This window comes from Acanthopagrus latus, chromosome 11, assembly GCF_904848185.1.
Source record: "Acanthopagrus latus isolate v.2019 chromosome 11, fAcaLat1.1, whole genome shotgun sequence".
Classification (NCBI taxonomy): Eukaryota; Metazoa; Chordata; class Actinopteri; order Spariformes; family Sparidae; genus Acanthopagrus; species Acanthopagrus latus.
This window is the reverse complement of record NC_051049.1, coordinates 28,538,503-28,610,591: the sequence shown is the minus strand read 5'-3', so window position 1 is coordinate 28,610,591 and position 72,089 is coordinate 28,538,503. Positions and strand designations below refer to the sequence as shown.

General features: G+C 40.5%; 2 protein-coding genes, 2 long non-coding RNA genes and 1 pseudogene across 4 annotated transcripts; 2 read left to right on the top strand and 3 right to left on the bottom strand.

The window, feature by feature from the left end:
- Positions 1–15,289: 15,289 nt before the first annotated feature.
- Positions 15,290–20,936, bottom strand: LOC119028010 (proproteinase E-like). Its single transcript, XM_037113467.1, has 8 exons — positions 20,825–20,936; positions 19,640–19,728; positions 19,213–19,310; positions 19,002–19,127; positions 17,862–17,998; positions 16,289–16,431; positions 16,029–16,181; positions 15,290–15,353 (listed from the first exon to the last, which is right to left on the bottom strand). Exons 1-8 carry the CDS (start codon positions 20,862–20,864, stop codon positions 15,336–15,338), a joined length of 804 nt encoding a protein of 267 aa, XP_036969362.1. The 5' UTR covers positions 20,865–20,936; the 3' UTR covers positions 15,290–15,335.
- A 1,870-nt stretch (positions 20,937–22,806) lies between these two features.
- Positions 22,807–30,704, bottom strand: LOC119028732 (annotated as a pseudogene).
- Positions 30,705–36,074: 5,370 nt separating this feature from the next.
- On the bottom strand, positions 36,075–69,604 carry LOC119029127 (1-phosphatidylinositol 4,5-bisphosphate phosphodiesterase gamma-1-like). Its single transcript, XM_037115742.1, has 32 exons — positions 68,363–69,604; positions 56,861–57,010; positions 55,462–55,555; positions 54,222–54,269; positions 51,236–51,320; positions 50,564–50,644; positions 49,948–49,982; positions 49,495–49,567; positions 49,317–49,412; positions 49,106–49,224; positions 48,163–48,248; positions 47,793–47,913; positions 47,448–47,616; positions 46,407–46,526; positions 46,196–46,303; positions 45,910–46,094; positions 45,570–45,770; positions 45,332–45,451; positions 45,035–45,218; positions 44,384–44,461; positions 44,082–44,185; positions 43,898–43,994; positions 43,735–43,801; positions 42,722–42,888; positions 42,469–42,565; positions 42,153–42,377; positions 41,285–41,430; positions 41,074–41,188; positions 40,819–40,980; positions 40,547–40,635; positions 39,384–39,568; positions 36,075–38,678 (listed from the first exon to the last, which is right to left on the bottom strand). Exons 1-32 carry the CDS (start codon positions 68,622–68,624, stop codon positions 38,618–38,620), a joined length of 3,930 nt encoding a protein of 1,309 aa, XP_036971637.1. The 5' UTR covers positions 68,625–69,604; the 3' UTR covers positions 36,075–38,617.
- Positions 47,509–53,695, top strand: LOC119029132. The gene is made up of 3 exons (XR_005077905.1): positions 47,509–47,647; positions 52,722–52,806; positions 52,944–53,695. It is a non-coding gene; the product is annotated as an uncharacterized LOC119029132 (long non-coding RNA).
- Positions 58,794–63,734, top strand: LOC119029131. Its single transcript, XR_005077904.1, has 4 exons — positions 58,794–58,904; positions 59,029–59,080; positions 59,710–59,882; positions 62,984–63,734. It is a non-coding gene; the product is annotated as an uncharacterized LOC119029131 (long non-coding RNA).
- Positions 69,605–72,089: the final 2,485 nt, after the last annotated feature.

Here is a 72,089-nt window from a genome sequence, read left to right as displayed (position 1 = left end):
TTATCATAGGCCGGCCTCCTCTGCATGGTGATAGGAGATATCTGAGAGGGGGGCGTTCATCCCCGAGGTGAAGTTAGGCGTGTCCAGTGGTGAGACAGCAGTGTTGCACAATGCCGTCGCTCAGAGCTAGAGCTAAATTAATCTGTTGTTGGTTGTAAAAAATCAACATCAGTGCCTATATTCTGTCCCAGCGACAGAACAACAGAAGAGACAGTGGTTGTGTTTCATTTTTAACGACAACATGCCAGTTGCGGTTTGTGTTAGCTTGTGTGTGTGCTAACCACTTCACAATGGACTGCTTCAGTAACGAGGGTCAGTACAAAGCTGGCTTTGCCTCGAGACTGACCCTCATAAAAGGATCAGTCCCAACCATACCGGACCCAGCAGCTGCACCCAAGCCACCGTTAAGTGTCGCTGCAGTTTGATAGTATTTACAGTTGACTGAAGTCAGCTGTATGGTGAAGTCAGCTGTAAAATGGCTAACTAGTTAGCTCTGCTTTGGTCCGCTATGCAATGGCGTTTGAAGCTAGTTTAATGTTAATAATATTACGAGGGAGCTTGGTTGTCACAGTAAAAAGTCTGGAAACATGTGCAGACTGGAGACAGAGACACAATGTGAACAGTGTCCAAGAGTTTGGAGACTGTGTAGGAGACAAACACAGCTTTCACTAGCTGTTAGCCATTAGCTACATGGTAGTAACTGTAACAACACATACAAACAAACTAACATTATTCAGACACACTAACCATTCTGAAACGTATGTGCTTCTTCAGGAGCCTCTCCTTCTGGGTCAGATTCTGGGTCAAACTGGTTTGGTTAAAAATCTCTGCGAGCCATAGCAATACATTCATCGTAAACATTAGCACATGCTACTGCTAACGCAAGGGGCATCCCCTCCCTGAGAGTGATGTAGCAGGAAGGGCTCCCCAAGTAGTCGTTGACAGATGGAGCTCATTAGCATTTAAAGGTGCAGGCACAGAAACAGACTGCTCTGAATAGAGCTCTGTAGAGCGACTTTTAGACAGCTGAAATTCAGGACCAGGCATGGGTTTGGGGCAATACATATCGAAGACAATGTTTTTAGAACTCTGACAGCTGTGTGAAATTGATGAAAAACAGTATAAAATGGGACCTTTAAAAGTCAGCATCAACCAGCCACGAACACAGCTAAATAAAGAGAAATCTTAGATTCTTTAGTGCTTCTATTCATGTCAGCCATTTCAAGATAAAACAACATCATCAAGGTACAGTCAACAAAACAACTAACATCTAACAAACTAGCATGTACTTAGTTTTGCAAGCTCAGTCCTGCATCGAACTCCAACTAAAACTGACTTCTCTTATTCCTAAATGTCCAGTGGATCCATTTCAGTAACATATTTAGTGTTCTGAAACACAGTATTGGTTTAATAGTGACACAATTACAAAAATAACTGTGAACACAGCTGCTTTTTCATGCTTTTGATGCCTCCTTTGTCACCATGGCTGTAAAACGTTGGCACCTACAGTGCCAAAAAACCCTGAACAATGGTTGAACCTGATTACTGATGCATGCAGGTTAACAATCAGGCTTCATGAGTTGTGTTCGAATGATTTTAAGAGTGACATTGTTGGGTATCATTCATTCTAATGCTATTTTTGGGGGTGGTTAACGCAGGCGCTTTAGAGACTTGACGCAACTTGTCATGACCCACACAAAGGGAAATTGTGTTCCAACCTGTTACCAGCGGGTCTCATTAACACTGTGCAGCAGGGTCACATTGATGAATGTAATGTGGCTGTCTGTTGTCAGGAGCCTCCTGAGCCAAGGAGAGAAGCTGGGTCAGGCAGAAAGCAACACAGGCACCTTAGAACACACAAGTCAGCTCAGCATGGATATCTGACCAGGGGGAAAAACTTGATTACATGATCATGAACTACTAAGCCACACACATGCACACACACGTCAGCACATGACTTATGAAGGCAAAGAAATACCAACGTGTAAAGTTTCATGACCGGATCTTACATGACTGTGACGCCATCAAAACCTGTCCACAGACAGACAGACAGACAGACAGATATATGAACACCTGGTGGTTCCACTCCAATAAATGTGCGAAATACCAATTTTTGGGACAATGGCATGCAGACAGAGTACTTGGATTATTATTTGTTTAAATTAATGTGGTTTAAAATGATCTCTTTAGAGGCGTCTATGGAACATCTTGTTTATATCAGAAGATGCCATTTCTAAACTTACTCTGTCATCAGGTCATATTTCGGTCAGTCACATGATGACATTGGTTGTCTGCTTCTTTACACAACTAACATCTGAATGAATGATACCTCCAATGTGTAATATAACATAGTTTACTTCATCTTTTGTCTGTTACAGAAAGATGTTTATAAAAGCCACAAAATTTTGAATTACCAAATGTCAAATTATCTATAAGGTGGACAATGCATTGTAGACACATTAACTCTAATTGTTCTAAGTGTGAAATGCTGTGAGGCTCTTCATTCAGATTCATTTAAAATATCTGCATTATTTTCCAAATATGAATGCAATTATTTGCTTGCATACAAACACACACAATGTCCCCTGCAGCACCCTCAGTTCACTTATCACTATGGCAACTGACTGGGTCCACATTCTCCCCTCGCCTCATTTAGAATAACAATAATTTCACAGCATCATGTTCTCACTTTCTCCCTATTTGTCTCTCCGTCACAAATATACTCTTAAGACAAAATATCGCTTCTTTTCTCTGTTGAAGAAGACAGTGTTGGCGTCGTTGAGCAGAGCAGATATCCTGTTATTTGTGTTGCACTGCTCTGCTCCGTGCCTGTCATCCAGCAAAGTGTAGCTATTCATAGAGGCAATCAATGCCAACCAGCAGGAAGAGTGACAAAACAAAGCTTAATGACGAGTGAGCCTGCTTTTGATAGCATGTATAAATAAACTGTACACGCTGCTCACCACTGAGTCTCTTCAAAACAATTAAAGAAGGCGCAGCTCGTTTAAGGACAGGACTCAGTGTCTGGCAACCCTGGATTATTGTTTCTTGTCAGGATTATAACATTGTGAAATCTAAAAGACAAAAGTCAACAGGTTAGTGTGAATGCCTTCATATAATTACAAAATGTCAATGCTTTACATTTCCACAAGATTTAATGGCAGACTGGGAGCGATGAATTGTTTGGTCTATAAAATATCAGCAAAATATGCAAGTTAACAAGTTCACAAGAGACATTTTTATCTTTTGTCTTTTTTGTCGGGTCAACAACCCAAAACTTAAAGATACAATATGTAAGACATCTTCAATAAAATAGCTGGACATGTGTTATATATTATGAAGAATTGTGTACTTATCCTGAATGTTCCGACAATGTTCAAACCAGAGAAATCTGCATTTTTACCTAGTGTTGTCTGTTGCAACAACTTCCAGGAAAGAGAGAGTAAGGAGGAAAGTCTGAAAGGAGGATAAACGCAACATGAATAAAAAATTTAAATCAGGCTTACCTTGTCTCTGAACATCTGTGCCTGAGATTTTCATCAGTAATGGTGGCTGTGTTATGGCAGGATTCTTTCTGTTTATTCACCCCAAACAGCCAGATTCCTCACTGTAGCACTCAGAAGAGACTCTGGTTCTCTCTCTACCTTTTTCCCGTCTCCTCTCTGCTTCATTACAGTCATGAAGTAAAGTACATTTCCCCTCCAGCTCCAGTCAACAGTCAACATTACAGAACATAAACACCTGACAATGGAGGTCACAGGAGTGAACATAAATCCACTTTTTGATTGCAAAATAAGTAAACAACTCAGGTCAGATCAGAATCTGATGTGACTCTGGGTGTTTATTCCTCCAGAGGTTCTTGCTCTCCTCCAGCACTGGTTAGGGCTTGCTGTTTTTTTGATAGAGAGACCCCTAGCACCTGAAATTATACACTGTGTGCGTATTCATCAAGGACTCGTACATCAAATCATAAAACATGAAGGAAATCAGAGAGTATCCAAAGCTAAAAAAATATTAAAATATGTACAAATGAAATTGATGGAAGGCCCTTGGTAGCACATGATGTATGGCAACAAGGTCACAACCATCACTGGCGATCTTGTTGAATGCCATACCCTCTTTTACCCATTTCCTGTTTGCCTCTTCACAGTCACTGACCAAAAAAGGCAGAAACATGCCAAAAAGTTCTGGTTCATTCCAGTCAATGTCTGCTGTTGCATTCATTTATTCCTTGATTCATTACCATTTTTTTGCAACTCAAAAAAAAAGTACATGGTCCTGTTTTCAGTGCAAGCTTACTGGTGTCATTTTGTCATTTCAAGCAAAAATATCAAACAGACAAACATATAATCTTTTATAATAATCTCTCAAAATGTTGACATAAAAAGGTTTATCAAGGGTAACGTTGTGAGAACAACGTGGAGAAACACTCCAATCAGACCCTCTACCGCAATCTTTCGTCTTTTTTGGGTGACTTTTGTCAGCATCAGATTCCAGTGGCTGCAGGCCTTGTTCTGCAGTGAGAGAGAATAGCCTCAGCTTAACGCTCGCAGAGGGCACAAACAATGAAACAAACACTGTAGGTAAATAACGGCCAAATGTCCTCTCAGAATGTGGTCCACTTGAAAGGTCTGTCAGTGAAGTTGATGTGGAGAAGATGATGCAGAGTTTTAGACTGAAAGTCATCAGACATAGAGCCAAAATCTAATGGTGGAAAGTAACTAAATACAGTATGGGGTACTTGTAATTTACTTGAGTATCTTAACGTCATACTTTTTACTCCAATACATTTATTAAATGAATGTAGATACTTGTTACTTTTCTGAAATGGATAATTCTGCATCATGATAACTTATAACTAGTACAACTTCCTCTGTACTAATGCATATTTTGAGTACAGGAGCTTTACTAATCAACACATTGTGGTATCAGTACTTTAATTTAATTTAAAGGCGCAGTTCACTCCAAAATTCAAAATACATAATTGCTCCTTTGCTGGAGTGTCATTTGTCCATCAAGATTGTTTTAGTCTGAAATTTTTTGAAGGTATCAGCCATAAAGATTTTTGCCTTCTTTCCAATTTAAAGGGATAGTTGGTTCTATGGAGGTTCTACGGTTTAGAAAATGCCAAAAGAAAGGGCGGTCTGATGGCGATGTAAAGTGAAGTGAATTTTCTCTATACAACGTACAATTGAACTGTTATAGATTTTTTTAGGTGAGCCTTGATTTAGGTGGTTAAATTTTGCTTTGCATCTGAGCACCGTTCACTGCAGTACAAAGCTGAGCGTCTGGGCTGGAGTGGCTCTCTGCTTCTCCAAACTGAGGCTGCGCTGATCGTTGATTACGGTAGGTAACAGATTGACTATAGATATGTACTTTATATGACCCCACTTCAAAAAACACAAACTATCCCTTTAAAGGATCTAAACTGCACTAGACCTAGCAAAGAAAATGTACATGAAAACCTCAATGGCAATGTCTCTTTCAAGAAATCCTGACCTGGTTTCTCAAGATAATCCACAGACTGTGTTGTGAGCAATTTGAAGTTGGAACTACTTTGTTTTTGTATCACCACGCAAAAGGAAGCATTCATCTACTCATGAGGCGAGCTAACTAAGCTAACTAATGTCACCACTCAACTGCAGAGAACGCCATTAAGTGGCTGAGTACTACTTCCCTCTCTGTCAGGAGCAGGTATGTGTGTGTGTGTGTGTGTGTGTGTGTGTGTGTGTGTGTGTGTGTGTGTGCATGTGCGTGTTGTGATGATCACTCTCCATGATGATGTTGGATCCTAATACCACACAATTTCACTAAAACACAGTTATATACAACATCCCACACTCTCTTTTGCCCCAAGGAGGATACTTTTTTGACCACAGCAACCACCGACTCAGCCACACACACAGCCAGTCTGCAGACCCCAGGCTGGAAAAGTAAATGAGGTGGAAATGTATGAAGACTAAAAACATCCCCAGGGAGACATTATGTGAAAGAGACACCATTTCCCCAAGGACGGGAGCCACACAACACAGGGCCAACAGAGGAGGAGGAGAACCAAAGCTGAGAGGCAAACAGAGGCTACTTATGTTCAGGGAAAGCAGAGAATTTAGCATGTAGGCCAACAGTTGAGGAAACACAAACTGTAGAGTCAACTGTGATCAACTCTTGATTAAGACCCGATCCTCATTGTCTTATGACAGTCTAGTCTGATGAGAGGGTTAATTTTCTGTAACCTCAACAGTTCTTTTGCGTTGTCTCAACAGAACATTAAAAAACATGCCAGTCGGGAGGATATAATGTCAGCAAACCACAGATACATCCAAGGTTGACTTTTGTAGCAAAGGTGGCATATCAAGTTCAGTAGTGAGGTCCCTTCACTTTTTGTATGTAAAAAAACACATGGGTACACACTATTGACTGTACCAATGGCTGTGAGGTTTGCTGTGCTGCACTGAAGGTGAGTAGTGGTAGCAGTGGCACCCCTGGACACTACTTCTATGTAGTCTGCTGCTCGACATATGGCCTCAGTGTAAGTTTTTGCTTTTGGTTGTTGTTGGGCTAAATTTTACTACCAATTCACTGAATCTTAACACTTCATATTGAGGTCTTTTTTTAAAATATATGTCAACATACTTTCAATCACCTCACTGATTTTAAGATGGTTGTGTTTTTTTTTTTGTTTTTTTGTTTTGTTTTTTGCGTCATTTGCTCATTAACCCTTTTCCCCTCAGCAGTTCAAAACAGTCTGTTTATATTGATTTTGATTATTGTTTAAAATAAAACCTTGAATTTACTTTAATACTCATATCTCTGTCTATCTATAATGTACCTGTGTGTCCTCTTTTATTCCCCAACCTATCTGTGCACCTCAAAGATTTATTGGGGTTGAAAGTCCCCAGGTGGTGTTCGGCATCCCTGTGAATTTTCCTCCCTCAGTGCCCCCTCCCCACATTAACGAAATCACCAAATGGAGGAAAAAAAATTTCAAATGTGAAACAAGTTTTTTTTTTTTTTTTTAAAAACCAAAACATTAATGTAATCAAATTAAAGTTCTTTAAATAGTAAATAAAGCATTTTTTCTTTTTAAACACAAGTGACTGTCCTGATTGAACCATGATCTGAGATGTAATTAACACCATTGCACTTAATAACTGAATTGTTGGTAACAGTGTTATCAGGTACAAACATTTCTGACTACTTTTGGATAATCAACAATGCTGTTTCTGACAAATGAACATAACAGAATGGTTGTGTGCAAACATACTGATATCTTGATGGTGGTGATTTTCAGTCATATGGGTCAATGTAGGCCACTAGACTTCTTTCAGGTTCTGGAATACATCCAGTTGCCTGCAATATAGCACTTAAACACTGATATATCATGAATCTTCCAGTATTATTAAACATATTGTCACCATGCATTAAACATGTTTACCCCAAGTGGCATTGAATAGTCATTGGTCATTGATGTATGATGTATGTGTTAATAAATAGCATTAAACTAAAGGGAACTTTTTAGAAGGTGTTGGTAAAATAGTGCAGAGGACCAACCAGACACAACAAAGGCAACATTATAAAGATGAGAATCTCTAAAACAATAACGTTTGCTGGGACTCTGACAGAATTTCAGTGCTCAGCCCTGCAGCCATCTGCGGATATATTTCCCTGCCTCCTCTGACAGTAATAAGATTATGTAATCCCACAGGCTTGGTGAACAACATGGTAACTGTCTCACCCCTGACCCTGGTCTCCAAGGTGCTCCTTTTTCACTGTCCCTCATCCTTATTGAGCCTACAGGGGGCAGCTGTACCTGCCAGAGCCCCATCAACCCCCCTGCTGCCCGACAGCCGGCACCTCTCACCCTCCAGCAACACCTTCCACCACCTGCTGGCATTCACCAGCTACAGCCAAGATATTTAGGGAAGAAGCGTGGGGCTGGGAGAGGGAAAAGAGGAGCAATTGTGTGGTGGTGGTGTGTGTGTGTGTGTGTGTGTGTGTGTGTGTGTGTGTGTGTGTGTGTGTGTGTGTGTGTGTGTGTGTGTGTGTGTGTGTGTGTGTGTGTGTGCAGCTTGTTTTAAACAATTTGATGCCAAATTAGGAATATAAATATCCTCAAAAACACATTGTGTCCTAAATATCTTTCAATACTATGCTGTGGAGTGAGATGAGATGGAGCGAAGCCCTTAGAGAAATAGGTATCCATGGCAACGCATAGTGTCAAGAATCACTTCAAAGTTGTGAGCTGTGCACACCACTCAGCTCGACTTGAGCATCCTTCCGAAACATAAAGAATCTACAGTTCAACCTTATCCTGACCTCACCATGCGGGGTCCACATGCATCCACAATGAGCCGGTCAGATCACAAAGAGATCAGTGTTACAGGACTGAGGAGTTGTTCATGCATCTGCTTATCAAGCTTTCCTTGGTGTTGTCTTCTGGTAATCATCTACTTGTACAATATAAACCTCCACAACGAGTCAGTCAGTGCAGCAGCTTCTCCAGAATAGTCATGACAGCACAGGCCCTGTCAACGTACACAGGTATTTCTTAAAATGAAGCTTTTTTTTGTCCCTTCATGTACAAGTAAACAGTGTTTTAGATTACTGATGGATACTATACTAGAAGCTCAGTTGGTAGGCCATGTGGTCTATGTCCAGTGGCTGTTTTCTCGCTGCAGAGGCTCAGGGTTTGAATCTGACTTCTGCCCTTTTGCTGCATGTCACCCCCCCCTCTCTCTCTCATCCCTGCTTCCTGTCTCACAAACTGTCCTATCCAGTAAAGCCATGAAAAGCTAACGACTGGAAAATTCCTTCCAGGGTGGAGAGATTCAGAACAAACAGATCCACAGAGGACGCCATATCCACTGCCTTCCACTCTATCTTCACACACCCTGAAAATAATAACAGTTACATCAAAATGCTGTTTGTTGACTTCAGCTCAGCATCTCGAACTTGAGTACAACAATCCTCACTTGGATATGGAACTTCCTCAAAAAACAGACCCCAGAGAGTTCATCATGATCTGCCAAACTATAAACAACAGTGAGAGTATGTACCAGGAGGGAATCAATGATCTTGCAGAGTGGTGCACAGAGAACAACCTTCTGCTCAATGTCAGCATTTTTTTAAAAAAAAAAATTTTTGAAAAAAGGAGGCAAAGAAACATACCCATGTCCATATCAATGAAGCTGAGGTGAAGCAAGCAGTTCTTGGGAATCACTGCCCAGTTATCCAGATATACACCAATCAGGCATAACATACTGACCACTGACAGGTGAAGTGAATAACACTGATTATCTCCTCATCATGGCACCTGTTAGTGGGTGGGATATATTAGCATTAGCTAAGCATTGTTCCAGACCATTTGCACCCTTTCATGGAAACAGTATTCCCTGATTGCTGTGGCCTCTATCAGCAGGACAATGCACTGTGCTACAAAGCAAAAACGGTTCAGGAATGGTTTGAGGAGCACAGCCACGAGTTTGAGGTGTTGACTTGGCCTCCAAATTTTCCAGATCTCAGTCCAGTCGAGCATCTATGAGATGTGCTGGACAAACAAGTCCGATCCATAGAGGCCCCACCTCCCAGTTTACAGGACTAATATGTTGGTGTCAGCACACCTTCAGGGGTCTAGTGGAGGCCATGCCTCGACAGGTCAGAGCTGCTTTAGCAGCAAATGGGGACCAACACAACATTAGACAGGTGGTCATAATGTTATGCCTGATTGGTGTAATTATAGTGGTTAACATTTCTTCAAACCACAGATACGTCCAAGGTTAAGATTTGTACCAAACATGGCACATCACAGTCATATTATATGCTTGTTATCTAACTTTAACATAATGAGGTTGAAGGGATGGTGGAGTTTTTATTACCAGCCACAACTGAAGTTCAACCTGGGGACATTTCCAGCCGGCTGTGCTGTTTTCCTAACCATAACCATGTGGTATTTGTGCCTAAACCCTTAGCAAAGAATAAGCACAGCATTACAAACTTAAACAAACAAATAAACAATAAACAAACTTATAGCAGCAACATAAAGAAACCTTAAGTTTGATCACTGCTAACATTTATTCAGCTGGTTGGGTTGGGGAATCAGCATCTCAGGGAACCTATCATCGTCATCACATATCACTTCCTTTTGAAAATGCGGCACAAGGAGAATGAAATCAAGCAGACTGTCCTGTCAGGTCACCATGGTGAGCATCAAAGACAGCCTGCAAGCTCCCACTGTAGCTCCTCCTCCGAGGAGCACGCCTCCTCTCTGAGAGCAGATTCAGCCCTGTTGATGACCTCCTGTTGTGTTCGTATGTCATGTTTACAGTGAGGCATCAGATCAGCTGTACGACGTGTGTGTGTGTGTGTGTGCGTGCATGTGCATGTGCGCGTGCATGTGTGTGTGTGTTAACCACCATCATATCTGCGGTGGAAATGCAGCCAGGCAGGCAAGTCAGCAGGCAGATGGCCAAACAAACAGACAGACAATTGGTGCTGGGTATTGGATTAACATGAGGATCTAATTGCATTTGCACAACCAGAGAAAGCACATAAGGAAAAATTAAAAGTGGCATCCAAATGACGGCTCAGTTACATAGCAACATGGGCACAAACAAGACGACTTCACAACACATTTCCTTTGAGGGTTGTTCCAGTAATCAAGAAACATAACACTTAATATTGTATGTAAGAGAACATTTAGTACAGACAACTAAATATCCAAAATAAGAGAGAAAAAAACATTTCTTTCAAATTTGCTGCTGTTTTCTGTTTTCCTTTGTCTTGTATCCTGTCTCTCTGTTTTGTACTCCGGACATGTCAGTGCTATGCAGATTATTGTTCTTTCAGTCTGATTTTGCTGTGTGTCTGAAGAAAGACTGTGACTCAAAGCCTGTAAAGCGTGCAAATACAGCCCTCAGTCTGTGGAGGCTCCTCTTCTAACTGTTAAGTCACATTCTGTGCAACAACTCTGCGCAGACTTTATTTACAGCCTCAAGTAAGGAAATCAAATACAAAGCCAGGAGGTGGTTAGCTTAGCTTAAAGATTTTCCCAAGGTGTCTCACTTTTCTTTGTGGTTCCAGTTTGTGGTCATGTTGTGCTTCTTCCTGTCTTTCTCTTGTTTTCTCTCCCTTGTGATTTTCCTGATTGGTTTCAACTGTCCCATATCAGCCTGCTGTGTATTTAATCCTGTGTGCGCACCACTCTCTTTGTCTGTTCATCTGTTTTGTGTCTCTGTGTCGCTCCTCGTGTTTTCTGCCATTGTGTTTTTGGACTCCTCCCTGTGTTTCTAGTTTGGTCTTCACTTATGTTTAGATTTTGTTTGTTTCTCTTTGTTTCTTTTTTGGAATTGCCCCAGCCTGTTTCAGTGTTGTTGCTTGTATTATGGGATTTTGGATTATTGTGGGTGCTGGATGTCAGCTTCATTTAAAAGCAAGCTTCTTTGTTTGCAACTTGTCTGCATTTGCGTCACTTTTGTTTGGGTCCCATTTATGTTCCAACAGCAACAGCCAGTGGTAACCCCAACTCCTAGCGCTTACATTTACAGTATTTATACTACTACTTTGTTTTACTGAATATTCTTTAGGAAAATTTTATGGAAGCCCATTTCCATCAATATGCTGGGAAGAAAAGACTCTTTGTAAACAAGCTTCATATTGAAGTTTCTATGACTTAATATGTAAACATTTTATCTCAAAATGAATGATAATAATATAATCCACTCATAATAATGAGTAGTTTTCTTTGTTTCTCCATTGTCATATTACAGTTATCAATATTCAAATAATGACTCAAGTAAGTTGGTCCAAGTCTTAAGTATTGGTGCATTCCATTTAACTCAACAAGCTTGAAAACCAGTTCTAGCCAGGTTAGAGATTGTTAGCTACAACAATGCCTACTTGATTAACAATGCATTACAGTAGTAGTAGTATTTTGCACTTACAAATACCAACACCAAAGGAACATGTTCACAAATAGAAGTTGGACAGTACTGTGTGCAAGACGGATTTAATGAGACACAATCGAGACAGGAGTGCTAATAAACATATATTCTACAGCTTTCACTGCTGTTGAGTCGCAAAGCAGCCATCTTGGATATTGAGGTTGGGATTGGTGAGGTGCGTCTGTTTTCCTGAGTCAAAAATCAGACTTCAGGGGGTGTTCCAGTTGAAAGACTGGGAACTTGGAAATTCCGACTTCAGAACACACCTTAAGTCCCACGTCATTTTTTCTTGGTCAAGACAAATCATAGGTTGTGTCAAGTCAAGTCTAGTCCCAATCCAAGTCTCTTCCCCGCCCAAGATTCTGCAGTCAAGACAACAAACAAGATATCAGTAACTGTTTCATAAGTAATTTGCCAATTTATGTTACCATTTCAATTGTATGACAAAGAATAGTTGTTTTTTGAATTATAACTGTAAATAAATATAATCAAACAAAAAAGAATATTTTAGCTTATCAAGCCTGTTTAAGCTTAACTAACTAATGGAAATTAACATTAATGTAACTTAAAACATCAAATGAATACAGACAAGTCATTCAAGTCATCATGTCTCAAGTAAAGTCCCAAGTCTTTAACTTCCAAGTCAAGTTACAAGCGATCAAAACAGTGACAGGTCCCAACGCAAGTACAGGTCACGATGACTCAAGTCCACACCTCTGTTAATCGCTGTCAAACAAAACCACCAAATCACATAAATGCTTTCATCCACAGGGTTGGCCAGAATCAACTGAAAATAAGTATTCCTTGTAGCTGCTACGATAAGAGCTTAAAAAAAACACACATTATGTTCTCGAGTGCTTTTATTCAGTTGCCATATAATAATGATGCAATGATGTGTGTATCTGTGCAAACCCACTTGTAAAATTGCAATCACTCACTAAGCCCAATGCCAGTTAAATCACTACCATCCACCATAGCCTTCAGTGAAAGTACTGTTTATTTCATGACGTCCTGAGTCGACCTGTTTTATACCTCCCATACATGTTCATCCCTCCTTTATGTAACTGCGTGCTCCATGTGTTGAACATGATAAGTGGTTATTTGCTGCCTTGGTTTTCTCTCCTGTAAAAGCTGCTGACTCTGCGTTTCTGTGAAGCCTCTGAAATGATGCAGCGGCGCACCTCGAGCTGAGGCTGGTTGGAGAGAGGGACGAGGACGGGGATGGGGGAGGGTGGAGGTGGGAATGGATGTGTGGGGGGCTTTTTCTTTTGAGGAACGAGCCCTCTCACTCTCTCCCTCCCCCCAGTAACTGGGCTGGAATAATTACATAGCATGAGGTCCACTGATTGTGAAAGGAAGGAGAGAAACAGTGATAAATGCAGGGAAAGATGGCCGTCCGTTCCTGTGGGCAACGCTGAGCCGTGTACAGCAGTTATCACATTATTTACAGCTGAGGATTTAATGCACCGTTCAGTAATGAGCAACCAGCCAATGGCTTGTGATCTGAAGCTCACTTATTCATTCGCCGGGCTGCACTCCAGGCGGCTAAAGGATGGAGGATCGCCCCTACCCCCTTTACAGATGGAAAGAAAGCCAGATCCCTCTGCTATTTTTCACTTCATTCTGCTGCACTCATATGTGATACATCTCGTGTGTGCGCACTTATGTGCTTATCTGTGAATCTGTTTGTGTGCATGTTGAGAAGTGACCCTTCATGTGTTGCCCTGCATCTCAAAGTATCAGGTGGATTGGTTCATTCACCCGGCTGAGGTTTCTCTCAGTGTTTGAATTCAGCATTAAATTCTACTGTGAAGCTTCGTGTGACTGATTTGATGAATGGAAGATGCTATTTTTCTTCATGTCCATAACATATATAAAGTCTGTATGAATTTTGCCTCCTCAGGTCTCATCAGCAAACCCAACCCTTCAGTCACAGCTGCCAAGGCAAACAGTGGCACCTTGTGGTAGCGCACTGAAAGTACACAACCATAGATTTCTGCTGGGAGTTAAAGAAGAGTTTAACCAACTTGACACATCAAGGTGTTAGGTGGTGCTATTGCAGTGAGGTATGTTTCCTCTGTACTACTCAACAACATTTTTGAGGTACTTTTGACTAGAGTATTTACATTTTATGTAAAAGTCATACTTGAGTAAATGTAAAGATATCATGTTAAAATATGACTTTGGTGGTGTGCCATTTATTTCCATCTGTCCTATCAGTAAAGGAAAACAATATTAATACAAAAAATACATATATACTATTACATATACTTTTTACATTGTAGATTCTCACTGAAGGCATTAAAACTATGAATGAACACATATGGAATTATGTAGTGAACAAAAAAGGGTGAAATATGTTTCATATTTTAGATTCCTCAAAGTAGCCACCCTTTGCTCTGTTGACAGCGCTGCAAACCCTTGGCCTTCTCTCAGTGAGCTTCATGATGTAGTCACCTGGAATGGTTTTCACTTCACAGTTGTGCCTTGTCAGGGTTCATTTGTAGAATTTCTTGCCCTCCTAATCAGGTTGGGACCAGCAATGCTCTAATCTGACCACTTTTTTCTGTAACAAGTAATTTAACGCGTTAATATTCCCAAACCAATAGGTAATTATACATAGAATTACAGTATGTATGGGTCAATAGATTATCCTTGTATACTCCAGCTGATGGAGCATACATCAGGGTTTGTATATTAATCTGATTAGAGATCAAATACATATGTTTAAAAATGCATCACTTTGGCGCTATAACTGCGAACAAGTAACATCAACAGTGTCGGTAACATTCATTTGTCATTTTGGTTCGCACTAACTGGGTCATTTTTATACACATTTAAATATTTATTGAAAACATTGAAGAGCACACACTGTTTATAATGACACTGTTTATATTTGTACTCATTATGTATATGCAATTCTGTTTATATTTCTGCTGTAGCTCCTCTTATTACCTTTTTATTATATTGTTTATTTTTTAATTATCATCTGTCTTTATTGTTATATTAAAACTTCCTGGCTGCTGTGATGCTCAAATATCCCAGTTTGCTGGACTAATAAAGGAATTTCTGATTCCGATAACTAGGGTTATAAAATACATTTAGTGTTGTAAAAAGTACAATATCTGCCTCCAAATGTAGTAATGTAACAGAAAAAAAAGAAATACTCAAATAAACAAGAACCTTTGGATTTAAATACAATACTTAAGTAAATGTATTTCATTACAATCCACCACTAACTATTTGAAATGGGCCATTCTGCACTAGGGAGTACTTTAACTTTGGTAATAATATATAGTGAATAATAGAATGCTCCACAAAAATTACATGGAAAAACAACTGCAACATTCTGTTGTTAATGAAGAGGATTTATTGACACTAAAAGGCTCCAGGTCTTCAGTACTGCAGCATAGTCTGAAAGATAGAAAGTAAGAAATTATAAGCAACATAAAATCAATAAAATAAACAGGATTACCACATGAAAATACTACTTGTTTGATTCTGGGGTAATATTAAGATCTAAACACACACCTGCCCCTCATGAAATGTGACCTGACACCAAAACTACTTTTTCTTTTATTTGTTACCCATGTACAGAAGCCCTGAGAGGCAAGTGAAAATTTATTTAGTTCTGGTGTCAGTCTGACCTAAATTCTTTTTTTCTCCTGTGCTGATGAATTGCAGTTTGGTGTGGGTAAAAAAAAGTTTTGCCTTGATAATCTTCCTAGGTTCCTTCATTTTATTTTCCATCTGTGAAAATGTATTTTAAAAAAATCATTTGTGAAACCAAGTGAAGAAAAGAATCAGACGAAAAAAAAACTTTTGTGCATGGAACCAAGTGAAAAAGATTTGAGGAATACTTTCTTGTTTCCAAGAGTTTGTTTTTGTCATAATCATTGTGACCAAAAGAGGCTGAAAAAAACAAATCACTCTATTTCACACATACATTTTTTCCTTCCTGATAAAACTGCTTTTACAGATGGAAAAGAGTTAGAAAATTAATCACCAGGGGAAAAAAAACAAAAAAGTGCCACTTCGCCCTTGGGGCTTTGTCACATGATTTGTGCTTTTGTTCTGAAGGAAACTCACATCAGCGATCCACTGGGTGAAGGATGAGGTGCGAGTGAACACTGTGGGCTTCTGCAGGGTGTTGCATCCCAGAGAGGAGACAAAGCTGGTCACTCCCTGAACGTACCACCTGCCATCACCACCCCTGCAGTTCAGAGGGCCTCCTGAATCTCCCTGCGGAGATCGACAAAGGACAGTGAAGGCAGCAGACTGATAACAGGGTGAATCTGTACTTCTGATCATGTTGTGATGACCAGATGACTGGCGGGAATGATGCGTACGTGGCAGCCAGAGCGCATGTCACCACCGGCGCAGATCATTGTTGGTTTCACATAACTGCCCCACCAGTCGCTGCTGGTGCAGACACTGTGGCCAACAACGGGGAGGAGAGCCTGTTGGAGCCTAGAGGCAATGGGACCTCCACCTGCAAGAAGTGCATGAAAATTATAAACCCCAAACACAGCAGGAGGTGTGTCAGGGCAGTCAGTGAGCGTCTGTGGCCCCAGTTGTGTGGCCCACACCAATGACACTTGCCGGCACTTGTCTGCGTTTTTTTGACCGACTGAGCCAATGAATCAGCAGCTCGTTGCCAAGTTTAATTACTCTGATTGGCTGTTCAGTTCAAGGAATCAGTGCAAGAGAAAGCAAACATAAAAAAAAAAAAAAAAAACATTTTTCTTTATCATAACACGGTTTGTATAACTGCAGTCCTGAGTCTTCAGGTTTCCCTGTGATTAATTGTGATTACAGACTCACGCAGACACAGGATGTACGAGCTGGTAAGCCATCAACTGTAGTCTTTGCGTTGTGTTCAAGTGCAGCTTTTTGCCCAAGACACGGATGACATGAGTTGCCTCAACATGCTGTCATCCCTAGTTGACTAATGACGGGGCTGCTATTGAACGTCTGTGGTCTTTTGTGTCTCGGAGGCACATAATAACTCCAGTTTGGTTGTTTTGGTAAGCAGCTCAGTGCTGAGACGCAGACAGTGTAAGGCGACTCAACAGCCAGCTGTAGTCACCAGTACTTCTTTGATGTCAGTTTGGTGTGACTTGGAACATGTTAGTTCACAAAAAAAAAATCCTCTCCTTAGTTCTGGAGTTGAAATTACATTATAGAACTGAGATCTCAGGGGGCTCAGCAAAAAACAAGATGCTCTCCCAGTCATCTTCAGGACTTTTAATGTTCTTATTATTATTTTATTATAGTGATGTTGTTAAATTAAGGGATCTTCTCAAGTGTCCCCAAAACTGTTGCTTTGAAATGTTCTACAGAACAGTGAAAGATCCCTCCTTTATATACATCAATATAGTAATTAATAAAAATCCAAAAAGTAGCAGTAAACTATAAAAGCCTGCAGTAAAAAGCTGAGTTGTAACCTTAAATATTTTCCCAGTCTGGGATCAATAAAGTAATTCTATTCTGTTCTATTCTATTCTATTCCAATGACAGCTGCTTTGAAGACAAATGTGTTTTACATGAAATGTACAAATATTGCGGGCAATTTGGAAAAAGTGCTTTTTTAAATTTAATTTAGTTTGAATTTGGTTTCCAGTTAACTGTTATTACAATCAGTCATATGTTTTATTTAGAACACTTTTACACTGCAAAGTGATTTATGTTACCATTGTTTTCTTAAATAATTTTCAATAAAAAAACTGAGTCATACTGAATATCTGTTGGTTGTGGGGGAAAAAAAATGATTATTTGAGGATGAAACACTGGTGGAGATTTTTTTACCAATTTCTGACATTTTACCAAGCACACAACAAATCAGTTAATCGGAAAAAAAATAACCAACAGCCCTACCATCATGTATTAATTATGTGTGTTGTCATGATAAAAAACCCTTACTGTAGAGTCGTCCCCAGCCAGTGATGTAGCAGGGGTCATTGTGAGGAGCGATCTCTCCACTCGCTGGAACGCAGGAGGGCTGCACCTTGTCATTGAGAATGGCAGGCGAGGCCAGTTTGATCATCGCAATGTCATTACTGAAAAATCATGTTGAAGCACAGAGAAACATCTTATTTAATGACAGAATCTCACAACTGTGACATGGGATTCACAATAAGTTAAATCACTTTGATCTCATTCACATTTTCAGGTTGCAAAGACTGAAGCAAAGACTCAGAATTATATTTAATTCCAAATGTTGGAAGGATAAAACTACATAAGCTAACACCAGACTCTAACTCTGATAATTTGTTCATAACGTCATTGAGGTCAGTTGTGGATGGATGGAATAGATAGACTGGCTGTGAGGGTTAAAGGAACACATTAATCATTCCACATCTGTTCGCAACATGAGAGGAGGATGAGACTCAATCAACTGTCTTTGAAATTACTGCCAGACGGGACAGTATTTGGGATTTGTGACAACTGTAGCTCTAAATTGTTGATTGTCCCAAATGTCACGGGACGTCTGGTCACCCTGGTACTGAGCCAGCACAACAACGTGCTCTGTCGACTGCTATCAGACACACCTGCTGTCAGATTAGCTCCACAGCCCATTGACATCACTCTTCTTTTCATCATACGGCCCTGTGCTACCACATAATCCACACATTGCAAGAAACGCCTATGAAGCGGGAGCACATGAAAAGCGTGAATGATAAGATCCGATCTTTGAGATGCTCCTCCATTGATAAAAACATGATTGAAAGAGTTTTGTCAGTTGTTTTTCAAGTTAAAGGTCACTTTGAATTATGTCACTCTGGTGCCTGTCTGCACGTTTGACTCTTGTAGACTGGGAGCCAAAATTGGGATGCTTTTTGTAGGACCGAAATGATTTCAGATTAGTTCTAATTTAGCTGAAAGTTTTTTTAAATTCCCTCCTTCACTGGTTTATACGATACACGTAGATGTGTGTGTCATCTGCGTAACACTGGCACGAATATAAATTAATGCAGGTTTAAATAAGTGTCTTGTTTCCTGTACATCTCCTTTTTGAGCTGAACGTAGCTGTAGTAATAGCAAGGAGTCACACACTCTTACCCACAGGACAGGCAGTTATCGTCCCACTTAGGGTGAACCACGATTTTCTCAACACTCCTGATCTGCTCGTAGCTTTCGTCTTTGGTGAGGTCGTACTCGCCCAGCACCACACGGTAAGTACGAGATCTGAAACACACATACACATACAGATAGAAAGATCATACAACATCATGAGATAGAAAGCAGAAGATTCGAGTAAACTGTGACTCACCCAATGCAGTGACCGGCGGTCATTACCCAGTTGGGAGCAAGCAGAGTTCCTCCACAGGTGTGACGGTAGGTGGAGCCGCTCAGATACTGCAGAGAGATCTGGGAAACCCAAGTGAATGCATTAAAGGTGCACTATGTAAGCACTGGCAGCCTGTTGAATTCATACTCCAAATAAATAGGGGGCAGCGTATCATCAGAGTAACAACTGGTGTGCTGCTAGCAGTCTGGACTCTTAACAGGGTGTTGCTGGAAATATGTATGTCCATAAACAGACCCACTTATTTACTAGCAACAGCTTACAATCATCTCAAGCAATATTCTTTTAAAGAAATATCGACTTTTAGAGATGTGGTAAAGTAAAATCCACAGCAGCTGGCAAATCTACAGTATATCACCTCATTTGTCATATTGCCATTATATCAGTTCACCTGCCAGGGCCAGCTGTAGGGACGAGCGTCTTCCCCGTTCACAACACGGCTCACAGAGGGCGCATGGGTGGGCGTGCCACACCCGTAAGCTGGACCAAGGAAAGAACTGGAGGTTATGAAAGGCTGATTCAGCTCAGCTCATGGAAATACTTGATCACTCCCACTTTTGACCTCAGTGTTCCATACCTTCAAAGCTATTTGTTTACTGTGCTCTGTAGAGGAACAGCTCATTCTTAACTTACTTAGTTGCTTTTGCTTTGTAAATTTCAAAGGACAAACTGATTATGAACTAATACAATTTAATTATTTGCAGCAGCAGGTTGCTTGATTGTGATCTGAGTGCAAAACCCATGTTTAGCAGCTCAGGCAAAAATCATCATATCACAAACACACTTTTAATAGTTGCTTCTTTATAAAGGTAAAACATAATGAGGATAATAATAATATTCAGGTTTTTGCCTCCATGGTCTGAGGAGCTTTTGTGACGAAATCCAAGAGCAACATACAGAAGAGGTCAAACTGAAAGATTAGAGAAATGATTAGACATAAATGTTTAAACCTTATATCTACTTGCTGTCCCATTTTCTTTTTTTCCTCAAACTAAAATTCATGCCGTGTCATCGAAATAATTTGACAATCACATTAAAAAAAAAAGCTATTGCCGACTGCAACTGCTAAACATTTCCCTTAAAGAATTTATCTGGAATTATTCTTCAGTTTGGTGTTGTTGAAAATGACCACAGAAAGACCAAAAGAGAGCTAAAACTATTGTGTGTGCCGTATCTTCTTCCTCTGTGCCACAGAGCTCCATAGTTGTCCAGTTTATTTTGAGTCAAACCCACAGACCATCCTGCTGCCAGGAACACCCACAAGATCAACAAATTGTGGATTAATCCACATTTGAAAATAATCTCAGACTAATGGACCAAACCAATTGAGTCAGCATTAATAAAAACTACAGTGAGCATCTGTTTTAGCAAATTACTGAACGTTTTCTTAGAGTTTTTATCTTTTTACGTTTTTTGAATGGGTCAGAAATGATTGACCGACAGTGTTGATGTTGGTTTTTTTAATGGGTCAAGTTGGTAATCAGAAAAAATAAGTACAACTCCAAACTAATCCTTAAATTCTAACCCTGCTGGAGGCAACTGTGTCCATCTTGTAAATGAAGCTGATGACACTCACCGCAGGCAGCAAACAGCAACACAAGGCCGACTTTCATCATGATTCCTCAGAGTAGACAGTCTCAGTGTGCTGTTACGGCTTTTATACACTTAATATTCAACAGTAATCAGACACCAACACACACACAAAACACACACAGTCTTTGACCTGGGAATCTGCGTTACCTGCTGCACCTGTTTCCCGTGTCCTCACCTAACCCCTTCCAGAGCCAGAAAAAAATGTGCAGAAACGTAACAAAATATTTGACTTCGACAGACGTTTGGGGTCATTTGCATTGCTGTATACTACAAGTGAGTGGGTGTGTAAAATAATCATTCTTCTACAGTGATTTACTGAATAACAAATTACAATATTTGGTGTAAGTAAGTATTGTAAATATTTGGTGATGGACCTGAACAAAAGTAATGGTGTTTTTAATCTTGAAACAATTTGTATTCTACACACGTTTACATTTAAATGCAAGCTCTCTTAACTTGAATTAATAATATAATCTGGATCTTTCTAACAAAAACAGACGGTATTAAAGCTTTGAAAATCATTGCTGTTTCCCTGATGTCAACATATACAAGAATCTGCAGGTTAGGGAGATATTCACCAGAATCATCATGTTAAAACTGATATATTGATATTGTGTTTATAATACAGATATGACAATATCATGTAAATAATCTAGAAAAGATGTTCAGCCTTGTGCATCTTTTGTTCATGAGTTCATCTGGTTGCCTTTTTACTAGTAGCTGAGTGCAAGTGCTCTTTTTGTACACTGTTTTTTGCTTTTTTGCATTAAGTATTAATGTTAGGTTGACAAGTGCATTTTGAAGAGCACTATAGGTGAAATGTAGTATTTTGCTGTGTATGTGAAAAAAAAGAAGAAAAAAAAAAACGCTTTGAGACACAAAACAAATTTCAGGAAGATATTCTGTCTTTAGCCTTTGTTAGGATAAGACATATAAACAGGACAGGACATGGCCGTGCAGGGGAAAATGTCCTTGTTGAGGTAGAGAGTTGCAGCAGTAACTGTTAAATTCCCACAGGTGAGAAAGGGAGGAAGACATGCAGCACAAGGCCACCAGGCTGGGATCAAACCAGGGCTGCTGCTAAGGATTTTCTCTACCAGGTGAACTCCAGTGTGGGGAAAATATCCTGATAATAACAGTGAACTTGATCACATTGATCATACGCTGTACTTTTAGTTAAGTTTGTTTACTGAGGTAATGTCTCAGGAAAATTCCCAAAATGTCATAACACAGCTCATATCTACTGGTGATAAAGCGAAACTCTCACCAAAATGCAACCTAGGCTTTTTTTTGTGAATGTATATGAGTCAAACCTTTGTGTAAACGCATAATTACAATGAAAGAGGCAGTTTTAAGATATTTTCCGTATTTTCGTTTTTGGCTCAAACTCATTTTTAATGGGAGTGCATGGGGCACTTTTACACTAGTTTCAAAATTGCTATTTTATAAAACACTAAGAAGGCTCGACACAACATGAGACTTTGCTCGTAGTATCACCAGGGTCTCTACACATGAACACCAGCATTGAGAACATTGTGTGCACAGAGTTTACTAAAAAGAAAGTCTTTGGGTTAGGGTTAGCCCTAACTCATGTACTCATGTTGTGCCGAGCCTTCTTAGTGTTTTAAAAATAGCGATTTTGATGCTAGTGTAAAAGTGCTGTGATGTGGTGTAGGCTACGTGGCTACCAAAGTAAATAGAGGTTAGAGGTTAGAAACCAGGAAGAAAAACAGAGAGAGGTCTTCAGGAATTACTTTTGAATGGTCAAGCTTTTGCATGTCAGCTAGCACTGGCCATGTTGCATGCTGTCCACAAAAGACAAAGAAGAGGACAGGGACCTTTTTTTTCGCAGACAGTGGAAACGGCTGATTAGTCATGTGAGTTAAATGTTTGACAGAGACAGACTGGCTACACAAAACATAGCAAACATTTTGCACATTGACTCAGATTCATAAAAGTTCAGTAAAAAAATCAGCAAAATCAGTTTATGTTTTTCCAAATTTTGCCGTTTCCATTAAGTTTCTAATGTGTTTCTCAGTATTTCTTCAAAATGCATATATTTTAGATTTTAAGTATTCAGAAGTTTTGCGGTGTTCCAATCAGTTGACGGTGACCTTGTAAGTCATGGTTTGCTATTTTTCCCAGAAGTCAGTGTCCTTGATATTTCTGTCAGGGGAAATCTGTCCAGCAGGCGCAGGTGGAAAGAAGAAAGGTGTGCCAAGACCTCATCCAGGGTGGCAGGAGCAGTCAAAACACACAACCTGTGAACGAAGAGCAAACACACACAACACCCTATTAACATTTTCATACGGCCAAACCTGTGCTGAAGCAGGAGTAACTGACTTTACTCTGGGTTTATATTTCCTTAAAGGACATTACACATTAAAGTCCTCATGCAGGAGTGCAGACAGACTCGTTTTACACAAACATGCGCTTTCCTATCCAAAAATAAAGAATTAGTCTAGATAGTTAAAATTCAAACTCAGACACTCTACCAGCCCCTCTAGTGTCAGTTTTGAATGTAAAGGGCTCCAATAGACTTTCAAAATAAAACTTGCTGACAAACAATTCACACATCGTGACACGACTTTTGGACTGTAATTAGAGTTGACAAACCATTGCAGACAGGTTAGGTTTAGGCACACTAAAACTAATACTTGGTTTAATTACAAAATACAACAAAGACACGCATTCACAGGACACTGCAGACGGTACACCTTCCACCACAAGCAGTACCTTTACTCCTCTGAGAAAAAAAAAAAAGAAAAGGCTGCAAAAATACAGACTCAAATGGGAAAAAGAAAACATGTGGCTGGGAAAAGTGTAGATAACGTCTACAAGGCGCACTGCACTGTCTGCCGGTGCACTTTTTCTGTAGCCCATGGTGGACTGTTTGATGTGAAACAGCATGCTTCCAGTGGTCGACACATTAAAAATGTGAGGGACAACCAGGTGGACCCTTGACCGGTTTGTTGTCCACCAGGCAACACCAGAGGCAGATATGGTATGTTAAAAAATAAGAATGTTTTTTAAGTCTAATAAATGTCAGTATTTTATGGCCAAAAAAAGTTACTATGATAAACACATACAATTGATAGATGAATACATAAAGTAGATAAATAATACACACAAGTAATACATAGATGAATAATAGATAAAGAATACACACTATACTGTATATGTATCGGGTTGGCAACCCTAATAGCAGGCCAGGTGTGGCTAACATGAGCGCCGCTAAGAAAGGAGGACATGGAGCCATCCAAGCAGCTGAAGCTGTATTTTTCTGCTCCAGCTTCCCAAAAAGTTGTGACATAGACTGAACTGAATGCAGTGATAGGCAGGTATGTTGTTGAGAACATGCTCCCATTATCAACCCTTCAGAGCCATACAGAGCCGCCATGCAGAAAGACATTTTCTAAATAAATAGATGTCGAGTAGGCTAAAATGAACGTCAATCTCAAAAGGGGGCGAAAAAGTAAGGCAATAGTTACTTTTCCTGTTAACTAGCTACTTTTATAGTGGAGTAACATTTTCACTTTACAAAAGTGTTTTCTCAAACCAAACTACCCTCATTCAGTGAACTCTCTTGATTTTTCCTTAACCTTCTCTTATTCCTGTTATAGTTTTTAGACATTTTATTAAGTGGCCTCAACAAAATCTACTCCAAAACACCTTCGCTCTCCAGAGTGTCCTCACTCTGAAGGAATAACACACACACATAAATAACGGCTGTTTTTCTCACCTGATGTGGTAGTTTGGATCATCTTGTCCATTCTGACAGCCCGCTCCCAAACACACACCTTCCTCCTCCAGTAACTTCTGACAGTAAAGCAAATCTGCCTTCACTCCCAACACCTGAAATTGACAACCAAACCTCATCAGAACACCATTCATGACTTTAACAGAATGCAGTTCTAAAAAATATTTCTTGAATCTAAGTCAGCCAATTACTGCAAAAATGAAAGTTTTTTAGATGAAGATTAGATTTTATTATTTTTATTATTATTATTATTATTATTATTATTATTATTATTATTGTTGTTGTTGTTGTTGTTGTTGTTATTATTATTATTATAATTATTATACATTTTATCACCAGTGATACCGGTGAGTTTAGAATAAAAAAATGTTTTGAGGATAACTGGATCAAAGAAACTATTGTATCTTTATCACATGATACAAATCTATATAAACCATATATAATAATATGGATATATTCAGATTTATAACCAAAATCCATTACAGTGTTAAAAAGATTAATAACTTAAATTAAAAGTTCTGCAGCCATGAGCTGGAGTAAAACCTGAGTACTCAAGGTCCAGAGGAGATGGTTTCCAGACAACTCTCTGACCTTTGCCTCCTCTCTTATCCAAGGTGGTAATTGCAGACAGGGGTAGAGAAAAATTCCTGCCATCGCTGGCTGGCACTTCATCCCTGGTAGATTGTTCAGGAACTCACAAGCACGCTGAGCATTCTGGGACAGAGTTGTCCGAGTGTGGAGAATCTCCTTCAATTGAGAAAAGAGGACAAACAGGTTAGCAGGTGTGAAAGCCCACAAACTAGACCTTTAAACGCTCCACAGAGAGTCATTTAGTTTTACAATTAAAGGAGTCACCTAAAGAGAACAGTAAATCATTTTTAACATGACAGTTATGAAAATACAGATAAAAACAGTATCCAGAGAAGAGCCTGTAAAGTGATGTTCAGACTGATGTACATCATGTTTTATAATCACAAAGGTGCAATGTATGTTTTTGGTCCAGATCAAAATACACACAGTTACAGACAACGATGGAATTAGTTGTTTTCTGTTCTGTTTTGGAAGTACAATAGAAGTTGGACAGTATCAAAATTGTCCAGATTCCCAAGATGGTTTTACTAAAAACAAATCAAACTATACAATAATTGATAATTAATTCATTAACTGGTTCCCAGAGTTTGATATATCCTGCTGACTAACAGAAAGACAGGATTGAGCATTTTACCGTTTACAGTCCCAAAATGTTTTGGAAAAAATGTATTTTTACCACAATTGTACCTGTGTGTATGTTTCGTAGGAAGGATCTCCAGGTGACGGAGGATTGACCATGGCCTCCAGAGCGAGCTGACAGATTGTGTGCGGGCTTTTGGAGCATTAAGAGCATTTCTCTTAAATACTCAAAAACTGCTGGGTCCAAGTTAATTGCCTCCATATAACCTCCTCTCAGACCACACCTAAACACAGCATGAGCACGGAGTAGTCAGTCTACAGTCACCTGAGAGAAAAGATATTTAGTTTTGTTTGAAAAAAAGAAAACATGACATTATGATTAACCGACTGAAATCACTTAGTTAGGGTCATGGAAAGATTTTAAATCAACATTTTTTCTTTGTAAGTATTCAGCTAAAACATGATCTCTCCCTGTTTCAGTTAACCAGCTCTGACTTCAAACCCAACCTCCTCCCCTCAACTTACCTGCAGTAATTGTTGCAACTTAACCACAATTATGGAATGTAACCAAGTACATTTAGTACTGTATTGTATTGTATTGTATTGTATTGTATTGTATTGTATTGTATTGTAAGTGGTTGCAGAAAGCTCACTTGATGAAAACTTTTAAAAGCTATTTTTCTTTCTTTTTGTTTTCTATGAATTACTTTCAAGTATGCCAGTCAAATTTAGCAACTGGCCATTTTTGTTAAGGGAACAGCAGTTTCCTTTTTTAATTGTTTTTCATATTGCAACACTCAGTTTAGCACGATCATTTCACATTCTTTAGGCTTTGTGAGCTTATTACAACAGTTTTTCAGTACTCAGTATATTCAGCTTCCTAAAACATGACAGAGATATAGTATAAGAGTATTTGAGGGCACCAACTGGCTTTGCAGTCTAAAAGGTTAAATTACTTGGTAACAAGTGTTGTGGTCACACATTCAGAAAAGAAAAGGTCTGTCCCTAAAATCTCTTCAAGGAACTTTCATTTTTTGTTGACCCTGGCGGCTTCTGTGGACGAAAGCGTTATGAGCACCACCATCTCCAGACGCGCAAATCTTCAGATGGCTAACACGTGTGTATTTCTTTGAAAGCCAGCAAAAGATCAAACCCATATAGGTCGGAATCAGTGAAAAGCATGAAGATTAACTATACAGTGGTAACCATAAAAACATACCCAATCTTCTGGCATATGGCCTTGTTTTCTTATGTAGATCATAAAGAAGCATCAGTATCAAATTGAGACTGATTCATAACCAGTTGAAAGTTTAAAGAAACATCAGTGATACTCACTCTCCAGTGTAGGCATTAGACAAAGAGTTAAAGGAGATCAGCTCCACTGTCTCTGAGTACTTTTTTTCCATTTCCTGAAGGACTTTCCTGTAGGAGATAAACTCTTTGTCCTGCCCATACACGCTGTCCTGGTACACCTAAAAGGTGCAAGAAGACAACATGAAAATAGGGAGTTTGTAAGAACTTCTGAGAGTAAACATTTTTTATATACCAGTTTGTTTGTGTAGCTTGTCATCACCTCTTCAGCCAACAAGATGAGACCCTCGGCTGCAGCAAACTGAATCACTTCCTCCATTGTTTTCCTATCTTGCACATGACCTAGAATGACAAATAATAATGAGTATCAGAGACCACAATGCAGAGATGAGTTTATGTAGCTACTGCAATGAGCATTACAGTACCTGTTGGGATCCCTGGGTTGCTGATGTAAATGGCTCTAGGCTTGCAGAGCCCCCTAGCATTCCTCAGAGCTCTGTGCAGCTCGTCCAAGTCTAAAGCCCAGCCTCGGTCCTCCATCAGCTGGTACGACACCGCTGTCACCCCGGACGAATTCAGCACAAGGGGCAGAGTGTCTGAGCATGGTGTTGGGGTCAACACACCTGTCTGAGAGCCCCCTTCCCCACTGGCCATCAGGTGCAAGACCAGCTGCAACACAATACACAACAACATAATATACAACATGCAAGAATGAATGCATTTATTCCATATTGTAGTACTCCTTGTCTTGAGAAAAAGAGTTAGCCTGTTTACCCTGTTTACTGTAAAAAAGCAGCTGTCATGTAAAGTGAAACACTTAATGTGTCGTTAAAAACTTTGCATTCATACAAGAACATAGTGGAAATGATCATTTAGCGCATGCACTGAATGATGGAGAGAGGAGTGAATCTAGTTTCAAAAGTTTTTCATTTTCAGACCTCATTCATCATGTCATTTAATGCATAAAAAGCCCCTAACAAGACTAAATCGGTATAGCGATTTACTTTTTGTCTTTTTTAGTGAAGCAAGACATACAACGTCAACAGAAAGACAACATAAAACAGTGTTGCAATGGCAACATGCTAGCAGTGTGACTCTAGGGATGGAAAGGTGGGTTGGACTGAAATGTCTTAACAATAATAATAATAATAATAATAATAATAATAATAATAATAATAATAATAATAATAATAATAATAATAATACAGTTTATTTGATGGCACCTTTCAAGTCACCCAAGGTCACCTTACATAGAGTAGACACATAAAATTACAACATCAAACATCATCAAAACCAAACATTGACCTAAAAAAGGTGAAATATTTCAACAATAATGGATGGATTGAAATAAAGTATTGGGCATTTGTGTATTCTACAATGGGAGAATAAACAAAAGATCGTAACTATCATTACTATTACTGTTTAACTATAAGCAGCAGTGATTCAAGCAGCAGCCATGTTTGGATGCCAATGCAGGCATGCAAAATCAGGACAGCCTTAGTCCACTTTGGTCTAAAAGGGGTATATGTGACGCTTATGACACTTTTCTTGCCTGTCTGCTCTTTTGATGCTTCTTGTAAGACACACTAAAAGTAGAGATAGAGTCCAAGAGTGCACATATAGTGGCGTAGTCAACTGGTCATCTGGAGCACCACTGTGAGAAAATGACTACAGTGAGTTGAATAGCTGAAACAGTGTTTGAGTCTTTTTGCCCCACCCTAGTAGTAGGGATGTCCTGATCCGATCACATGATCGGAAATTGGGGCCGATAACGTGGTTTCAGCCTCGATCAGAATCGGATGTTACATCCCAATCAGGGATCAGATATATATGCATGTATATTTATTCTCTTTTTTTTACCACCGTTATGTGGCGGTACAGAGTCAGACCGTCCGACATCACTTCGCTGCAGTGACACTATCGGTTGAATTTTGAACGTGGTCCGAAGTCCAATTTTATTTTCCTTTTTAAAACAGGCAACTGAGGAGATGCTGAATGCTGTGTTATAGACAAGCAACGCGTCCGTGTCACTTTACATGACATTACAACATAATCTCACACACTTCAGCTGGCTGTACATGAGGGTCTGCTGTCACAGTGCAGCGCCACAGACTCACCTGCTAACACAAAGAAGGTGGTAGGCCAATGTTGGAATAGCATATACAGAATAAGAAAGAGCCAGATGAAAGTATATACTTTGTTTCAACAAAGTAAAAAAAAAAAAAAGATCAAGGAATGCAGGTACTTTTTTTTCTTATTGCAGCTGTATTATCCAGGAAAATATTTGGTAAGGCTGAGTATCGGATCAGGACTCGGTATCGGCAGATGCTGAATATTAAAGGACTCGGATCGGATCGGGATTAATAAAAAAACCTGATTGGGACATCCGTACCTAGTAGCATGGCTTTTGACTCAGTTTATTGATAATCAACACTACTAATAATTCAAAAATCATCATACCATCAAACAGCTCTGAGAACCACCAGAAATGATGATGTTTTCTGGATGTGAACTGGATCCACTATCTCGCCTCGTGATGAACTCAGCAATGCTTTGACAGACAAGTGTCATACCTTTTGCAGGAGAGTATGAACCTGTCATCAACACATTGATTAAATCAGCTGTTAGGGTGCTTAAAGACATTCAGTGAACTATTCTGAGCCAAATGTTTTAAAATCTGTACAAGTAATTAAATGTTCTTCATTCTCACCCACGCTCCCTCCTTCACAGTCCCCAAGAATCCTCTGTGTCCTCTGCCTGACATCCAGAGGAAGGCAGTTGGTTTTGAGGAGCTTGGGGTACAAACACGCCGCTAAGACCTGAGAAAACAAACAGGGAATGACAGGCATGGACAAGCTTAGTTTTTGGCTGTTAGACCGATCACAGGGGATTAAGACAACAGGTACAGCAGGTAAACAAAATATAAAATGCTAACCTGGCGAACAAATGAGATGGGAGCCGTTCCTGCCTTCTGGGTATCACGTGAACTGACATCGATCAACTTCTGGAGGGGTTTCTTTACTCCCTGGGAAGAACACAGTGTGGATGTGAAAGGAAAAAACTGGGAAAAAACACACACACTTTAGAGTTTTAAGTCTACATGGCATAATCTTCAGAATGTGCACATATGTAGTTAATATGGCAACTCATTGCTACTTTATTCACTCCATACACAATGCACACATGGCTACTTAATATGGTAATGTATTCACGCGACTCTGGCTGTGATTGGGGTCACGTGGTCACTTCAGAAACAACTTCGGGACCTAAGGTCAACGTGTCTGAGCCTGTTTCTTTCCACCTGTTTTAGGTTAGTTCCGGGTAAACTGCCCGTTATTGTTGTTTGTTTTCACCTCTGTGTCGCCATTTCCATGTGGATTTAAATGTTACAACTTTACTTTTTATGTTTAATGTATGTGGCTGTTTGTTGTCGCTAGCTGTTTTTAGCATCACCAGCCGTTAGCCGCTCAGCCGTTAGCCGTTCAGCTGTTAGCTGCTCAGCTGTTAGCCGCAGGTTTCGGCTCCAAGTGAACTTAAAACAGACCAGCAGCTCGTTGTTTACCGCGTCCGACCCCAGGGCTCTGGTTTCCGGGTTTCTGTTGAACTCTCCGGACGTCGGGTTTCAGCTATCGACTGTCAGCTGAGCGGCCATAACAGTGTGAGCTTGGTCTCCAAGTTGAATAAAAACACAGTATGTCCAGAAGCTCCACAGACTGTTGCGTTTGTTCATATAACACACGAGGAGGTTGAGAGAGAGAGCTTATCATCATTGATGATAGAAGTTTAATTTTAATGTTGTTTGAAGCTGAAGCCTCTTTCACCTCTACCTGTTATCCTTTTATTGTAAAGAACCACAGAACATTTCATATTCAAAATTGTAATTGTTCACTTTGTTTAATACTTGTACTTTTACTTCTAATACTTAAGTACATTTTATATCAGAAAATTACTTTTGATACTTCAGTACAGTAAATGTCAGGCACTTTAAGACTTTTATTCAAGTAATATTCTAAAAGGCGACTTTAACTTCTACCAAAGTCATTTTCTGGTAAGATACTTGTACTTTTGCTCAAGTATCGCTTTCAAGTACTTTATACAAGACTGATATTTAAGGTTAAAACACAGGCTTTGTATAAACAGATAATCAGGCTCACTGAGTATTCTGGTTAGGAGACACGATGATAACAAATGAGAGTATAAAAGTTTTGATGATAGTTTAGAGATACGGTATACACCAGTGAATACACAGTTTTAAAGAAAAAATGTGTTAATGGTAAAGATACACTGATTAAAACATATACGATTCAGTTTAATGATTGCAGTTATTGATACCTTGATGAAATGGTTTATTTGAATTACACAATGAATGTTTAGACTATAATGAATACTGCAATGAAAATGAAATGCGATTTGAATGTGAGTCAGTTGCCTGTGGTCCAGCTTTGCACACTGAGTGCCTTGATAGAAACTGTGTTGATATGGTAATGTTTGGTCTGTTTTCGTCTGTGTATGTTTGTATGGTACAGATAATTTAGTGTTGTGGTCTGCCAGGCAGCTAAACATGCAGTTTATATTTAGAGTAATGGAAGAGCTATTTAATGATGTACAGTTCTTCTGTGGTCTTTTGGAGGCATTTTATTATTTGTTACCTCGGTCCCTGTGATTGGAACCTGTAACATAATGTATTGTTTTGATTTCGAACCCAGAGATGTAGGAGTGCTTTATTTTTTGTTTTACTGTTGCAAATTTTCAATTTGAATGTGGTTGCTGAAATAAATATTTGTGCTTCCTTTTTTTCAAGTAGGCCAAATGCATGAGTTCATTTCAGCTGGTTATTCAAAGATCCAGACAACAACATAATCTGATATCATTGTATAGTTTGAAGCGCTATTTATGTTTTTTTATGATAAATAAGTGCTAAAAAAAATTAGCTGTGCCCCAGTACAGTAATTGGTCTAGTGACACCCCTGGGTCAGATACACAGTGTGCACATTCTGCTTCATGTAAACCTCATCTGTTACATTTTAATTAAGTTAAAGTGCAAATGTATTAGCATCAACATGTACACAATGTCGTTTTGATGAAGATATTTCAGCATATACAAACTAAATAAACAAACTATTTTTGTTTTTTAATGACCAAATAAAATGAATGAACAAACTAACCTTAAGGGACGATACAATTGATACCATGTTACTTTGTTTATATGTGGCAGAGCCTTGCACCTTTCTAACTTCAAACACTGTTCTGGGGACCTTGTTTTCCTCTGAGAACCGCTTGTATATTCAGAATGGTAAAAATGAAACAGGTTACCTGCTGCACAGAGCTCATCTTTTCTGTTCGACTGCCGAGGCGTCAGTGAGAAGGTCAACACTGCAACACAAGACCACCTCGGTTAAATAGGTGGATTTAGATTATAATAAAAACGACTGTGAGGCTGCAGGGAAAAACAAACCCACAGCAGGAGACACCTTACGCATATATACACTATACCCAAACCGATGGACAGCATAACTGTGTACCACTACTACCTCTTCTTCTACAACTTCTGCTACATTTACTCAAGTGATTTACTTAAGTACAGTTTTGAGGTACTTGAGCTTTACTTGAGTATATTTATATTCTACTATGTATGCAGATATTGTACTTTTTACTCCACTGCATTTATACGATAACTCACTTACTAGTTACTTTTCAGAAAAGATGTTACATTAGAGCTGAAGTGGCACATTTATAAATTATTAAACAAATCAAACACTAATATTGATGATCAGAAAAATACCAAAGTCAGCCCTTGGTATACAGTACTACACAAGTACAATTCATATTGGTGACTTTCACTTTTGCTAAAGTGATATTTCAACATGATATCTTTACTTTTGGCATATGACTTTTGGGCACATTTTACAACGCTTAATTTTATCATCATATTAAATCATCATCAGTTTAAATTAACCAGGGTCATTTCTAGCTTTTTGGGGGCCGTATGAAAATTTAGACTGAAGGGAGGAAAGGAGACTTTTTTGGTTGGATTCTTTATTTATATATCGCATCATATATTTCAAGCGCAGAGGAAATTTTAATGGCTTTACATAGGCAAAGACAGGCACTAGAATGATATTTAAAAACAATGAGCAACAAAAAACAAATAAAATATATCAAGATTGAAAAACATATATTTAAAAAATATGATAAAATGTTACAATACATTCCAGATACATTTTGACCAGGAAAGAGAAGCTGTGAGATTACTGCTGGTGAGTAAGAAGGAATTGTCAGTCTAGTGTTAGGCATTCTGTGAGGAAGGTTAGCTGTAATGTTAAATCTTGTCTAGATACTTTTTGGGTAAATTGGTGTGAAACTGTTGAAACTGAGTGTTAACAGGCATTTTTGCCGTAGTCAGCTGTTGATGTGGGGATGTTTTTCTACTGCAGGAACTGGAAGTTTTGACTGTGTATCTGCCATCATGACTTCTCAGACATGCCAAGCCATTTTATTTAGGAATGTGTTGCCTTCTGTTGAGAAATTGAACCTTGGTGATCAATGGACTCTCCAACAAGACAATGATCCCAAGCAAGCCTCCAAATCAACCAGAGCTTAGTTAAGAAACAGATCCTGGAATGTCCTGGGGGGGTATTCCAGAAAGCGGGTTTTGTGAAAACTCTGAGTTTGTTGACCCGGATATGAGAGAAACTCTTGAGTTTTCCGAAGGATTGGACCGAACAGTAGACCGCTTCTCATCAGCCCGGCTTTTATATTCTCCAGCTGCACAGCGAATATCAGGCTACACGTCATCGCTGACGTGCTTTCAGATCTGAACAATCCTCTTCGTTTTTTTTTTTTGTTTTTTTTTTCAATCACTTCGCAGGTTAATCACTCACCTTCCTAGAGCCAGAAAAAAGGGAGGGAGGGAGGGAGAGAGAGAGAGAAGCCGCTGCCTCATGGAGAACTGCACCAGGCATATATGAGATGAGACATGAGTGGCGCGACTTGAACCACTGTGAGTTATAAATCCATCAACATAACTTCATAACATGCTGAAATATGAGTCATATTTCAGAAAAGCACCCATTTGTGAGCAGAGTGAAGAATAATCGGACAGTGTGGGCTGTTTATCTTGCCACAAATCTTCTTCCAGATATTGAGTTTACTGTGACTTTGCTGTTGTAAACATTGCTGTTGTGACTGCCATTGTGACTGTGACTGTTAGTGGCAGTCACAGCAGTCATTTCTTGGTTTTGTCACATTGTTAGATGTGTAGCCTGTATTTCTTGTTTTCACTTGCTATAGCCTAATAATAAACCAGTGCTTCATTGCTTTTTAAGAACTGCAGCTGAATTGCATGTCTTCTAAACCTCAGTATTATGATGATGTGAATAAACTCATGTTGACAGTAATGGACACATGTGCCCTACATCAACCAGAGTTAAACAGTTCTGTGCATAGCCATTCTGTGCTTTGTGCTATCTAGGCCCAGTTCAAGGTTACCAGTCTTTGAAGAAAAGGTGCAGGTGGTTCCTTGGCTGATGAGCCAAACAGGAAAAAGTTCTAATCCCAATATGAAATAATGCTGTTCTTGCTGTGCAATGTCCAATGAAAGACAGCAGGTGAAGGAAACTGGTCGCTCCTTTCTTTTTCATGGATAGCAGCTTGTTGCTGCTTGCTGGCTTCGTCTTCCTTGGATTGTGGAGTTAGCTAGTAAGCTTTGCAGCCACAGCTGCTGGTGCTAACTGAGCAGGAATATAAACAGGACCTTGCGTCGCTGCTGTGAGGAAAAGTTATGTGTGCCTGCTGGAAATGCTGCTGGCAGCTCTCAGGAGAAGAGCTAGAAAAGTCTTTAGAGAATCAGGGGGTGAGGGGGTCACTGCCTGTGGGAAGAAACTGTTCTTCCGTCTGTTTGTCCTTGATCTGATAGATGTGTATCTCTTCCCAGAGGGCTGGGGGGAGAACAGGTCCGGCTTGAGTAGTGCCCTTAACAATACAGCTGGCCTTCTTTTGGAGTCAGCCAGTGTAAGTATCTCTGAGAGGGGGTAGTGTCTCACCAGCCGCTGAGGGTCCTTCCTGTCCTGTGTTGTGCAACTGGAAAAACACACCGTGCAGCAGGTCAGGAGGCTTTCTATTGCTGACCATTAATTTATATTTTCATGCGTTTTACAATCAAAATATAAAGTTTTACACAAGCCATAACTAAGTTTCCCTGGTAATGCCTGAGGGTTTGACTAATACCTGGAACAATCATTACCCTCCCATAAGGTTCTTATGCAATGGCAATGTTGTTCAGTCCTCCAGTAGATAGGACAGACCATAGATACAACTTGGCAACAGGAGATATTCTAGTCCGCTCAGTGGTGAGCCAGAAAGCTAACACTATGCTAGCAAGATTCCTAGTCAATAACATTGCGTACAGTTGACAAACCATAGGTATAATTTGACAGTATGCTTAACAAGAAGATCAGCTAGCTAACCAGTCATGTCATTGTCCCCAAATCAATATCAAGATTTTCATGAACAAATGATCAGCCGTGTGTAACGTTCCTGTGGCCGCAGCCTGAAGTAGAGAGCTGAACAGCTAATGGGATGTGAGATTACTGGTTTGTGTGTTACAGTCGCCATACTGTGGTATTCAGAGGATAAGGCACTGAAGGACTGACGGACTGCACTCAGTGTTGGAAATAAAAGATTTTTTTTCATGTGGATAGGCAAGCTATTACCCCCACTACCCCCATTCATTTAGAGCAGTGAAAAGACAATTTGACTGGAACTACTTAGTATAAAAAGAGTTGTGTCCTAATCATGTGGTACACTAATAGAATATAGATAGATAGATAGATAGATAGATAGATAGATAGATAGATAGATAGATAGATACGTTAAAGTGATAATGTCGTCAATTATATCTTGTTAAACTTAAAGTCACACAAATTGCTCTTTTTTTGTCTTATGAAGAAGACCTCTGTTCAATAGATGTTTTGAAAAGACCATGCACACTGGAGTACATGAAAGAGCTTTATTAAATGGAAACTTGCACAGGATTTTTAATACAGAGTAATAATACTGGATAGTTAGTATAGATATGGAGAGAAAACAACTCAAATCAAATCGCCTACAACACAATGTCTATTGGCCAATAAGAGGACCTTTGCATAGAAGTCCCTACCCAGTGCAAGTGCAGCATAGGGAGAAAGAGAGAGGTTTGTGTCTACAGGGACATTTAAAGGGAGCTCCAGGTACACAATATTTCTAAATAAAGTTACAGTATCTTCGATCTGAAGTCCATTATCATTCTTCCAGTATGTTCTTTCATCTATGAAAACAGGATCTACACCTGTCTGATAAATAAAAGAAGTTATATACAAAACAAAAATTAGACAGGAGGATGATGGGGAAGTGAAGTAGCTACAGGAGGCGAGAGGGCATTATTAAATATGAAGCCATGCAGTGGGTCGAATCAAAGTTGTTTTCAGCAGATCCAGGACCAGTTGAGCCACACCTGTTGATTAGAGCCAGATGATGGGAACGGATCCTGATCTTGTGGTTCAGATGTGAAGCATGAAATCTGAACCGTCAGGTAAAGGAGTGCTTTGCTAGTTTTCTGTGATAGCCCTTGGTTGTCGTGTGTGTGTGTATGTGTGTCTGACTGTGACAAACACACCTGAGCCCCTGTGCAGGTGACACGGCACTGTGAGGAACATGTTCATCCTCTTTCCCCCTCCTCTGCTCACTGTTCTCTTGCTTCTTTGAAGGTAGTATAGATCTATTTAGAGCCCTTTGAAGAAGTATTGAAAGACCTTCTCTGTGTGGATCGAGGGGATTTGTTCGTCCAGTTTGTCCTCTCCCAGGTAGAACAGGATCGTCAGTGACGGGACCCCCACCACTTAGAGGCAGAGTTCATGTTATCACTCACAAAAGACTTGGTCTTTATAGGGAGGAACAGACTTCAGTCTTTAAACCCATTTCATGAGTAGTGGTTCCAGCCAACTGAGTGAATTCCTCCTCCAGTTTGATAGTAGTTTCCCATACTCTTTCCAGTTATAGAGGAAGCAGTCAGCTTTCTTTTACTTTGTTAAGAGAGCAAGAGTATTTATATTCCACAAAACTCAACATCAAAGGCACATACATGATATTTACTTTTTGCTACGTGTGCCCACTGCTCCCTTTTCTCTGTTATTCCATCCATCTGTGTAACCTGAGTTTTCTTCTCCCTTTTTTCCTGTTTTTGCTTGCCAAAGACCAAAACACAGTAAGAGCGAACTTGATGAGCTTCAGGCTTAATTTCCAAATTGTTTTTAATGTCAGTATTATGGCAGGATATAAAACCATCTATGCCAAAATGCACATGTTCTAAAGGTGTCAGAAGCAGCCAGGCTGAAGTCTTTGCATGTGTGTTTGCTTTTCTTAACAGACAGAAGTAAACAGTTGGACAGAATTAACCTTTTGTCGAAAAAATTAAAAACGAAAATGGCAATGTGCTTAAAATAGAAACTTCAAATTTGATTTAATTTAGACTTATTGGTGTTTTGCCAGTTGGCCTACAGCGTGTTTATGATAACTGACCGATATACACTAAATTACGGGTCTTAAAACTCTACTAGATGTGCTCATCATGATTATAACGGCAACTTATGATTATTTAATTCAATTATTGACTAATCAACAAAGTAATTAGTGAATAAGATGTAAGTAAACACTCAGAAATACCTGTAATTATTATCCAAAGCCCAAGGCTGCAACACTTTTCAATTAGCAATTTATGATCACAAAACACAAAGAGAAGCAGCAAACGCTTGATATTTTTTTTGTTTTTACACATCACCTGAACAATTAATAAATTATGAAAAAAATAGCTGCAGATCAGGGCTGCAACTAATTGTTACTGTCATTGTTGATTAATCTGTTTTACATTTTTTCTCGATTCATTTGTTGTTTCATCTTTAAAATGGCAAAATGTCGATCGGAATGTTGAAACCACAACATTTTCACATATTAGATGCTGGAATGAAGGACATTCTTTCCCAAAAACAAATTACTTGTATTGATTAACCGATTATCAAAATAGTTGGTGATTATATTTATAGTTGACAACTAATCAATAATTTGTTGCAACTTAATTGCAAATTTTGTATTCGTGAATCAATCAATTATTTCAGCTCTAATCATGACAGTGAAATCCAGACACCCTTTCTTTGACCTTGTGTCTCTCCTGTCTGTTTAGTTTCCACGAAAACACCAGAAAAAAACCCATCCACAATTCTCTCTTAGTGTGTTTCAGCCTTCAGTCCATGATTGTTTGTATAGCTTAGTTTTGTGAGGTTTTTCATTTTAGTCCGTGAGATGCTTCTGTTCATCCCAGCGAGAAATAAAATCTACCATTTTATTGTGAAGGAACATGGTTTTGTTTCCAGTAAGAAATAGATTGCATGTCGCAGCTGTGGAGAGCCTGTTGTCCTTGCAGGCTGTCACTGCACAGTACTGGTGGCAGCGAGCGTCAGGCACGGTTTGTGTTGGACTTGAGCGTTTCTCTGGTGGACGGGAGGATTAGCTGCGCTTTGCTGCCACCTGCTGCCTCAGCTTCTCCCTTCTTTTCTTCTCCATCAGCCTAGAAAAGCAGAAAAAAAAAAACCCATAATTTTGTTGTATGCTTGACATTTTCATTTGTCTTCAGACAGATATAAGAAATCTCATATTGGAATCACAAGTGTTGAATTCAAGTTAAAGTTATGCAATGAATAATGAAAACTTACTATTAAAAATAGTGAATTATTATATAACTATATATATTTAAAAAAATCTGAATTTGAGCCGAAAGAATAAGTTCATTAATCAAGCAGGCAGTTGACGTCATATTAATCCTATTTTAATAATTGATTTAAAAGAAAAAGCTCCTAAACTGTTAAGGTTTTCTGTTTTGTTTAATAATTAATTACAGTTAACTGAATATGTTTTGACACAACAATACAATTCTAAGAATATAACAAGTATTGTAATTATTCAAGTGTAAACACATTTCAGTACTGGTTGCCTGAGTCTGACAGCTCATTTTGTTCACTTAACAATCCAAAACTGAAAGATACACAGATATAAAACTGCAAATCCTCGTAATTGAGAAGCTGAAACCAGAAAATGTTTTATCAACATTGCTAATTAGTTTTCTGTTGGATTGACTTATCAATCGACTAATGATTTTAACACTAATAATACATTAAAAATACATGGAATTTAAATGGGAGTCTACACAAGTCAGTTGAACCAAACGTCTTTTCCAATCCCTCTTCCTCGGTGTCTGTGCTGGACAATCAGTCACCTGCGATTTCGAGCCTCCACCAGCTCACTCAGCTGGTCCTGAGCCGCTCTGAGCTCCTCCAGACTCTGCTGGTAGCTGAGATCCCCTGAGCCTGACCTCTCCAGGAGAGAAACCTGGTTTGACAGCTCGCTGGTTCGATCCCGCAGCCGCTGGATGGACATGTACAGGTTCTCATCGTCTTCCTCCTGTAGCCACAAGAAGTAATCCAGAACAGCAAGTAAATCACAGGTTGTGAAAAGAGGTGCATTTGAGAGGTTTAAAGCATCAACAGGCTGGCCGATGATTTAATATTATCATTTATTAAGTAGGATTGAGAAGTAATCACTTTCTTGAGACCAATAAACCTAAAGGATTACCACCAGCTGAAAATCAAATCACACTGTAGAGCTTTGAGGAAGTTGCCAAACGCTGCCACACCATTTTAGCTGTATAGCGTACATAAGTGCAGCAGTGCATCCACCATGTGGTGGAATATGGTATCGCAGCGACCAACCCTGCTAAGACCTCGCAATAAAGTGGTGTCATTTGTTGTCCAAAATCCCGCAAAGTCAGTTAGCAATTTGCACAACTGGTTTCCTCATCTTGAAGTCTGTCAGTTTTTTTCTGTTGTTAACAGTTACACATTTTGTTCTATGACATTGAATGCATCATTAAGTGTCTCACGATTTAATTATGTGTCTTTAAAATGGCAAAAGTGTGTAAATGAGACTACAGAGGTTATCAGGAACATTAAAGGTTAAAGACAGAGACTCATCCACTCACTAGTCTTTCTTTACAGGCCCACTTTAGTTACAAACTACTTTCACTCTAACTTCTACACTGATTCGTAGAAAACCTGTATAGCAAGACGCTTAATGGTAATGTTTAAGTCATGTGACCGCAGTGTAGTCTGTTCATAGACTAACATTAGCTTGTTAATGCTAATGCTGGTGTAAATCTGTGAAAACTATCCTGCTGAACATCACGCGTACGTATTAAAAAAAGTGCGTCTGCCATAGAGATTATTTTTAGCGACATTTCAAAATCAGGTTAACAAATCTCATCGAATTTTTGTCAAGGGAACCAGGGCAATGCTAACTTCTGGGTTAGCCTACATAAACAAGCCATCCCTACACCAACCTATAGGCAAGAGAAAGAAAAACAGTGAGGCGTGGACTGTATACCTTGGCATTGACAATCTCTATATGAACCAGAAGGGAAGCCAACTCCAGCTCTTCACTGTAGCTGTTTTTCAGAGGGACGCTCCGGTACCCTGACAACACACGAGACATAAATCAATCATCACGCGAATTCAGTCACAAGTCAAAACACTGGCACGAGTTTACAGTTCTCAGCTTTACGTTTAGCGTTTTTAAATACAATGATATTTGCATTAAATGTAAAACAGCTGTTTTGCAGAATTGTCCACATTCAGCATCCGTTATTCCACATTCACCTGTTCGCAGCAGGCGCACAGGGTAGGTCGCCTGTGCCAGGAAGTTCGGGTCACTGAACATGTCCTCCTCGTAGACAGTGAAGCGCAGAAAGGAGAATGTGGGGTTGTGGATGTCAAACACAAACTGCTTCTGCACCCACACTGGATTCAGACCATTATCAGCTATGAGGGTCAAGAAGAAGAGACAGTGAGTGCTCAACCCTCAGGAAAAAAAATAATCACGTGGATGTAAATCAGTGGCAGCAGCTGTCTTACCTACAACATCTGTCTTGCATTTGCAGCTGTCGTAATCAGCCCCACAGATCTCCACCTCCACAAACGGACAGACGATGCTGCGGCCATTTTTGGGCAGATGACGGGCTCCGAGCACCTGACAGAGGAGGAGTGAAAGAATGTGAGCCAACACTTAAAATGGCTCAACTCAGAAGTGCCTTTTTAGTTCTTTATGCGATCAACCGGAGCTGACCTGTAACTGGATGGTGATTGGCTCCACATGCAAGGTGTCCTTGTCGAATGGGTCAAAGGCGTCTTCCCTCATGATATCAGGCTGAGGAACGTAGCCGCTGCCACCTCCAAGCATGAACAGTGCCTGGTTCAGCTGCATGGGTTTATCTACACACACACACACACACACACACACTTTCGTGTTTCACTGCGAAATCCATAATATTTAGTGTTTAAATCTTACCTAAAATATTCTAGGTGTATCTAAATAATTTGCTGATGCACCTCAATAAAAACAGCACCAGTGTAGAAAGTTAGCCTGGAGCCCTGCTTATCGGTTACAGTATATTCATGTCTCCCCCTGGTGGCCACTTTATTGCAGTTTTTAACTAAGGGGCAAAATGAGACGTTTAGGCTTAACATGTTCATCAGAAGACAGACATTTATCAATATCTGAACAGCATCACTTAAGTAACAAATCTCTACAGTTGCATTTGTGAGTTTCAAAGAGAAGTAGAGAATGTTGTTAGCTTTACGAGGAAGTTATTGCAACTGAACTAGTATTCAGCAACTTAATGATTTTAGCTGCAATTGTAACACTGCTAATTTCAAATGTAGTATTAGGACGTGCACAAAAACGCTGATTTGATTTAAATGGAACCAATTTACATTTTAATCTTGGTAACAAAGAGACACACGTCATCAGTTTGTGTATCTTTTATAGATGACTTTTCCCTTCTTTTTCAGTTGTATGTATTTGTGTCTGAGACGAGGAAAATTAAGTACCAGGTAAATCTGCTTTACATCTGTGCCAATAAAAGCTTCTATGCTCCATTTCAAAGAGAGAGAGAAGTTTTGTACAGGCTTTATGTGCATAAATGCACACTGACCTGGGGTCTGGAAATTGAGTGCGACCAGCTGGGAGCCGCAGAGCCACATGGGAAGCGGGTCGTAGTTGGATGAGTCCAGCCTTTGTCCTCGGGGATAAACTCTGGAAAGCTGAAGGCGGTTGTACTGCAGGAAGCGTTTCCCCCTGCCGCGAGTCGCAAACTTCTCTGCCTTTGTTTCTGGGAAGGAAGACATGTCCCGGTAACACGCCCTCTCCGTCCCTATCTCTGGAAGCAGCAGCAAATCACACGATTTTAGTAAATGCACACCAAGTGGGACTTAGGACAAGAGAAGAAGAGAGAGCAGTGTGATCCATACTGTCCTCGTTGAAGGGGACAGGTCTGCAGTAGACCACCAGCTCAGACAGCTCCACCGCGATCTTCTTCCTCCTCTCCATTTGCTTCTCCTCCTGCATCTGTTACCATAGAGATCAGACAACCATACTGTTGGGTCAGAAGTGACAAACAGAAAAAAGTCCTTCTAATTTTAAACAAAAACTTATTGTTAGAATTCAACTTAAAATCTAGTTTGCGTCAGTTTTTATATACAAGACATTTTATGTTTTACTGACCCGAGCATCGGCATTCTGCGTAGCCTCTCTGATCTTGCTGACCCAGCTGGTCAAGTCCTCCAGAGAGTCGGCTGCCACATCCAGAGTCTGAACCGGGTGAGATGACAGGTGCTGGGAGTGGATTGTGAAGACGTATGGCCGCAAATTCTTCCCATCCTTATGCACCACTGCACAGACAGATGAAGTGGTAGAAGGGGAGTTTTTGTGAGAGTTTCACGATTCGAGAAAATTGAGATGTTATCCTTTTAGGGACGAATAGTGTCGACAAATCTCTGTTGAAAAGGGAATTGATCATATTGCTGCCACGCTAGATAAGACAAATGGATCAGTATCGCATTATAATGTCAAAGGTTTGTTAAACAAGATATTTTCAAGTTGAAACAAGTTATTTTCACTCGATTACAGATAACAAAACTCAAGTTATAACAAGTAACTTTTCTTACATCATATCTTACACTATATGCTATTTAACTTAGCTCATGAAACGCTTCACATCGTAACAAGAACCTATGATATAAAATGTATTTTACAAAAAATATTTCATTTCAGTTAATGACAAGATAGTTAATTGTTGTGACACAAAAATGTTCTCAGCATAATAAACAACAGCAATAGTCTGCTGAATGATAAGTAGTAAACATTTGTGGAAGTGTCATCTTCAAAAGCTTTAGGGAAAATACCAGCTTTAATATTAAATTCACTGTGGAGTGTCTACTGTGAAGTACTGTGTTTACTTAACAGATTTTAAAAAGATCACTGAGACTGTGCACATTTGTATCACTGCGTCAGTCTTGGTTTCAGAGTTGTTACCCCTCTTGGTGTTGTAAGATATTGATGGAGAACTCTTGTTTGCTTTTATGCGTAGGCAGTGTCTGGTTGGATGGTTGGAGTTAAACTGCATTACTTAATGTACGATAAAATGCAGCCATAGGCTAGTCAGACCTAAAAAAAAGCACACATGTGATCAGTTCCTCCCCGATCATCTCAGGAACAGGTTTGTTTATGGGACTCACCTACATGACAGGTGGGAACATCAATGAAGCCCTTGAGGAATGTTCCCAGAGGACTGTTCTCTGTGGACTGAGACAACAGAATCATAAAAAAACAATACTGATTATAATTGGAAAAGCAAGATAACCCTTGGACACTCATCTCTCTGTAAGAATCAGAACTCACTGCTTCATCCAGCTCCCTGACAGGAGAACTGGGAACCTCCTCCACGTAGTTCGCAGGGAACCACAGCTGTTTCTTTCCCCCGTAGTCACCTCGCCACCTAAAGACGAGACGCAAGCCCATGACAGACTTCTCCAGATGTGAAGTAACGTGTGACGGAAGCACATGCACACTGACATTTACTCACCAGCCGCCCTCCTGTTTATCCACATTGAGAATGAGCGCCTGTTTGGGGAAACAGAGCTCGTCTTCCCTCTGAGCTCGATAGTCATACAGAGCTTTGACTGTGCACTGAAACACAACAGCAAGAGGCCCCATTCAGCCTTTATCACAGTGTATTTCTATATACAACCACTGGGGGGAGCCATATCTCAAAAGTGTAGCTTTCTATTCCCACCCTTGACATTTTGCTATTTTTTCTTTCTTTCTTTTGTTAGCTTTTATACATTTATTAAACTGGAAGTCAACTGCACACACAGTGTCACTTACTCGTGCTGTGGGCATCTTATTGGCCTCCACATAGAAATGAGGAGTGCGAACCTCATACAGTGCCCCGTAGTCAAGCTCCTGAGAAATAAACAATTCATATTTAAATCTGTTGTTGCAAGAGTAGCTTTCTAAGTGGTTCATCAGCAGTCAAAAACACAACCAGTCATGATTTCAATGTGGCACAAATACAAATGTGTTAGTTTGTTGATATAAGCAATACTGTTTTTAAGCACGCTTTGCTTTGTTTTAGAGTTCCAGTTGTTTTTTTTCTCACTTTCGGCTCAGCCATTGTATTTCGTGAGCCAAAATAACAACTCAAGTCGTAAAATGAATGTTGCAGGTGGATTGTAAAAGACTGCATTGCCGTGCAACAGTAATGTAAATCAGGAAGTCATATTTTTTGTGAAATTGTGAGAAAATCCATTGATTAAGAAAAGTGGTAGATATTTGCTGGTCAAAACCAAAACAACCAAAGTGAAGGATGTTGCTTCAGACATACGCCCTTCATCATTTTCCTTTCTTTTTATGGACTGCATGATTATAAAAATAATAATAACAATGAAAAAATCAGATTAATCAGAACTGAAGTGATTATGTGATTTCTGATTTAATGGACTCAAACACGTTTTAACGGAGCTGCGTGTGACTCACCGTGGTGCCCATCCGATCCAGAGTGTCCTCGTTGATGGGGTAGCGGAGCCTCATCTTGCGGTACAGAGGATGTTTCTCGTAGTAGCTCACGAGGTCGACGAGGCTCTCAAACTCAGCCGAGCTGCCCAACATGAAGAGACGACCTTCCTGCTGGATACGACAGTGTTTGATCTTTCCCTCCGCTCTATAGACAGATGGACAGTTAAGGAACAATTACCACAAAAAGAAAGGTTTTTTTGTTTTTTTCCCCTGGTTTAAAAGATTTAACTGTTGATGTTGTTGTCTTGTTTGGACTACCTGAAGGAGATGGCGTATGAGTTGTGTTCGCTGCGTTTTCGAACCAGGAAAGCTCCGTCTCTGGGAACACGCATCAGCATGTGTTCAGCCTGAACACGGGACAGACTGGAGTGGTACCACCTGGAAAATGGCCAGTCGTTTGATTACTAACTAATATCACCCATTTCATTTGTACTTTTCTGCTGTTCTCAAATGGAGAAAGATGACTGTGACATCTTTGCAGACATGAATCACTCACTCTCTGCTCTCGTGTGCGTTGGGCTGAGGTACAGGGCTGCCCAGCCTCATCTCGAACTCGTTGCAGCGCAGAGGTGTGTCTCTGTAGTGGCAGATGAGGCGGTAGAGGCTGTCAAACACCAGGTTGTCAGTCAGGTAGAAGCGGGTGGAGCCAGACTCCTGACGAGAATGGATCCTGCAGTGCTGGACTCGACCTGAGCGCCTGAAATAGGAGGAGTGAGTCAGTACATTGATTGCAGCTCATCTGGCGTAAAACTAACAACAAATAATCTAAACTCTCTTTTGTCTACTGGAAGAAAAAGACCAAACAGAGGAAGAGGGCGTCCTGTGTTGTTACGGACCAGAATGAGAGGGTGTAGTCTCCGACAAACGTCTCGCTCTCCCGGACCAGGAAGGTGCCGTCTTTGGCCCCGCCCTCACAGTAGTCCTGCAGGAGCTTCTCAGCCACTTGTCGACCATCACGCCCTCCGCCCAGCTTCCCGTGGAACCAGCGCTCCGCACAGTGCTGCTCGTTATTGTTGCACTCCTGGACAAGAAACAGACAGAAAACTGCATCATCCTCACCTGATTAAGAGCGGCATCACCAACACAATTGTCATCATCATCATCATCATCATCATTATCTACCTCTTTTGCTTCCTCGTCTTCCTCTTCATCAGCTGTCTGGTAGTGAGATGTCTCCTCTGAGTAATAGATCTTATTACTGGTCAGGACAAAGTAGTGTGGAGTCCACGTCTGTAAATCACAGATTAGAAATGCAGATTAGTAACATCACGCAAACCACTGACTGTGTGTATGATAAATGAAAACCCAAAGTCAGACACTTGGAAACACGCACGTGGTCAATGGGGTCCTCGAGGTAAAGGATGCCATTCTTCAGAGAGTTGCTGATGTCATTTTCAGAGTAGCTGGCTGATGACACCTCTTCATAAAGCGTGCCTTCGACCAGTTTCTTGTGCTGCAGCACAGCGGGAAGACATGAGTCACAGTCAGAACAATGTGTGTGACTTGTGACATGCAAAGCATGTTTAGACCAACTTCCCCGCCTCCACCATTTTTTATTGATGTCACAGATCTTTTTCAAGGATGTGGTAACTTCACCTTGGCTTCTTCAGGGGAGTTGTGGTTGGTTGTAAGCCACCTCACAGCCAAATTAACCAAAAGTCGGCTGGTAATCCAGCACCTGGATACTTTTAAGGGTGTAGCCCACAAAAGTGGGTATATATTGGAGGGCCTGAAACCTACCCTGAGCCATGATAACTACTTTTGTAGGACAATGGTTCCAGAATTAAGTTTGATAAACAGTAGCGTTATCATAGACATTGGTGGCATGATAATATACCAAAATAATGCAAGAACACCTTTTCAATGTGCATTCAATGTTTAACTCTTGGCCTCATCCAGTGGCTCTCAAACTTACAGCTGCTTCCCCCCACCAGGTGCAACAAAACACTACTTTTAACAATACAACCACACATACACATATCAGCAGGCACAAAGAGAGCAGATTTTGTCTTGTTTTCTGCAGCGATCCAGAAGTCAAATCTGTGGTGTGTTCTTTTTAATTCAAAAACACTATTTTCATTTAAGATAATAATGATTGTTTTTAGGCAAAAGAAGAGAAACAGAACATTAAAACAACCTCAAATTATCTCAAGCAGGTTGAAAGACATAATCAGTGCTTAGTTCCTCAGCATTAAATCTGACTTTGACCACACGTCACACGACATGCAGAGGAAGAGCTGCAATTCAACTTCTTTAAGCTCTGCAGAAAATCTGTTCCCTTTCTCTACAGAATTCTGTGGCTGCAGTTTTTGCGTGGGCCTCCCTATCAGTGATGCTGGCTCAATGCTACATGTGTGTGTGTTTGTCTCTGTACCTTGATGAGGATCTTCCTGCGGAGCTGGTAGGGTGAGGGGAGCTCCTCAGCGCTGTTGTCGACCGGCTTGGTGAGCAGCAGGTCTCCAAATACCTTTTTAAAGTGCGTGGCCATATTCCTCTGTTGGACCACACTGCAGTGGTCCTCGATGGACAAGATGACAGGATACCTGCACAAACACAGTGGCAGGAAGTGAAGAGGTAGGACATTTATTTTTCTGTTCATTTCTTTACTGCTGTCTGCAAGTTGTTCCATTTCTAAACAACGGCAATAGCAATGGAGAGGGATGAGACAGACTTTTAGACTTTTAAAACCAAACCGTGTCTTCCTTCTTAACCCACTTACTCAGATGTGACAAAGGCGTGTTCTTTAATGGTGTGCAGCACATCCAGGAATTTGATCTTGGAGGTTAAAGTGTGGCCATGGTAGATGATTGGCAGGTCGTCAGGTCCATCCCAGCAGTCCACTAACATAAAAAAATACAGATTTAGTTACAAACCTCTCCCGAATCATATTTCCTCTGAAGACAACAACAGAAATCTGGACACAAAGCAACACTGCCATTCCTTATCGGGCCAGAGTTTAAAGGGTGTATTGCTAAATATATCTGAATAAGCAGCTAAATATCCACTTCACGGTAACAGGTACTGTGGATTTCTTGAATAAACCATTTAAGTTCTCTTGAGAGTTTAAGTCACATGCTGGAGGCTCCTACATTCAATGCAGCGGCAGCCCATCCTCAGGCAGCGAGCGTAGGCTTCTAGAGATGATTCACTGGAGAACTGGTCACCTGTCAGGTAGCTGAGAGAACAAGGACATGGGAACACAGTTCATAACAGCAGACAAGGAATTCTTACTGAGGAAATGTAACTCTTTGCTGTCTTACTGAGAGTAAGGTAGCAATATTTGTTCTATTGTTAAACGTGGTTGGCCAGTTATTTCCATGTTAAAGGCAGCCGATTTGTACTATGATCCGAAATTGTCAGTTTTTGACAAGTTGCGAATGAGACTCAAAAATACAATACCATACAAACAGCACCTTTAATCACTTAATAAAATGTTACAAAAAGCCAAAATGCTAGAAAATAGGAAATAAAATGCCCCCAAACATAAATAAATTGAAAAGTAATGATACGAATATTATTGGGCTCTTTGTTTAATTACTTGCTCATCATAATTTGTCACAATTGTCAGCTAATTCACTTATTGGCTGGTCAGCTATTTGTCTCAGAATTACAATTGTTTTGAGTACAACATCAACCGGGTTTAAAAGTGCACTATGTAGTTTTTGGGAAGACATTTTAATCAGAGGAGAAATTTATTGATTGATTTTCCTGCTTTAACTAAATAATGTCTTCATATTCATGAATGAATGAACAAACTGACTGTAAAGTAAACGCAATTTCATACTATTTTACTTTTACTTTTATATCTGGCGGACCCTGTCACCCTTCTGCCACCCAAACAGTCTTCTGGGGCCTTATTTTCTTTTTTCTTCTTTCTTTTTTATTCACTTATGGAAAAGATAAATATTTCTGCGTTATAAAAATCTGGTGTTTAAATCAATAATAACATGACACGGGGCTCCTTTAGGGTTCGTTTGCCTTTTATGTGGTCTAAGATATGGGAACATCTGAGACACAACCCTTGAGCCTTACGTGTTGTGAGAGGAGGAGATCCAATACTGAGACAGTGGCCTTTTCATGTCGTCAGGAACAACAGTCGAGAGTCGTGGGTCATATATCGAGTTCTCTTTCGAGTACAGGAATGTCAGGAACTACAAACAGAAATGTAACATGGTCAGACTGTGAGGCTGGAAAAAGTCTCTGCAGTTTATTTCAGTTTTTGTGCAAATTTGTGTTTTCGTACCTCATCCAGTTGTAGCGTGGGCTCAGGCTGCGGTCCCCCTCTCATGTAGCCCATCAGGAACTCCCTGACACGACTCAGATCTGACGCCCAGGAGTCCTGAGACAAGCCGCATAGACAAGTGAGCACGAAGCAGTTTTAAGAGAACAGCTTGGTGTTGTTCTGGGCGGTGGATTTGTACCTTCTGGTCCATCTGCAAAAACTTCTGGAAGTCATAGAGGGAGATCTGACAAAGCTCCGGTCTGTCAACATTCCTGCAAGCACAACGGTTTTCAAGATGTCAGACAGAGGAGGAATGAAAGTTAAAGAAAAGTTCAAATGAATGAGACAGAGGACATGATACATTAGCATCTGTCCGGCAACTATTCTTATGTAATCTAACTACGCTAATTCTAACAATGCCATTTTTCAGGTTAGCGTCCCATAAGGTTAAGCAAAAGGTATAACATCCATAGAGGCAGGAAAAAACTACCATTAAAATGTCAAAAACATCTGGAAATCTCACTTCCCTGAAAACCAAAACCGTCCTTGGGACACTGATAAATTAAATTGGACAGGTAGAAGAACAGGAGCGGGGGGGGGGGGGGGGTGAAAACAAAGGAGTGGAGGTAAAGGTGCATGTGGAGAGACTCACCGCAGAGGGAAGGAGAGCTCCAGCTGCTCAATAATCTGGGGACAAAAGGGGAGGAGCCAGGTGACGGACAGATGGGAGGGAGCCAGGTGAAGCATAAACAGTTGAGGACAAAGTGAGCGTGGTGTGGTGCCAGAGCAGAAGTACTCAAATGCAAAACTGACGCCCCTTTAATTCAGATGATGAAGTACAAGTTTTCTTTAACCATTACATTTTTTAGATAATCTTATGAAATTTGAGAAACAGGGTAACCATTTTTTTCTCAAGAGAATGCATTACGCTTCCCTGGATTAGAACCTGCTATTTGATTTTCAAATCATATGGAAATAAACAGAAAGCTATAGCTGATTGGACTGCGGAAAAAACGCATATACGTTAAAAAAAAACTTCACATGCAGAGCATAAAATGTAAAGTGTACATGCATTTGCAATTAAGGATTTAATATACGAACTTTTAACTGGGACAGTATCAAAATCAGTGCTCATTCCTCTAAAAGTCTGACAGCATAGCTTACAATGGAGGATTTTTTCCATTGTGATATGACTTCTTACTATAAGTAAAGGATTTGAGTACTTCTTCCGAGACTTTGTTTGTGAGCAAAGCCAAATCAACACTCACACTCTTCTGAGCGTCAAACATCAGTGTCCTGTAGAGCTGTGCGAAGTTGGGGTATGACAGATCGGTCCTGGCCTCCACCTCCTGTGTAAACATGGAGGATGTGAGTTAGTGCGAAACGACACAGCGCTGTGGTCGAGTTACAACATCCAGGAGAGGACGTTCAGAGGTGGGTGGAAATATAAAAACAGGAGAAAACACTATTTCTTCATGCACTGGTCAGTTCTGAGATGTGGGGCTATTTGCTAACATCTCATCTTGCAGACTAGAGTAAAACAAAACTGCACATAATACACATGTAAGCGTCTATCTTAGCCCTTTAAGCAAACAAGTGCACATTTAATTAGATGACCTCAGTTGCATAATTAAACCATACATATTAGGAAAATTGAAAAAAGAAAAAAAATAGTGATACCTATTATTAGTGTTTTTTTGAACAGTATTTATGGAGTGATAAAATGAGAGATTTCATTTATCTGGATCAGATTTCTGGCCGAGGAAATCATACAAAATAGTGCATTTTCAGCTAGATAAAACCAAATTTGCATATTTAAACAAACGCTTTGCAATACAAAAAATGATAGTATTAATGTCAGAAGTTTCATGTTGATGTTTATTAGTTACAAATGTTACCATATTCACCTGCAGCGTCTCCCATAAAGACTAAAGACTGACCTGCAGCTTGTCTTTGAGGAAGCGCATGTTGGGGACTCTGTAGTTGATCTGGGGCAGCAGAGCTTTCACATCCTTCACCGTGATGCTGCAAACAACAACGAGGAAAGATGCATCAAAGGAGTTTCTCTGAGAATGCACTGAAGTTAGACGGGATAATTCCAAAAAAGAAAAAAATATTTGACTTGGCACCTTCAGAAACCCGATGATAATTCCTGTGATTTCACCAGGAGATGGCGCTGTACGGATTGCCAAGCTAAACTCTCCTGATTCCCAGGCTGAGTGTGAGGAATCATGTAAAAATTTTCTTTGTTTAGGCTCAGGAGGGATGACAAGGTGACACATCTTGTCCTTGTCTTTTCACTTAATATACTACAACAGCTGTTAGAGGAACAATTCAGTATTGGTTGTGCTCTTTTAGAGGAATTTGTGGCCAATATAAAAAAATAGCAAGTGCTGTCAGACTTAGTCTTAAATTAATAAAATTAATGGTTGTTACACTTTCATATATTTGACTGGTTTAAATCTATAACATCTTTTTTATATTACTAAAGTCATGACAGTGCAACAGATTGCTTTTCCATATTAAAAACTCTTCAGCAGTTGAAGAGTCCCGGGTTGTTATGGACTTGCAAATAATACATTTTCCATTTTTCCCTGAGCACATCTTGTCCATGTGGGCTTAAAAGTTGAGCTGTTTCCACAGTGAAAACTGAACCTGTAAGATCGAGTTTTAAGCCAAAGCAGAGTCCTTAAAATGCCCAGAAGAATCCATGACAACTGGAAAAACTCAATGATGTGATTTGATGAAAATGTCTTCATTATAAAAAGAGAAAACAATGTTAAATGTCAGGCAGCAAAAGTTCCCATGTAATTACAGTAAAATACTGCACATAGTTCAACCATACATTACATAATACAGAGTATTAAGCACATTGTAGAGATGTTACAGTATTCCACTGTTGATGTGTACACAGTATTTTACTGTATGGGAACTTTTGCTGCCAGACACTTCAATTATCTATTTTTACTTACCATTTTTTACAGCATGGACCTTCTCATTATATCACATGATGTTCATCAGTCCAGGGACTTTGTCCAGTTGTCATAAATTTCTGATGATTTTAAAGGACTCTCTTAGTCAAGCTATGATATGTGTGATATAAAAAAGGAATTTGGTCTACTGTCTCAGTTTGAAATATTGTTTGAGCTTTTAAGACTTCAGAACAACTACAGGAATCACAACAAATATAAACTGGGAAAACTCATTTGACAGTAATTCATTCATGTGCAGTATTTCCCTGTAATTTTGCAGGAACTGCTTGGCAAATTCTGCTGCCGCACATTTGACCTTTTTGTTTTTTCCAGTGCGCGACAGGTGGTGACACAGTTTTGTCAAGTTTGTCTTGTAAAAACTGCTCTGAAGTTATTGCAGTTCCTTCTGCAGAGTCGCTGATGGCTTTACCGCTGCATTTTTATTTTTTTCTAGGACCAGCGGCACATGGATAATCACTTCTGCTGATTAACAAAACACGTGCAACCCTCTGGCGTCAGCGAGGAAGCAAGAAAAGCAGGTAAAGTCAAATAAAACCAGGTCAGTGCTCTGTGGCAGGGAGGACCTTTCGGGGTCAATGACCGCAGTCGATGCCAGGTCTGATTTTGTCTCCACCCACTTCCCTCTGTCTAGCTACTGTTGCTGCTATTTTCACAGGAGACAGGAAGTTGCCCTCTCCCAACCCAACGCATCACTTCCTGGCGCTTATCAGGCGGTGGCAGGCTGTTTGTCCTGGAGCGGCTTCCACCCAAACAGAAGCTTATTAATGAAAGCACGAGAGTGGGTGTGTGTGTGTGTGTGTGTGTGTGTGTGTGATATGCATGTTTGAGTCTCATGTTGTGGATTTGTGTGTCTGGCTGTGGGATATGGAGGACCACAAGTGTCACCAAAATAGTAATAAAGCATTTAACTGATTGTACAATAAAAATAGACATCAATAACTTAGTTCACAGAGTAATTTCAAAGTCTTTTTTGGCCGCAGTGCATCAAGTGACAGTGTCATTACACATCTTTGAGCATCACAACCCCCCGTGAAATGACTTGAGTCACTATCATGACTGGAACCATTCGATCCAATTACATTGCCTAAAAGATCCCCATTCAAACACTAAACTGGAAGCCACCTCGGACAGCGGAAGTCTGTAGTGCGCTCGCTTCAAATCCACCTTCAGGCATGTCACATGTCTGCAGATGACAATCAGAGAGCTTGTTACATCAGCTAATTTGCATTGTTTTACCTCGTTTTACCAGCTCAAGGACCAAAGTGTCACGGTAAGGCCAAATGGAGAGGCTAAAAGGAGAGGCTAAGATTAAGGAAAAGTAGCAGGTAGATGGAAATGCAGATAGAAAAGGAAATGGCCCTTTTAAATGCATGATCAAAACTTAATACAATTTTTGAATTCAGCAATTTATTTGTCTTTTTAAGCTGCATTTTCCAAAAAGGTTTCTAAATTCCAATTTTTTTTTTAATTCATGCATATATTGTTTCTATATATATATATATGTATACACACTTATGTACTTATAGTAAATGTTGTTTATGTAAATCCATTTTTAATTTTAACTATTTATTGATAGATTGATATTTAATTTGTAAATATTATTTATAATAATCTTTTATTGCCCAAAAAATATTCTAAAAATGAATTACTTTGTCATTTACCCTATTTATTCAAAAAGTAATAAATTAATCTGTAATTTATTAATGCTTATTTCTATTGTACACTGAGTTAAATGCTTTATGACCGTTTCCGTGACACTGGGTCCTCCACAGTGGGGGGTTAAGGTCAGCAGATCCCTGACAGGGCTCTCACATGCACTTTGATCACATCTGGATCTGGTTTCACCTCCACGTTCCACCTGCTGTGAGCATCCATCACAGGCTGCTTTTACAGCTACAACTGAATGTTGACGTGTTTGTGGCGAGTCACCCACCTGCCCTCATGGTTCCTGTCCATGACCTCAAACTGTTTCCTCAGCCACCTATAGAGGGAGGGGTTGAGAAAGAGAAAACATGAAACTGAGAGGGTGATTATTACAAGAAGCCAAGTTGAAGAGAAATTAAATAGAAATCACACGTTTCCTGGAGAACACCAGCATAATTGTGATTATTAACTGTAAGAAAATCACTAAATGTCATATGCTAATTTTGTCTTGTAAATGTCTTGTGTAAATATGAAAATGGACCATTATCTAGATGAAGAAGAATAGAAGAATACTCTATTTTGCATGATTTCCCAGGCCAGAAAGGTGAACATTAGGTAAACACGGGTTTAAAATTCTGCTGTTCTCCAGCTACTAGTGCTCAGACAAAGTTGACAGGATGTCATTTAACAAAAAAACATACAGACTAGAGGCTTCCTAATATGTCCACAAACACTTGGAAAAAAAAGCTAACAAGCACAGCAGCTGTGGCACCATTAAAGTTTATATTTCCATACACCTCCTCCTTTAAGCAACAGGTTGTATCTGAGCGCCGAGAGTTTGAACTGGGTCATTGTCAAACATGGCGAAAAAAAAAAGTCCCATTCATGTGATCTGCTCCCCAAACAGTTTACACAACTGTCATAAACAGACAAAATTAGCCATTTCATTTCCTCTGACCATTTCCAAACTTATACCGCTAACATTATGTCAACAACAAAACTGTCCAGCACATCCTCACAACCTCGCTCTGTTGTGCTGCTCACACCACAGAAGCCGAAACTGCCCCCGCACATTCATCAGAGGTAAATATTTTCATCCTAAAACAAATATTTGTCCTGTCCTCTGACCAGCACCTCCCTTTCCTGTCCAGGTTGCTACTGGTGTGACCAGATATCACTTCATCACACAAGTAGAGGGCGGAGGGACGTGTTAAGAGCTTTATAAACACTCAAATAAATATTTCAGCAGTGCACGTTAACGCCTTCACCCACAACTGATCACTTCCATTACAACTTTGAAAAAACAAACTGAGGGGTCCGTGTTGAGTATAATAAGTGATTTTCTGGATTTTTAGCCGATTTATTGGCGACAATTTTGATAATAAACTTACTGTTCCAGCACTACGTGCAGGATACAAACTATTCGTATTTCGTTTTCAGGCCTACATCGAGGAAGTTTTTGTCATTGAAGTATTCCTCTCCATTATTTTCTGTGTGCATGAAGAGCAGCCATGCAGGTCAACACACACCTGTCAATCTGTTGTGGTGCGGGCGCTCTCTGAGTGTCAGTCATCAGCCAGTTGAGACCAGTGATCCACATGGTGACCTCCTCCTCACTGAACGCTGCAAAGACCCAAAAAGAGATGATACAGGGGAAGGTCTAAAAAATGTTGGACACCGGTGACTGAATCCTTCATATGTCAGAAAAGTCAGCTAAAATAAATATTCATTTCAAGGTTCAATATGTAAGAACTGTCCGGGTTATGATCAAAACAAATTTGGGGCATCGTGTCACTGCCTGCTAACTGCAGCTGACGGTTGCCTGTTAGCTCTGATAGTAATGCAGCTAGCTGTCCAGATCAGGAGCTTGGCTCACTGGGGGGCTCATTTATACCACTGTCACAGGTGTTTTGGACCTCAAGTCTTGTCCATTACATTTAATGAGTTATGATAAAATGAGACAGAGAGCCACAGAGATCATTTACGCCAATCAACTTGGCTGGAAAAACAACTTGCACCTGAAATGATGGTGATAATCCCTCATTCCACAGAAAAAAACTGTATGCACACTATGTCAAGGACAGTTGGTCAAATTTTAACTACAAAGTCTGTAAACTGTAGATGGACAATTTAGGTAATAACTGATGATGTGCTGTTTCTCCTGACTCACAACAGAGATGTTAATGCGTTTCGGGCATCAGAAATATGCTTAAAAAATACCATTTTATTGATTTATTTCATTGATTAGTTTAATACCCAATCTGTCAATTATTTTCCTGATTAATCAATTAGTTGCTTCGCCTATTCAGTGTCAGAAAATGGGGGAAAATGTCGATCTTAGTTTCATCCTCAAACATTTTGTTTTGCCCAAAATACAAAAATGTACTGTTTACTGTCATAGAGGAGGATGGAACACCTAGAAAATATTCACATTTAAGAAGTTGGAATCACAAAATGTGGATGTTTTTTCATTAAAACAAACTGATAAACCAATTATCCAAACAGTTGGCAAGTAATTGAATAACTGATAAGTTGTGGATTAATCATTGCAGCTGTAGTTATTATTACTGCAGAAAGGAAAAACTACAAAACATTAGACCCAAGGAAGAAAAACCAAATTAATCCTTTTGATAAACTTTCTAACATGTATGTTCTTTTTAAAATGAAAGTTAATGAAGCAACTCGTAAGATAAACTTATTCACACTGTGAGTTGTCTACATAGGAAAACATAACTTAGAAAGATGTTTAATCACACATAAAGTCTTTACTTGGTGGAAATATGTTCTCAGAAAGAAAGGAAATGTAGTGAGACCTCTAATGGACAGGACTGTGAAAAAATCTCCAAATAAACAGTAAAGTGTGAAAATACATGGGAATCACAAGAACACACACACACACACACACACGTGCAGTGTATACGCACTGACCAGCCAAGCTGAGAGTCCTGAGGCGAAACTCTAGACCGTACAGCACGATGAAGCAGTGGGCGGTGTCCAGTTTACGTGCCTCCTCCGGGTAGCGCTCAAAATCACGGGAGCCCTTCCCCAACCGCAGCTCCCGGATCTCCCGTATGTCGACTGGAGGGAGGGAGGGAGGGAGGGAGGAAGGAAGGAAGGATAGAGTTGCATGAAGACAAATATGCACAACCATAAATCACACTTTGGCACGTTGTTCATTTCCCTGCCAAACACACAGAAATCTGCTGCCAGAAAGCTGAACAAATGTACTGTGTGTACTGAGTGTGCCGTCCACAGAGGCCAAAAACAGACGCACAAACATTTCAGCTGTTGGTAGCAGGATGCTCCGAAAGTCTGCAGAGGTTTTTAGCCAAACTAGGTTTTCCTTCATACTCATCTGAGAAAGAATCCCTCAACCTCATAGCTGAGGGGTGTTGAACCAACTGAACTGGATCCCTAAACTACCAAAGTGAAGCTCTACAATTGATGAGCTACAGTCTGCTTGTGCACTATAATGAATAACTTGTACTAATCTTATAATCAAACATGTTTATTGAGGCTGCTCTCAGCTTTACCTAGGCTTAGTTTGAGCCTCAGATCTAGAGGGTTGGGAGAAATGGCTCACATGTAATCTGGATTATAAAATCAGATTTAAAAAGTAATAACTCTAATCAGCCCTGGTCACATTTGTTGAAAAATATTACTGTAATCTAGTTACAGTGATATTGTTAAGGATATTTTTGATTGTGTCTTTTAAATATGGCTGTTTGGTGTCTGACATTCAGAGAGTCTTAGAAAAGTTCTGCACTTTGTGACAAACTTACTAGTAAAAATACTTTGGACCACACTGGACACTGGAGTTTACAGATCCGTTAACTGTTTTTTTATGGATATGAGTTTATATTCCTTTTTATTTACATTGAAAATATGATAACATGCTCCTCTGGCGTCACCAGAGCAAAGTCAACTCCATTTGTCCTTTGATTAAAAAACAGCTGCAGCAAAACAAAAGAAACATCATCCTACATGCTGTAGCAGCATCACACCTGTGCTGTTTCAAAGATTAATACAATCCGAACTACTGTGAAGGCAAAGACTCTTTACACTGGAAACTGAGAAGAGAAAAAGAGAAAAACAGCCTTTTACTACATTATGTTTATGGGTGTCTATTTTGTATGTTGTAGCAATATAGCATTGCAATAATTCACTCAAAATAACATAAGACTTGTTTAAATAATAGGATATCCAATCGCCAGCGAACACGTCACAAAAGATTGACAAGCTATCCTGGACCAATCAGAGATGACCAAATGCATATGTGAAGAGTCACCGCCCACTTTTTTAATGGCTCCGGTTCCAGAAGTGAATTTCTCATTCATTCACTCCATTGACGTTTCTTTAAATCCTCATATAAAGAGTTTTAAGCCTGGAACCAAGCCAGTAAACTACGAGATGAATCATGAACATAAAACATTTAATTTGGAGCAAAAAAAACATAAAAAAAAAAAAAAAACTGTAGATAATTATCTTGACAGTAAAGGAACTACTCATCCCATAAACCATTGCAAATATAACAGCGACATCTCTGATTGGTGGGGCTTGCTGTTACCATGGTAATGTTTACCGAAACCTGCAAATTTCATGTTTGCTAGTTACTGCTACCACTGAACTCTACGATCATTTACCACAGAGCTACCATGAATTCATTTTCTGACCTACTGCGTTTTTTTAGAGATGAAGAGAAGAGTGTCGAAAGGGGTGAATATCACTACAAGTCTCAGTGGTAGCAGTAACTAGCGAACATGAAATTCGCAGGGTTCGGTAGACATTTCCATGGTAACAGCGAGCTCCACCAATCAGAGACGTCGCTGTTACACTATAGGATTGTGGGTAGTGTAGTACCTTTCCATGATATCGGGAACAAAACATGTTTTTCTTAAAACAAGGTTGATATCATAGGACTTGTGGCTTCTACAGGATCATATGCCATCGTTTCACAATCACATAACTTGTGGTAAGTGTACTTTGGATAGTTACGACATTATGGCCGATGATCAAAATCCTCTATTCAGAATAAGAATGGCATTTTCACTTCCGGAACCTCACTGTTGAGCTCTGTTCTCACCCCCCTGCTCCAGTCTTGTGTGTGCAAAGAGACAGACGGCATCTTGTGGGAGCACTGCTAACAGGGTCAGTGAAAAGACTGAAAAAGTTGATGAAACCTCAGGAAATACCAGTTAATCTTGATAATATATGATCTAGTACTTGTGGAGTATCTTTGAACAAGGCTAATTAGCACCATTGCTAGCTCCAGCGCTAGTAGCCTTAGCTAACAGCGATCAGATCCGATAGCAGTTGGCCATTTGATGTCTGTGACCTTCTCGCACACACTTCATCCACCACACCAGCGACTTTGAACCTTTGAGCTAACCACCATTTCATGTGAACGCTCCCAGCTCGATAAGAGAGTTCAGTGAGACAGTTATTTTAAATGAGAAATTTTATATAGCTTGAACCTCATGGATACGTATTTTTACTGTTTACTCTAAGCTGTGAGAAGATATTTTGTTAGAAAAAAGAAATAAACAAGTTTTTGGTTTAATTTTGCACATGTCAGTGTATATTTTACTTTTACACAGCCTGTATGTTGTATAAGTGTAGAAAGTAAGGTGCAAGGCCTACACAGTGTGTTATTTTGTAATTAAAGGTCCATATTAATTAATTTTGTGTGATTTGAAAAAGGGAGAAAATTTCTACTGATTGACAAACAGCAGTTAAAGTAAAACTAATGATACTTCTCTGACACTGTCTGTTAACAGGTCAGGGTTTTTTTGTTTTGTTTGCACTTTTGGTTGTCCCTGGATTAGGATCTTTGCTGCTGATGGCGAGCCTTCCCACCAGGACCGAGAGAGTGGCAGAGAGAAACAGTATCTGTATCTGCATCTGCTGCGGTCATTGAACGCATCCTGTTTCTACTGCACTTGGTGGTGTGGTAGGCCAACTGCTACAAACACCCTCACACTCATCCTCATCCTTTTCATTCCCCCTTATGTATATCTTCCAACCGTGGTTCCTTGTGTGTGTCCAGTGGGGCTGACTGAAGCCCTGTTAGTGTCAGTCACAACACTGGAGGAGAGGAGGATCTGATTTACTGGATTACAGACAACTGTTTGTTTTCTTCCAATGGCACAAAATACATCCCAAAACAAATCAAATAATGTCAAACATACTCAAAACAGATTCAGCGGTATGCAGTTTTTATTTAAAGGTATAAATGCAGGATTTATTTTATTATTTCATTCGTATAGTTCTTTTGTCCCCTAAACCTGCGTTTTTAGGGAAATTGAACACATTAAATTCAGGTATAAAGGAACTGCAGGTTTAAATTCTAATGTCTGTACCACTCACTCAAAATGAGGGCTATTGGGATATGGCTACATGTAAGCATGTGCATGGGTCTACATTTTTTGGGGGGACCAAAACACAAAACAAGTTTTCAGATATGTCACAGCAAACAATTGAGCACAACACTGAAATATCCCAATATCCCTAACTCATTGAGTTGTGTATGTTACAGGACCCTAACCCTAATCCTAAGGTATTAAGTTTTATCTACGTTTGTTTGATTTACTAAGTTTGCACTGTGACAAAGGTATTTCAAGCCAAAAATAAATCTTTACTTTTTACAACAAATCTTTTTTTAAAACTGAGAGAACTTAATTTAAAATCTGCGCCTGTGTCCGGTTTTGTCTACTTATCTTTACATTCAGTAAATAATCCATGAAATGAACAGTCATTCAGAGATTATGCAGCAGCAAAGGGGTTAACAGAGTGGCCGAGTCAGGTGACCGACCACAGAGTATGATGTAAACTCTGGACTCCACTTTGACACTTGCAGCAGTCGACACACCCACAAAGAAAACCCCGGCTTATTGACTTAGCAGATGTCTTGTGCAAACACACAAACACACTCATGGATGCCCTGCCATTCACACACCAAACACAAGCGCACACACACACACACACAACTGAAGAGAAAGTGAGTCCTTTAGGCCTGGCTGCTCTTCTCAACTACAGAGAAACTACAGAGGGATAAAGTCGAGACTACAGAGCCTTGTGTCGTTTGATAGCAAACCTCCCACTAGGATCAAGTTAAGCCCAACAGGTAGACAAAGAACAATCCGAGCCTGTTGCTGGTCTTTATCTGGGCCAAAGCGAGCCGAGAAACCTGCTTCCTATCTGAGCCTCCTGCATGTGGAGATGACAGGGAGCACATTTGGCACGAGATTAAGAGAGGTCCATTATTTTCAGATGGAAATGTGTCCATACTTTAGTGGGAGACGGTTCAGAGCTGGAGGCGGCAGAAGAACACATAAGGGAGTTCTTACCCACAGATGACCTGCTCTGTTATAATGTTTCAAGGAGAATACTGCAACAAATCCTGCAAATCACAGTACATTCATGTTATACAACACAACTTCCTGATGATCATATCATTTAATGTTTAATTGTCATCAAATCCCAACAAGAAACAAGCAACACCTAAAGTTAAAATGAATGTATTCACAATGAAGTATCATCTGTGTATCAAAGCCTGATCCATTTCAAGCCTCTGTGCCAGAAACTATTCCAAACACATCACTAAGCCACACTGTTGCACTGGATAATAATATACAATAATAACACCAGCCTAATTATTTCATCTTTCTTCATCTTTTAAAACTCCAGTAGACTGCTGGACTACAAACTATCTTGAAAAGAGCTGTAAAGCATCTGGACCAAGCTTAAAGGGATATTCTGGTCTAAGTTTAATCTATGGTCTAACACATCATGACACCGAGTATGACACTCCCCCCTCGAGAGATCAAGCTAGCACCTGATTGGTAACAGGTGACAATAAATTAATAAATAGCCTCAAAACACTGAACATTCTGACCCAACTACAAGCAGCAAAAACTGGACTGAGAGCATTTTGGTTGACTCGATGATTTAAGTGCAATTTTTGGTTTCGTTTGTGTGGTTTAACATGTCTGAAAATGAAGAATTAAGAGTTAATCGCTCTTTGAAAAGGTGTATTAACATTATTATGCTATCATATAACCACCAGCGCTATAACATGTTCCACCAAAAGTAGTTATTGTGTAAGCTGCACATTAGCAACAAGTGTATGTGTGTGTGTGTGTGTGTGTGTGTGTGTGTGTGTGTGTGTGTGTGTTATAAAAGCAAGTACATCTCCAGCCTTACTCTATCAGGCTTTGGTAAATGATTCATTAGTCATAACAACCTCTAATCTCAACTCTTTGAACCAACTCACAGTGTTTACTCTGAGTCTTGTTTACTCTTATTCTGATCAGACATTACCTGATCTAACTCTCCAGTTATGTAGCCTGCCAAACAAATCTCAACATTCAGTTCAAAGCAGCTGTTTCCTTCTTCCAGCTCAATAAGTTGGTAATTTTAGACCAAGGCAAGCTTTTTAAACAGCCATTTTGTCTCGAACATCAAGGCGTTTGAGAAATTTTGTTTTACAAAAAATCGTTCATGTGCATTTGTGCTCATGTGCAGTTTGTTGCCTTGAAACTTAGATATCAGACCATTTCAAACAATATCCAGCCATAATAATCTTTTAGTTCTGAACAATGTGTCTCACGTTCAAAGTTGACTATTTTTCCTCCCAAACTACGAGAACAATCTCCCAAAACCTGCTGCTTGTTTTTCTCTGCTCTCTCCCTTTATTACTTCCTGCCATTTAGTCTGAACGGTGGACAATCGGGCAAACAGATGCGCGGCTCGCTAGACGTCACACTTCACTCACCATGACTGTGTTAACACTCTGCCTCACTCTACAACACACACACACACACACTTACACACACACACACACAGCAGCAGCTCTGCTCTGATGTAAACTTTGATGAACGTATCAGGAGGGAGAGGGCCAACTGGAGACAGTTCAGAGTATCAGACACTATCAATAGTCACAGAAAACACACTGTAATCCGTTGCGGGACACCATAAAATCGAGTGTTTCATCACCAGAGAAGCTCACAAACTAAAACTAACCTCTCATACTCTCTGTATGTCTGTTCTCAGAGCTGAATGGTCCCTGTTTAGACTGACTGGTTCCTGAACGCACCATGAGCCGTTTACACTGCTAACCTGAAACCACCAGCCGTGGATAATTGCAGAGCACTTCCTGGTACAGCTGGTGACATCACTCCCTACCAGATGGCAGAAGTCTACACGGAGATTATAAATTACAGGGAAGTTAACGATGGGAGACAGGAATGAAACACAAGAGGGACGGTTATAAAAGGGATAAACGAATGGAGAGATGGGATGTAGTGTGACAGTACAGCTGTCTTTTTTAAATTCAGTAATTAAAGAATTGATAAGGTCCTTAAAGGACCATATAAAGACCATTCACAATGGTACCGCTACAAAAATAACTGCCATAATTCACCAAGGATATCAACTGCTGTCACCAATGCAGCGCCGGCTGCAGGATGACGCCAATAAAGTGTTTCACAATGATCAGTGTTTAATGCTTCATTAGGCTACTAATCAAAACTCTGGTTTAGTTGAAGTTTCTGGACAATTAGGACAGGATTCAGGACAACTACTTGTAATTCTGGACTGTCCCGGACTGTTCTGGACTGCATGGAGGTGGTTTTAAGAGTTTAAAGGAATTAGAAGTAGTGTCCTTTTTATTGAAAGTAAAGTCTCAGAATGTCACATTGTATAGAATGGAAATGAATGGAAACCAATGGCTGCCTAAAAAGGAAGGAAAGTACAGATTCATAATACAATATTAATATTCAATAAACAGCTACTGCAAAGGCAATGTTATGATGGTGTTGAATTAAAAAAAAAATATGGAGTCATTGTTTCCTTTTTTTAATGACAGGCACCTGAATTCACGAATATAAATAATTTTTGCACTGTGTTTTTACTCTCGTCTTTTACTGTTCATTGCAACTCCCAACTCCCCTGTCCCGATTTTCACCCATCCTCATCTGTTCACCCGAGTTCAGATGGTCCTGACAAATTTTTCTATAGTAGCCCAGACTGGATAAACCAAACACAGGCTCTGGAGAGGGCATTTTGCGTTTTAGTTTTTTCAAAACAGCCACCGTTTGCTCTCCCAGTGTTTCTGCCGGTGTAATGGTATATTCACCAGGCCTAAGCATTGGGAATTTCGGGAAAAGAAACATTTCTTATATCCTGATTAATATTGTGATGATGACGGAACAAAAAAGGCGGAACTCAAAATGTGAGGGAGCAATTGCCGCCCATGAGAATGCACATAGATTTTGCTCTGCCGCTCACAGATCACCATCTCCAATCAAGGGGGCAGGTATCATGGAAACAGCTGACGTCACATGTCAGAAGCAACAACATGGAGGAGCTGAGAATGTTGGTCTGCGTACCCGGAGCTTTACAACATGGTACTACCCACGTGTTAAGACAACTTTCCCCTAACTTTATTGCACAGATAGATGTTCTGATACAGCAAGCAGCTGCCTTCAAAAACAAAACATCTGAGACCAACAAATACTGCAAAACTTAAACAACTTAAACCAACCATGTGTCAGCATCTAGGACAGTGATGGCTTTCCCTGGAGCTCACACTGAAGCAAAGAGTCTGCTTGCCACTGATGGAGACAAGACATTGTATCAATATACATATATATTGAGGGGTATTCAGTTGGTTTTAATCTGCTACATCACAGCTAGATCCCACTAAATATATACTAATATAAAGTGTACTAAATAAATACTAAATAAAGTGTTATATTACAAAATAGGGTTTATTTGAAGTTATTTTAAATCTAGTTATGTTTTTCAACATTTTCAGCCGAGTTAAACCAATCGTTGGCTAACCCTAATCATGCATTAAATGACTCCTCATTTGTGTAAACCACCTCGAGTATCTCAGGCATCCAAGCACCATCATTTGTGGTTCATGTCTGTACTTCCTGCAGAAGATGCTGGATCTTTTGTTTTTCCTGCAGCCAACAAGTCCTTCAATCTGAAAAGGGAAGCGAGACACTCCCTGATAACCCCACACTTCCTGCGCCTCAGGATTTAATACCTCCACTGTTTGCCAAGACGCTCATCGCAAAGAATAACACTGACTTCGCGTGTGTGTGTCTGTGTGTGTAGCAAAGCTCGGGGAGAAACTTTATTTCAAAGCAAACAGTAGGAAAAAAAAAGAAACAAAGGAAGGAAAAACTGGGGAGAAGGGGGAGGGGAGGGGAGACAGAGTGGAGGGGTCACTCAGATTAACGTGAGTGAGATTACTGAGAACAAAAGAGCCAAGCATCAGATCGATGACCTTGAAATTCGAAAAGAAAGTGAAAGAAAATGCAGTGAGAAAGTGAAATGGGAGGTCAGAGAAAATGAGAAGGGTGTTAAGGTCAATGTGTGGGGGGGGGGGGACTGGGAGAGGACAGCTGGAAGAGGAAAATGGAGAGGCGAAGGAGGAGGCGGAGGAGGAGAGATAGAGCTGTGGGAGATAAAGTGGAGGAGAGACCCGCTGAGTTCCTGGAATGTACTGGTGGGTTTGTCTGGAGGGAGGCTGTTTGTAAAGGGGCATTTATGGGTTATGAAAGTGTGTGTGTGTGTGTGTGTGTGTCTGTGTGTGTGTGTGAAAGCTGTGTTTCCACCAGTGTGTACATTTGGTCTGAACGAACGGTGTAGGTGTTCGCTGTGGTTCATGAACGCTCAGACTTGTAGCTGTCATCCATTGAATTAGCGAAGGCGCTGCTCATGTGGTTTATGATCACGGATAAATAATTGAGAAGGAACCCTGAGCAGAAACAACCGCTGCATGTGTGCAGTGGCCATGCAGCTGAGAGCACTGTGACTGCATCAAAACACACAGGCAAAAAAAAGGGCTGCAACAAACCATTTTTATTGTCGATGAATCTGTTGATGACTTTCTCTCTTAGGTAATGCGTTGTTTGGTGCGATGAACTCCTCAAATGTCGACAAACCAAAGATAGTCAGTCATAGTGATTGTATCATGATTGGGGTTCACCACTCTGTCAAACACATGACTGTATAAAGGATGCTACTTCAGGAACCCAGGAACACTTAATAAAACTGCTGTCAGTAGAAAGTTTGGTTTAACACAGCATCCTGACTTTTTGGGATTTGAGTAAAACATGATTTGTGGAAGTTATGGCACAAAAAGTTCACCTTCAGCGAGGTGATGGAAACAGATCTGACAGACGTAAACCATTTCTATCTTATATGAGAGGAGTTTTTTTTTTTTTTCATGCTACCATGAAGTCTGAGAGTTAGAATAACACATGGCAGACAGAAGGAAACTCTATCATGCCAGTTGTGAATACCATAACTTTTCTCTGTAACAAATCCTCCCCCAGGCCACAAAATCCAGGACGCAGACAATAGCCTCCACACCCCAGACAGGCAGAACGGTTCTTCAACGGCACGACAACAGCCTGCTGCTTCAAGTGCACCGCTAACGCTTGACTCCACTCCAGCAGGCTGCCTCCATCACCTCACCCCACAGTCAGTCAGTCAGTCAGTCAGTCAGTCACTTGGTCAGTTAGTCAGCGTGTGTGTCAGGCAGACAAACAGGAAGCTCGGGCAGGGCGAGGACTCTGGATCCACGCGGCAGCAGTGTGCTCTTCCGTCTGGAGGGTTACACTGAGGCTGACACTGAGGACGCAGAGTTCACAGGGTCATGACGCGTCTGTCCAATGAGGAGGCCGGGACAGCGCCTCAGCTGCAGGCTCAGTCATCACGGTAGGAGGGAGGGAAGCGGCCTATCACATTCTCAAGCAGCAGGCGTGCAGAGAGGATAAGACTGAAACAAACCTGCAAAGCTGTCTATCTACATGCTCAGTTCACCCAGACTACAAAAACTTACAATTCAAGAGGTGCACAGCCATGGAGGGGTTCGGTCTGAGGTGCCATGGAGCTAAGGAACAGTAATCTTTGACATGATTCGGGTCCTGTGGGCCGGGTCGGGTTGGGTTGGAATTTTCAGGCCTGTTGAGAACTCTACCATAGAGTTCTGAGGATCAATACAGTCCCAGCTCCGAACGTGTGCGCGTTTTTTTTAAGGGTGGGTTCACACGAACACAAAAAGACGCATTTTTCCACTAATCCACAGTATTGAAAAATTACGTGAGAAAACCCAACATCAGTGTGCGTTTCTAAAAACAATGTCTCCGTTACTCTGACGTCTGTAGATCATTTTAAGACACCAAATGACTGTTCGCACAAACAGATGCTGTTTAGTGTGTCAAAAGTCTTCTTTCTCAAATCTCTGAGCTCCACAGACAAACTTCCATTCATCACCATGATTCTGGGGAGACGGCTGAAGTTCAAGCGACCAATATGTCTTTACTAACACCAACCTGCTTTGCTGCAGGGATGACCAGGGGACAGTTGTTTTACGGGTCAGAGGGCAAAAGGGCTGAGAACTTTAGAACGCGCACACACAGCAGAAATAAACTCTCTGGTGTCGGTCAGCATGTTTATCAGTCTTAAAGCTGACACTTCACCGTCTTCTGATACAGGCTCTGTGACCGGTGCACAATATAAATGAATCCAATAAGAAACAAAGTGTATAGAGGGCGTGTGACCGAGGCACTGGCACTGTCTGATCACGTACCGTAGATGATATCCCGTCTTTAATGCATGAATGGATAAAGACTTCATGACTCCTGAGGGCAAAAATGTAAAAGCTGCTGCCTCCCTACGAAAAAGGAGCGTGACTCCCACACTCTTTGTTGCCATCTTGAGTCTCTTTGTAGTCGTTTTGTAACGTTGTAGTAATTCTGTCTATCTGTAGTTCTTCTGCATCTTTGTGCAGTTGTGTTGTGTCAGATATTGCGTCTGTCTTTGCGTCTTTGTCGTTGTTTCGAGTCTTTTTATAGCGAACTTTGAGTCTTTTTTTTAGATTCCTGTGTCTTTATGAGGCCCTGTTGTGTAAAGTCTGTAATTGTTATGAGTATCTTTAGAGTCATTTTTGAATCTTTTTATAGTTGTTTTGTTTTTTGGGGTCATTTTGAGGCCCTGTTGTGTCTCTTCATAGCCCTTTGTGTCTTTTTGTGGTCGTTTTACATGAAGCAGGACTCTCAGGTGCCTCTGTTGGTTCAGAAACTGCGGCTGAACTTCAGTGTTTAGTTCAAGCTGCAGATGAAGAGAGATTGTCTGACTCCTGTCTAAAGCGTCCCGCCACATCAGATGCACTCTTTCTGTAATAGAAAGGGTAAAAATGGACTGGATTTGGTTAACAGATATTCACTAAAAGATCAGGACACCCAAACTTTTAACTGCGCTCTGTAAAACAGCACTCACTTCATACAGAGGCTGTCTTTGAGGCTCTGAGGGCACAATCCAAAGGGCCCAATAGGAAAGGGGGCCCCAGGGTATGCACCCAGTAGGCTCACTCAGTCAGTAATCACTTCATGATTTTATAGCAATACTCACGCTCTCCTTCCATCTTGTCGGGGTTTCGGCTCCACACTATCTGCCGCATGTCCTGCTTTATCTGGAACGTTCTCCTCTCGGGCCGCTGGGATTTCTTTTGGTAGAAGAGTGTCATCACCGTCCCCATCTCCAGGCTGTGGAGGATGCGGGGACCGGCCTCTGTCCAGTCCAGCATCCTGGAGGCCGTGACCGGACCGGCAGCCCCTGCAGCGGCCTCCTCTGCCCAGCCATTGAGGCAGCCGCTGAACCTGGCTGCACACATCTTCACTGCATAGCTACGAGGAAACCCTGCAGAAATCTGTTCTGGTTTCTGGGCGAGAGCGCTCGTCCTTTAATCACTCACTGAACGCGCCGGTTATCCAACATGTTCCAAACCACTGGTGCAAAGAGGAAATCTTGTGCCACTCACAGCAGTCAGAGGGTTTCAGTGACAGCTTCACATTAAAACACAAGCTGAGAGACTTGAGAGCTGAAACTCTGACACGTCTGAGATGTGAATTATCCCCTGCTCCTCTGGAGGGGGAGTGTATCCCTCCGTTATCCTTTCCAGATGCTTCTGGCAGCACATCAGCGAAATCCACTTGGACCGAGCTCTCATCACCGCTGGACTCAGGTTTCCTTACTGTGTCCTCCCGCCAGTCCTCCGATCCAGGACAGCAGAGGCTGCTCGGTCCTGCGTCGCTGCCTCCTGCCGCCGCTCTGTGCTCCTGCTGCCGGGGCAGTGAGAGAGATGTGTCTGCCCCGCTCCTGCCTTTAAAATGAAGTCAGTGCGAGCGACAGTGACGCCGAGTTATGTAACGTAGAGTCGGACAAATACCCGGAGGTGGTGCAGCAGGGCGGCGGGGAGGAGGACGGGCACCGGCGGGCGAGACGGAGAGACGCGCGGACGGGAGAGCACGGAGCGGCCGCGGCGAGAACCATGCGCGGTCCCGTCCGCCAAACCATTCCGCTCTCCCCTCACACACGGCTCGTCTCCGGGCACATCGCACCGGGGACGGGATTCATTCTCCTCCGCAGTCAGCCGTGTGTAGTCACCGTCCAGAGGCGTGCGGGGCGGCGGTGAGAGGCGGTGAAAGGCTCCGGTTTCTCCTCGCTGCTCCTCGGCCAGGATCTGCCTGCGCGTCCCCTCAGCTCCAACGCCAGAGGTCTTGAGAGGAAATTAGGGCTAGCAGACCGGAAAAGCTTGATCAGTTTTTTTTTCCCCCTTTCTGTGCTGTAGTATATCTGAGGGAGGATGAGGGGAGTGAAGGGTTGGAGTGAGGAGGAGGAGGAGGAGGAGGAAGGAGAGGAGGCAGAGAGCAGAGCGACCTCCGCGGGTCTCCAGGAGCTCTGCAGCCACACAGGAGGCTTTATTTCTCCCAACACGTGTTTAACTGAGTCCAGTCAAAGAGGTCAAGTGTGGTTCAAGATGTGTGGCTCAAGTGTCAAAGATCGCATGTTAGAAAGTTATTAGCTGCAGCAATACATCGGGAAACAAAGATGGTTCCTTGTTAAGTGCTAGGCTACAACAAATTATAGTATATCAACAACAACAATTATAATTATAATAATATTTATTATTATTATTATTATTATTATTATTATTATTATTATTATTATTATTATTATTATTATGAAAGAAGAAAAAGACGATAAAGGTATAATAAAACAATATCAAAAAAAATCTCAACTCTGTTTTCAAGAATAAAAAATGAAGTTTTATACTAATACATAAATAAATGATATATAAGATAAAATAAACAAATTCATAAGAATGATTATTATTTTTATTATAACAATAGTTACAGGAAAGATGAGTGCTCGAGTGTCACTTTATACTTGAATAACCGTCAAAAGCGGTACATTGACTGGCTTGACTACTTTTCAGAGTGGTGGTAGTGGTGGTAGCAGTGGTGGTGGTTATTTGTAATAATTGCACTGTAGCCCCGGCCATCATAACTGATTTGGCAGAACAATTGTGCAACGTCCGTCCCATTAGTGCAGCACTAGGAGCAGGTGGTCCTCTTAGTTCTGCTTTCAAGAGAAGAAGTTATTCTAAGGAGCATTTCCAGTGTGTTGACCCTGTTGAATATATTCTTGATTATCAAAAGAACAAGACCTTTCAGGATGTGCCCATTCTCAAAACTTTGCAGGAAATCATGAAGAATAAAGACATTGCAGAGGGAATCTTATCCAGGTGTTCAAACAGCACTGGATATATTAAGTCAATTTTTGATGGTAAATTTTTGTGCTGGAGAGGACAAACAACTCTCAATATTCCTTTATGTAGATGATTTTGAGAAGTGTAAGCCACTAGAGGTTCATGAGGAACCGGAGATGGCTCTCCGGACCAGAGTTCCTTTGGACATCAGAACAGAACTGGCCGAATGAGTCCGTGGACAGGGTGAAACTTTGATCCAGAGGTGAGGAAATCTGCAACAGTGAATGTAATCATGCAGACACGTGACGAAAAGCCAACAGACAAGTTGCTCAGTCACTTTTCAGACTGGATGAAGTTGAGAGTAGATGTTGCATGGATGCTGAACGTTAAAGGTGCATCAAAACTCCTTGTGCAGAAAAGAAAGGACTCTAAGGAAGACTGTAAGCAGACTCGAAGGTATGTCAAAGACAACATAAAGGAATCGATAACAGTTGATTATCTTAAAATGGCAGAAAAGGTTATTCTCGCCTATGTACAGAAACAACATTTCCCAGAGGAAATCAACATGCTGCAAGAGGGAGCTTCTAATGTGAAAAAGGGCAGCAGCATATGCGGACTGGATCCAGTGCTGGACGATGGAAACCTCAGAGTGGGTGGTCGCCTCAGAAGAACATCAGTGCGTGAGGAAAGCAAACACCCTGCCATTCTGGCCAAAAACCACCACGTGTCCACTGTGATCCTGCGCTACATCCACGAAGGAAGGAACCATATGTCATCAACTCCGAAAAACATACTGGATTACAAGTGCTAACTCTGCAGCAAGAAAGATTATCTCTCACTGTATAAGAACAGAAGCAAACCTGGTGAGCTAAAGATGGCTGACCTGCCAAGTGAAAGGCTTGTCATGGACTTGCCACCATGATATTGAAGGCCTTTCTCAGTTTATTTTTTTCTATTTACAACAAGTTTTCTGTAAAACAAACTGGTTACAATAAATGGTCATAAGGACCAACCTGAACCACACCTCTCCTCATCTTTAACTTGCACGCGTCAGAAACCAACCAAACGCTACTACACATATTAATGTATACAAAATAAAGACTGATAATCCATCTGTAAAAAGTTAAATGCAGTAAGGCAAGGAGTTTTACTAGTAACAATTGTATTACAGCTACTTTTACTGTGAGATTCACAGTGTTCACCACCGCACTGAGAGGAGACAGTCATGATGACATCACAGCCTCTCCGTATCTAATCAGATCCATATGGCTGCTGAGTGTGCTACCACTGGTCAGCAGGCAGCCAATCAGAATCTGAGGAAATACTTCTCACATGTCCTGCAACATAGAGGCAGGAGGGTGGAGAGAGTTGTAGAAGAGAGAAAATAATTTAGGACTGGCTCTCTTCGTGTGATACCTGAATACTCCTGAGCTGAATTTCACAATAAGTTGAATGCAAACAAGACAGTTACAAAAAATACAGCTGGAAAAGAATAACTGTGACGTAGACTGTGACGGTAGAATGATAGTTCAACTTCATGTAAATTAATTAAAAGCCTCTATCCGAGGAAATTACACAAAGAAGTGT

Excerpts from the sequence above, each read along its gene's own strand:
- LOC119028010 (XM_037113467.1), bottom strand. The coding sequence starts at position 20,864 with ATGATGAAAGTCGGCCTTGTGTTGCTGTTTGCTGCCTGCG. Across the intron at positions 19,311-19,639 it reads CCTACAGCTGGCCCTGGCAG|ATCTCTCTGCAGTATCTGAG; the intron begins GTGAACTGATAT and ends TGGGTTTCCCAG. Across the intron at positions 17,999-19,001 it reads GATAACTGCCTGTCCTGTGG|TAATGACATTGCGATGATCA; the intron begins GTAAGAGTGTGT and ends ATGATTTTTCAG.
- LOC119029127 (XM_037115742.1), bottom strand. The coding sequence starts at position 68,624 with ATGTGTGCAGCCAGGTTCAGCGGCTGCCTCAATGGCTGGGCAGAGGAG. Across the intron at positions 49,983-50,563 it reads TGTTTGACGCTCAGAAGAGT|ATTATTGAGCAGCTGGAGCT; the intron begins GTGAGTGTTGAT and ends TTTTGTCCCCAG. Across the intron at positions 46,527-47,447 it reads GCAGGAAGATCCTCATCAAG|CACAAGAAACTGGTCGAAGG; the intron begins GTACAGAGACAA and ends GCTGTGCTGCAG.